The sequence below is a fragment of the Canis lupus genome, chromosome 12, assembly GCF_011100685.1.
Source record: "Canis lupus familiaris isolate Mischka breed German Shepherd chromosome 12, alternate assembly UU_Cfam_GSD_1.0, whole genome shotgun sequence".
In the NCBI taxonomy this organism is placed as follows: Eukaryota; Metazoa; Chordata; class Mammalia; order Carnivora; family Canidae; genus Canis; species Canis lupus.
Window position 1 is genome coordinate 16398608 of NC_049233.1, and position 72089 is coordinate 16470696.

Sequence of the window (72089 nt, forward strand, 5' to 3'; positions counted from 1 at the left end):
TTGTATAGTTAAGAATTACACCACAAACATAGAAGTTACTTATCTCTAAAATGACCGTGACCAAGGATAGAACTAAGTGTCCTAGAGCTCTGCAGACTGAGGAAAGAATGGACTGAAACAAGTAACCTAGAAACAAAAACAAAAACAACCAAACAACAAAAAAGAGTTACTTATTATTTGATCTGATGAAAAGATGTAACAGCCTCTGTCTTTAAGGATCTCATTCTTTAGCAGGAAAGATAGATTAAAAAATAATGTGTGACAGGTGCATGGAGAAGTGAGCCCAGTGTGCCCCCAAAAGCCATGAACCTGAACTTGCTGCCCGATTCCATGGCTAAAGAATCAGGTATCAGAGTCAGGCCACCTGGCTTGATTCATCACTTACAAGCTGTGTCATTCTCTGCATGTTACTCAATTCCTCTTTATCTCATTGTGGAACAGCCCCTAAGCATAACGTTTTTGCCCAAATGACATTTGTTTCTTAGCGGTACAATCAAATCCCCCTTTGCTTCTGACTCCTTCCTGGTAAGGATTCAGCTCTCTAAGACTGATGGTCTATTGGTTTACTTCTTGCAAAATTCTTTTGAAATCAGCTCTATCTGACGCTGAAGGTAAGCAATCCGAGTAGAAGGCGGAGGTGGCTGAGGCCACAGGACATGTCATTGGATGGCTGCAACCACCAGGCTTGAGCCCTCATCTTACCAGGGCTGTGGCTGGTGCTGGCCCAGTCGTGATTACTCAAGGGGCAGATGGTGCACCTGGCCTACCGTATTGCATGGCTGGCACCGCAAATTTGGTTAGACCTCAACCTCTGTCACATCAAGGGAAGGGCTGGTGTGTCCTGACCTACGAATGTTGACAAAAGAGGGCTGGAGGAGTGTGAACTTCTGCAAAGGAGCAGAGACCGAATCCATGTCCTTTAATCCCAGTGGTATCTGTTCTTTTTATCTACTTGATATTTGTATCTCCATATCTCAATAAAGGCAATTTCCCTCCTTGAGTCCCCACTTGGCAGAGCCTTTGTAGCATTCCACCTGCAGTGTACAACCTCACCAGAGATCCTGGCAGACAGAGTAGCACAAGTTTCAACCTGTCTCTAAGTCAATTTTTTTTACCAATTATCCACTCTCAGGCCAGCTTCGTTCACTTTGGGTGAGTTTCTTATTCCTACTTCAGTTTCATTTTTGTTTGTTTTGTTTTGTGGCATTACAACTTAGCACTAATGCTTTAAGTAAAAGTTGAAAAAATATATATATACACACACAAATTAACAAATATTGGGCACTTCAATCAGTTATATCTTCACTATACACTTGAGAATAGGCAAATTTTGGCTAAAATTAAACTTGGTCAATACGATCAGACAGCTGAGAACTATAACCTTAAGGTTTTATTCTTTCCCATACACATCACACTTTGCATTGCTTTTCACAAAGTATTTGTGTGTGTGTATATATATATATTTTTTCAGCTTTTACTTGAACGTTAACGTAGAATAGATACCTGGATGGAGAACTCCTGGTTGTCCTACTGCCCGCTCTGCCTTGCACTGTGGTTATCAACTTTGCTTACATCAAGTGAGGTAGGTACAAGTAGTAGGCTCACAACGTTTGACCTTGACTGGTTTTTCTAAGTTATTTTGTACATTTTTCAGCAGCTAAACCAAACTGGGTCTTCAGCTTTATCCCCATTTCTTATACGGGAAGAGCCTTTATACAACTGGACACATTTTGGTTTTTCCTTATTGAGAATTTTAACCCTTTTGTATTCTTTCTACAATAATTTGTAAATATATTTATTTTTACTTTTTTTTTTTTACTTTTCAGGTCGAATATTTTATACTGCACTTATTTGTCAAAATAAAGATTCTCGTGTGTGTGTGTGTGTGTGTGTATACACACACACACACGTTCATATTTAGGGACAACTCCCACAATTACTGGCTGAATGGTAAATTGAATGCTGATAGTCTTTTTCTCTGTGTTCAATATTTGGTTTTGTGTAGCTGTTTTACCTGCCTATTAAAAGAAACAACCAAAAACGTTCATTTACATTCAGATGTTGTTTGCTATTTTCTTTTCAGTTAAACATGCAAATTGTCATCATTGGCAAATTGACTATACAACAATTAGATGGAAATCGCCTCTTTATTCAATTTTTCTAAAGCATGAATGTCTTTTCCACTTTCCAAATACATTTCCTTTTTTCTGTGTTTCGAGTTTGTGTGATTTTTAGTAATCAGTTCTTTTTAATTGCTTTTTTTAAAATTCTCCAATACTTATATCAAGCTGTGCTTTGGAATTGAATTTAGGTTTTTTTTTCCCCTCAGGGTATTATTATTTGTGGAACATCAATGATGTTTTATAAAATGCAAAATAAACGATGTCATAAGAGAATTGACTATTATTTTCAACTAAAATAACTTAGCAACAAGAGGCTGAAACCTCTTGTTTTAGTGGAAAAGTATTTCTACTTTGGTGCTACTTGGAATATATTCATGATCTTTTGCTAAGGCTAAAAATCTGTGACTGAATATCCCTCTGTGACCTTCTAAACTTTCTTTCTCTGGTTCTAGCTCTTGTTTTATTTGAGCCACATGTTTTGAAGGTCTCCCAAGTCCAATTCCTTAGCTCTCTGCTCTTCTCTGTCACTCCCATATCTTTCACTCCCATATCTGTCACTCCCATAGCTTTCCTTTCACTACTATATATGGGTGATCTCTGACCCTGAACTAAATTCTAGCTTTATGTGTCCAAAAGTTGCTAGAATATTTTTTTTTTTTTTGGACTTCTTGAACTAAAAAGCCCACAACTTATACTTGGTATTTTACTTTCTTTGATTGCATCCATTGGTAAAGAATGAGATAAACCTCTACGATGACTGCTCAAAGATATTTGTATTCCTATTTCATTGACTCCTTTTGCAGGAAGCCAGTTCATGTGCAAAACCATTTAAACTGAGTTATATAAACTCACTTCTAAAGAAGTAAACGTTGTCAATATATCATTGTGCTTCTATGCTTTTCTGTTATCTATTTTTTACTGGGCTTAAAATACATAAGATAAAATTCATCATCTTAACCATTTTTAAGTGTACTCTATAATTGAGTTAACTATATGCATGTTGTTGTACCACAGATCTCTAGAACTTTTTCATTTTGTGAAACCAGAAGTCTATATCCATTGAACAACAACTCCCCAATACCTTTTCCTACTTTCCCAGCACCTGGCAACCACTATTCTACTTTGTGTTTCTGAGGATTTGACTATTTTAGATACTTCATATGAGTAGAATTGTAAAGTATTTATCTTTTTTGTGACTGGTTTATTTCATTTAGCATAATGTTCTCAAGGTTTATCTATGTTGAAGCATGTGACAGGATTTCCTTTTTTTTAATATAAGGCTAAAAAATAGTTCATTGAATTTTTTTTTTTTTTTTTTTTACCCATTCATCTACTGATGGACATTCAGCCTGCTTCCACCTCTTGGTTATTTTAAATAATGCTACAATAAACATGGGTTTGTAAATATACCTTTGAGATTCTGTTTTCAATTCTTTTGAATATATATCTACAAGTAGGATTCCTGGATCATACAGTAATTGTATTTTTAATCTTTTGAGGACCTCCACACTGTTTTCTATAGTTGGAAGCACCAGTTTTCATCCCCATCAATGGTGCACAAGGGTTCCAATGTTTCCATATCCTCACCAACACTTGTTTTCTTCTTTTTTTTTCTTTTTTCCCCACACTCTTTTCCCTTTCTTTCTTCTTTCTTTCTTTCTTCTTTCTTTCTTTCTTTCTTTCTTTCTTTCTTTCTTCTTTCTTTCTTTCTTTCTTTCTTCCTTTCTTCCTTTCTTTCTTCCTTTCTTCCTTTCTTCTTTCTTTTTCTTTTTTTCTTTCCTCTTTTTCTTTCTTTCTGTTAGTAGCTATTCTAATGTGTATAAGGGTAACATCTCATTGAGGTTTTCATTTTCAATTCTTCATAATCAGTGATGTTGAGCATCCTTTCATATGCTTGTTATTCATATATCTTCTTTGGATAATTTTCTACTCATGTTTTTGCTCATTTTTAATTTGTTGTTGAGCTGTAGGAATTCTTTATATATTCTAGATATTAACCTTATATCAAATATAAAGTTGGCAAATATTCCAAATCCATTCCAAAGATTGCCTTTTCACTCTGTTGATTGTTACTTTGCTGTGCAGAAGCCTTTAAGTTTGATAATAGTCCCACTTTTCTATCTTTATTTTTAGTGCATATTGTTGTTTTGTGTAAAGAATCATTGTTAAATCTGATGTCATGAATCTTTTACCCTGTGTTTTCTTCTAGGAGCTTTATGGTTTCAGGTTTTGTGTTATATTTTTGATCTACTTTGAATTCATTTTTGTGTATTGGTCTATTTGCCAGTACTGTACTGTTTTGATTATGGTGGCTTTCCAATATGTTTGAATTTAGGAAATGAGAGGCCTCTAGCTTTGTTTTTCTTTCTCAAGATGTTTAGACATTCCATATGAGAGGATTTTTTTTTAATTTCTGTAAAAAGTGCCATAGGGATTTTGATATGGATTAAATTGATTCTGTAAATTACTCTGGGTAGTATGAACATTTTAACAAGAGTGTATCTTTCAATTAATGAACATGAGGTGTGTTTCCATTTATTTTTGTCTCCTGTACCTTCAGTATGCTTTGTTGTTTTCAGTTATAAGTCTTTCACATCCCTAGTTAAATTTATCTCTAAACATGCCATCTATGAACAGAAATAATTTTACTTCTTTCTTTTATATTTTAATCTCTTTAGTTTTTTTTTCTTGCCTAGTTGCTCTAGCTAGAATTTTCAGTATTATGCTGAATGGAAGTGGTAAGGGTGAGCATCATTATCTTATTACTGATCTTAGAGTGCTGGAGGTTATTCATAGATGGCTTTCAGCATGATGTAGTTTCCTTCTGTTCTTAGTATGCTGAGTTTTTATGAAAAAGTGGTGAATTTTGTCAAATGGCTTTTCTGCATTAATTGAGATAATCATGTGGTTTTGTCTTTTAATGTGGTATATTGCATTGACTCATTTTTGTGTATTGAAACAATCTTGCATTCTAGGAGTAAATCCCACTTAGTCATGGTGTATAATTTTAACTTGTTGTTGGATTTGGTTTACCAGTATTTTGTGGATGATTTTTTCATCAGTATTTATTAGGGATATTGGTATGTAGTTTCTTTTCTCATAGTATCTTCGTCTAATTTTAGCATCAGGATAATTATGGCCTCACAGAACGAATTTGGAAATGTTTCCTCCTCTTTAAAAATACTTCTTTATGATTCAATCTTGGTAGGTTATATGTTTCTAGAAATTTATCCATCTTTCCTAAGTTATCCAATTCGTTGGAGTGTAAGTATTCATTGGAGTTTTATATTCTCCTTTTTATTTCTGTGACATCAGTGGTAATGTCTCCCCATTAATTTTTGAATTTTATTATTTGAATCTTTTTCTTTCTTAGCCTATTTAAGAGTCTCCTGTATTTATTTTAAGAAAGATAACTTTCTTCTCTTCTTTTTATTTTTTCACTTTTAGGTCATTAACCTAAACATGGAATAATCTATCACATATTTACACTTGTGATTTGAAGAGTAGAACAGAAGTCAGAAGATCCTAGGATGAGGTATTGTCCTTGTCTTCTTGAGCTGCAATAATAGGTCACAATAAACTTCATGATTAAACAACAGAAATTTATTTTTTTATGGTTCTGGAGGCTAGAAATCCCAGATCCAGGTCCAGCTGGGGCAGTTTCTGATTAGGGCAATCTTTTCTAGCTTGCAAATGGCTGCATTCTTGCCATGTTCTCATAAGGCAGAAATAAAATGAACAAGTTCTCTGTTGTCTCTGCTTATGTGTACACTAATCTTATCAGATCACAATCACATCATTATGAGCTCATTTAACCTTAATTACCTCCTTATAGTCCCTATCTCCAGATAATTACACTGGGGGTTAGGGATTCAACATACGAATTTTGGAGGACGCAATTCCATTCAGAGCAGGTATACACAGAAAAAGAGGAAATATTTTTCTTGTTTACTACAACATAAATCTGGAACATACTTTCACCAAAAAAGAAGACACTGACAAGCATTGAAGTAGATTTCTATTCTAAGATAAAATTTTCTAATTTTTCAATTTCTGCCAATATTTCTTATATGGAATCATTCGTGCAAAAGGGTAGAAATTTACTCAATTTATCTGGGGCAGGGGGAAAATACACAATCTTACGGAATTATAATACAAGAATGTAGCCAAATTTCATCAGTCTTCCACAGCCCTCAAGTCTTCCTTAAGGAAGACTTTTTTCTTTGGTATAATATAAATCTCATACTGAATAAAACTTTAACTAAATGATAACTTAATGGGAAAAAAATCTATGTTAGATATGTGCTCAACTGCATAATTTTATAGAGGTTTGCAAAAACAAAATAAAACCATACATAACAGATATACAATCATATTCTTAGAGAAAAAAAGTTTTCTTTTAATGTGTATTCTTCTCTTAGATTGTCCAAGGTAGAATGAAGTGAAAAAAATGATGTCACATCTGGTACCTGACCCTGTTTCTTTTCTAAAGAAGTTATATAGTTTCCCTCTGCTAAGAAAATACTAACATCCATATATATGCACATATCATCCCTTCTCTATCATCTGCCATAAATGTATCTTCTGTGTCTCCTCCTAATGACTTCACATAAATATTAAGCTCTTCCTTTAAAAATGAGCTTAAAAATAAAATCTATTATAAAATCCAATTTCACGTATTTCAAACAAAAATTTATTTTGACTATTTATAATTTGGTGTTCAAATTCAGTTATTTTATTAATACTCCTAAGCTTCCTTTAAAGAAAAAAAAACAAATTAAAAAAAGATGTTATTTAAAAGTCACTGAAAACATTAAGAATTAGATCTGGTCACGGGATCCCTGGGTGGCGCAGCGGTTTGGTGCCTGCCTTTGGCCCAGGGCATGATCCTGGAGACCCGGGATCGAGTCCCACATCGGGCTCCCGGTGCATGGAGCCTGCTTCTCCCTCTGCCTGTGTCTCTGCCTCTCTCTCTCTCTCTGTATCTGTCATGAATAAATAAAACAAAACAAAAACAAAACAAAAAAAAAAAATTAGATCTGGTCAGAGAAGGCAATGATTCATAACCTGAATTAATGACATACTTGTGTTTGTTCCAATGGAGTTTTAAATGGAAGAGAAATCATATGTAAATTGTAGTAAATGCTGAAATGAAGGAGAGAAAATTAGTTTCTTCTCTGAATGAAAAATAATGTTCAAGGGAAATAATAAACAAAACTTTATATAGAAATGCCTGTAGGTGGATGTCCAATTCAAAGTAATAAAATCAACCTTATATTGGCCCTAAATTCAAGATGAAATTGCTAGTTAATGATATTCAATTTTCAAAGGTGAATCTATTGGGAAACTGATGAAATTCTTATGAATGTTTCAAAAGATCTTGCTCATATTTCCCCTCCTTTTAACTCCTTCTCTCTGAGTTCATATTATTTTCTCCAACAAATCTAATCTGTAATGTAACCTAGACACATTACAACTGAGGGTGGTCATATGGCTGCTAGCAGAATTAGGTTTTACTGTTGTGAAGGATGTAAGATTTGATTTCTCCATAAACTGTCCCTTTTTCTTTTCTTTCATTTTTTGCTTATTTCCTCATTCATACAAAAAACCAAAACCCAGGAATGAGGTCATCGAAGCAGATGTGATCCCTGCCCTCATGAACCAGTAGTATGAAAATTGGTGGACAAATAGATTGTAAGCAAATAATCCTACAATTGTGTAAAATAGAAGTATGAGAAGCACTACGATTAAGAACAGTAGGATAATGGATTAGGGAATTCATCTAATCTGAGAAATCAGAACAGATATTCCTGAAGAAGTGATATTAGATTTGAGACCAGGGGTGAATTAGAGCTGTCTAGGCAAAATGGTTGTGAGGAAATATTACAGACTAATAATGGAAGACAGGCCACATTGAAAAGACTTGACATGTGAGAATCATGGCATCATAGGGCCTGAAAGACGCCAAAGAGGAAGCAAAGATGAGAAAAAGCAAGGCTTTTTCATCTAAGCCACTTTGGCTATTATACATACAGCAACAGAAAGTCTTTGTAAGAATTTTAGGGGGTGAGGACAATAAGATCTTCATTAAAAAAAAAAAAAAAAAAAGATCTTTCTGTACTTTCTATGGAGAATGGATTTCTGGGAGCAAAAGTGGAATTTGAGCACTTGTCAAGCTAGTGTGGTAGCCCAGAAGGAGTGGATACTAGCTTGGACAAGGATGGTGAATGTTTTGGAGATGGAAGGAAGAAGGCAGGATAACAATATTTGAGATAAAAAAATCAAAAGTAATTGAAGAGAAATACTTTTGTGAGAAGTGCAAAAATCCACTTCAGGGCTGAATCCTATAGTTCCACCTTGTACACCAGATATATAGTTCTCTCATTTGCTGGGAAGTGGTAACCCTGGATAAGAAGCAGTTTCAGAGGGAAGGTGATAATCTTACCTATGAGTCTGAATTCCCTTTAGGGCATATTGTTTGGCTATGGTGAGTAGGTGACCGGGTAATGGGTCTGGACCCAGAAGAAAGATCCTGACCGACAATAATGATTTTGGAGTCATAGACCATCTAAGGACCCAGGGGGAGGATTTAATGGCGAGAGTATAAAATCAAGTATGGGATCTGGGAGAGGGTGTTGAGAAATTCAGATATACAACAGAGGAAAAGAGACTAAAGAGAACCACCATTCTCATTCTTTTTAATTTTGAGACTCTTGTTTTTCTTTTTTGTTGTTGTTACTTTTCTTGACTGTATCAATGACAGCTAAATTCACTTCTTTTGATGGTTCTAGCTCCCTCCCTCCAGAAGTCCGATGTGTTCATGCTTTTCACACAATAAGAGGGTGAGGTGGTTACCTGCGATCTATTATTTCAGGGACTATAGTAAAGTCTCTGCTCCTAAAGTTTGCTGGGGAATGAAATGCCAAATCAGTGGTTTATCTTTTGGCTAAAGACTGACTGTCCTCTGTTAATATGAAAAACTCACTGGCATTGTATCATTTTTACCAACAACCATTTAGTTAACTCTTAACTGGAATTTATCTATAAAAGCATTTCCTAAGAATGCCTTGTAATTGATAATTATTTCCTCTGTAATTTGATTATTAAGGAGAGCAGATTAAGGATTAAACTTAACGTGTGAGACATATACTTATTGATCAGTTTTCTTTGTTAATTTATCCCTGGGTGTTTGCATTTTAATAGAGAATTAAATTCTCTTTTAAGTCAAAAGAATAGAAACTCTATTGTGAACTATGCCTTGTGGTTATCTTTCTGGAGAGGTAGAAGAATCTTCTTAGAATCAGTAAAATCTTATCAGCTGTCACTTAGCCTAATAATATTCTTAAGCAAATTTCAGTGAAAAACTAAATGGTGGATTTTCTCCTGTTGGAAAAGCTGAAAACTAGGCAGTCTCATTTACATTTTCTAATATCATCCCTAAATAAACCTCTACAATTCAGTGTTTATTTTTGTAAAATGGTGCTCAGCAGTGTTGTGGCAAAGATATGTAGTTCAAGGACATATCATTATTATAACTTACATTATCAGGCTTTTGGTCAAGGAAATTAAAATAATTAAAAAATAAAAACTAAATTTCATTTGAGTTCTCAGTTTTACCATTTAGTTATCACCTTGATATTCCTTATGCCTTCTAACCTCACTTAGGGATTATTAAGACAAATAGTTATGCAAATGTCCTCCCAGAAGTTTGAGTAAATGCTCTGTGTTTCTGTTAAGCCTTTTCCATATGTATATAACCTCCATGACATACTATAACAGAGGAGAAAATTCTGGGTCAGAGAGGAGTGGGACAAATTAAAAAGAAGCCAACTTCCTTTTAATGTTATGGAAGGGGTCAAGCAACTGCTTATTACTCTGACTTTTTATAACTTTATTCCAGGATTTTCTTTAGAAGTTAAGATCATTTAATGATTTTTGTCCAATAGCACATTTAGTGAACACACACAGAAGCTGTCTTTCACAGAGTGGATATTAAAATTACACATAGCCTCTGAAAAAAAAAAAAGTACACACAGTTGTGAGAGAGGCAAGCACTCAAAATTATGTCCTGTAACTGATGTTAATCTAAATGGATGAATGAGAAACCAACATGAGAAATTATGTTTTACAAACATGTTAATTTAGACATCTGAGTGTCACTTTTCGTTCATCCTCTGCATTTGCTTGGTTGGGTTCCTTATTTTCATAACTTAACTTATTTTTTTTAAAGATTTTATTTATTTATTCATGATAGTCACAGAGTGAGAGAGAGAGGCAGAGACACAGGCAGAGGGAGAAGCAGGCTCCATGCACCGGGAGCCCGACGTGGGATTCGATCCCGGGTCTCCAGGATCGCGCCCTGGGCCAAAGGCAGGCGCTAAACCGCTGCGCCACCCAGGGATCCCATAACTTAACTTATTATATAGGCACTAAGTCCATTGGCACCACAGCTTTTATTATAATATGCAACTGTCTTACAAGGGACAAGATTGGTTCTTAGTGCCTTAGTTGGCTTAGGTTGCTATAACAAAATGCCACGGACTAGATGGCTTACACAACAGACATTTATCACAGTTTAGGAGGTTGAAAAGTCTAAGATCAAGGTGACAGCAGATTTAGTGCTTGATGAGTGCCCTCTTCCTGGCTTACAGACAGTGCCATGTTGTTGTGCTCACATGATCTTTTCACATGCATGTGGAAGGAGCAAACTCTGGTATCTCTTTTTCTTCTTATAAGGATACTAATTATATTATAAGGATGCTAATCCTATTATGCGGGTTTTTATGACCTCATCTAAACCTAATTGCCTGTCAAAAACTCTACCCCAAAACACCATCATATTGAGAATTAGGGTTTCAACATATGTGTTTTTGTGAGGACACACATTAAATCTATAACATAAGGTTTATTGAGTTTGAAAGGAGATGAGAAGAGTCAGGTGTATCTCCAAAAACTGGGGAAAAATCTTAAAAGTAGAAAAGAAAAAAAAATTGCAAAGGTATAAAAGGAGACTATCATATCTAATGGATTTGTTCAAGGAACTTCTGTTAAATAGGACGCTGCTGCCCATCCCACAAATGGTAGGTCCGCTAGTGAGGAATGTTGGAAGTAATGATAAACTGGGAGAGACAGCCTCAGGAGTGCTATTTACTTGCTTTACCTTTTACCTTTCCTCTCCTGAATTATGCAATATCATGGCATCTGTATTAGCTATCTCTTCTAACAAATTACTACCGCCCATAGTAGTATAATAATAAATATTATCTTACAGTTTCTGTAGATCAGGAATCCTAAAACTGGGTGGTTCTGGCCTCGTAACGTGGCAGTTAAGATGTCAGTCAGGGCCTGCAGTCATTGAAGGCTTGGCTGAGACTGGAGGATCTGCCTTCAGGATGGCTCTCTGGCCAGTATTTGGTACTGGCTTTTGGCAGGAGGCCTCAGTTTCTTGCCACATGGGTCCTTCAGTGGGGCTGTTTGAGTATTCTCGTGACATGACAGATAGCTTTCCCCAGAGATCAATCCAAGAGAGAGCAAGGGGAAAGTGTATGACCTTTTATAACCCAGCTTTGAAAGCCCTACTCTTTATTTCTGCTGTTGTGTACTTAAGTCAGCCGTCTGTGGAAGGAGATTATATAAGGCATGGATATCAGGAAGGAAGATCACCTCAGAGCCATCAGGGAGGCTGGCTGCCACATCATCTCTTCAAGAATAATTCCTAGAAGTCCACAGAGCATTTCTTAACAATTTCTGCTCTTGATCAATTCTGAAATGTTATCTATCACTCTTTGTTAAGAATGAAGGGACACTAAGAGAATTTTTTCCTTTTTGCACCTTATCTTTTGCTAAGAGCCAAGTTTTAGAAGTAACAATGAAAGAGGTAAAACAAACCTATTTTCTCCCTTTGTAGTAATTTCCTACATCTGTCATTCTTCATATTTGTGTGTGTGTGCTCAGACTTTTCTTCTGCTCTCTGGTTGACTAGAAACACCCCTCTCTTCTTTAATATTTGTCCTACAATTTTTTCTTATTTATATTTCTATTTATTTTGTTATTATTATTTTTTAAAGACTTTGTTTATTTGTGAGAGACACAGAGAGAGGGGCAAAGACATAGCAGAGGGAGAAGCAGGCTCCCTGTGGGAAGCCTGATGCAAGGCTGGGTCCCAGCACCCCAGGATCACAACCTGAGCCAAAGGCAGATGCTCAAACACTGAGCCACCCAGGCACCCTATTTCTATTTAATATACTTTCTTTAGGTTCCTTCAATGTTACCTGAGCTCAGTTTGCTAATATAAAGGAAAGTTTTTAGTGAAATTGATTTACAAAGTTATACATTAGTTTATTTACCCTTTTATTTGTGTGTATGAAGAGTGTCCACTCTCTTAAAGTACTGAAAAATGTGATGTGAAAGATAATTAAGAGTTAATTAGGACCTTTGGGGATCCCTGGGTGGCTCAGCGGTTTGGTCCAGGGCATGATCCTGGAACCTGAGATAGAGTCCCACGTCGGGCTCCCTGCATAGAGCCTGCTTCTACCTCTGCCTGTGTCTCTGCCTCTCTCTCTCTCTCTCTGTCTGTCTGTCTCTCATGAATAAATAAATAAAATCTTTTTTTAAAAAAGAGTTAATTAGGACCTTTTAATTATTGATAACAACATTGTGTGTGGTTTTGGAGACTTCTAGTTTGGAGCAGGATAGAGTAATCTGTGGCATTCCAATTCTTTCCTCAAGCAAAATATATCCTACAAAGACAAAATAAATTACTAAAGTGTAAAAAAGTATCAGGAACTGCAGAAAAAACAGGACAAGAGATACTAAAATTTCAGAAAAGGGAGACCTTTCATAGCTGAACTCAGACCTGCAGATAGATGCTTTTCCTATCACAAGTATTTGCCCATTTTGGTTGGGACCTAAAGGCTGAGAACCTGGGAGCAGATGATCATCGCTGGGGATGGAAAAAGAGAGAACCCACAGTAGTTGCATCAGGCTAAAGTGAAAAAAGATTTGATGGGGCTCAACAGTTGGCTGTTTTACTCTTGCAGAAATTTGCTGCATTCCATAGCATCAGGTGGGAGTGGGAGTGACATTACCTTAAAAAGAGTGGAAATTCCTGAAGTCTTGAGATGCTTAACAGATAAAAACCTTCAGAGACAAGGATCTTGAGAAAATGAAAGCAAGGATTGAAAGTTCTTAGAGGTTAGGACAAAACATCAGTCTATCCAATAAACTTCGCAAACCATAAGCTGGATAATTTCTATGACAGTCCTATCTAGGCACATCATGATCAAAGGGCTTTTATAAGGCAATCGGAAAATCATAAATGCATTAGGAAGGAGACAAACCACTCCAAATGAATATTAACCAAACATCTTTATATATATGAATATTGACCAAACATCTTTATATATACCCAGGCCTGCTTTACTTCAGTTTCTCTTCTTGCATGCATGCCCAGGCTGGTTTGGAGAGGGTTGTGCATGTCTTTTGTGGTTAAACCATGGAAAGAATCATGCCATTAGGCTTAGATGCACAAATGCGAGGTAAATTGAAACAGGAACAGGGTGAATTAGGATGCATTAAGAGGGAAAAGCCAAGGATTCTGGAATCATAGGAACCGATTTTTTTTTCCAACTATCTCAGTACAATTGTAGTCTAACCCACCTGGGGGATGAGACCATTGTTCTCAGTCTTATTGGAGTAACTTACTTCTTTGAGAATCTCATGTAAATTATGGACAGAGAGAAAATTTTAGGCAGTTTTTGGGAGACAGTGCATGCCATCTTTGAAATTAGGATCAAAATCTTCAAATAATGACTCTTTGTGAAAATTTTAGAGACAATAGGCCTTGAGAAGAGGGTGCTATAAAAAATTGATCCTACTACATTCCTGGCCATTTTAAACATCAAGATAAGCTATACAAAACATAGATTTGTCATTCACAGCACTGGTAAAACTGGCATTCTCTTCACACTGTAAGGTGATATAGAAACCACAATGGTCCTCTGGAAATTAATCTATGCTAAATGAATTTGATCTCTATAATTTGTGTCCATTTAATCAAGGTGTTATGTTAGTATACACATGTGTAAATCTATGGGGATGAGGAAGGTAACAATGTATAGATTTTGACTTCAGATTCATTTAACTTCTTTAAAAACGTAAACAATATGCAGACTTACTTGAGGGGTTGTTTGCATAATGATGAATCAAGATTTTGCATTGTACTTCATGAATATTAGTAATATAAATAGAGTTTGGGGAATAAGGTAAATGTTCATTTTGAGACTTGCAGATTGTGATACCTGGAATAAAGAATGAGGTGATGAGTGAATGTCTTCACGTCCTTACTTTACCTCTGACTACATGGAGAATTCACTGTACAAGGACTCTTATCAGTTCAGGGACCTGTAAAGTCACCATGACCAATTTTATCCTGTGTTTTGTCCAGCAGCTGATGTGTATTTTAGCAATTACCATGAGGATTATGCCAGTTCTAAAAGCCCCCAGATTATTTTATGCTGGGGCAATTCTGTAACAACAACTGGAAGTTCAGCTTCTAAGTATTTGTCTATATATTTACAGATTTAAGCAACAAAACTGGGAGCTCTTTAACACTAATTCTCAAAGATAAACTTCTATAAAAATTGAATGAAAATTTCAACATAGTTTCCATTTTGGGGGAGCAAATAATTAGCCATGGATATCACCTGGACATAAGATCTCTAAAAAAAGGCAGTGCTAACCTGGACTGATGCATTTCTTTCCATACCCAATTCCACTAAAAATTTGATCCTACTCCTTCCCAGTATAAGCTAGTTTTGCCCTTTGAACTCTTAACTATAGAATCTAAAGAAGACAAACCACGCATCTTGTTATTAAACATTTATGAGGAAGATAACTGTGCAGAAGACAAGATGTGCTATTTTCCTTTCTTGTTTCTTTTCTTAAAAGAACACCAATCCCCTTGGATTGGGGCCCCAAACTTATGATTTCATTTATCCTTAATCACCTATTTTAATTGTATCTCCAAATACAGTGACTTTGGGGATTAAAGTTCCAGCATACAAATTTTCAGGGAGACACAATTCAGTCCATAACAAGGGAATATAAAATGTAATATAGTTTACGTAAAAATGAACTTTAATACAAAATTAAAGTGCTCAAAAGAATATTATTCAACTGAAAATCAGTTATCTCCAGTTGGTGGGGTAAAAGATGATATGGTTTTTATAGTGTTGTTTTTATTCCTCTGTTTTTACCCCTCTAATTTCTCATCAATATGCATGCATTACTGGTGTGATTTTTAAAATACAAACTGTCTAGTACAGTAAAATACACCTCATTTAACTTTTTGTTAACTTACTATATTTAAGAGATCAATGTTGCAATATGGCAAGCCCAAGATCATATTTTCAGGAGTAAGGGTTGAAACCAGCTCTGAATTCTTTCCCAACATTGTACGAGGCCATTATACATTCTATGTTATTATAGTAACTTGCTGCAATGAAGAATATTCTGGTTGAGAAAAGGGAATCTAGTGGGCAGACATACATTCAAAGACATCGCAGATTCTCTGGCTCCAGTAAAGAGGAACTCATTTTTTTTTCCTTGAAGAAGAAGGCCAGAAATTGGGTGGAAAAGGACAACAAGCAGAGAAGCAGAGGCTAGAACCTAAAGGATGATGATGGGGTAAGAGCCTTCTTTTTTTTTTTTTTTTTAATCTGTTGAGTTAAACTGGATTAGCATGACTCTTTTTAGTCCTCCAGAGGCTATGTTCAAGAATATACAAGTATTTCAATACTGTTTTTGAACTAGAATATCAATGATAAAGGAAGATATGTTGCACAAAAAGTGGCATAGGTACTCAAAGCCACAGGTACACATGGCATATTACCACAGAGGGTCTACTTTAATGAAAGATTTTGGGGAAATGTACTATAAGCCAAAGCAAATATAAATATATTATGACTTACGTTGGTAACTGTATAAGAACTTTTAAATAACACTTTAAAGAAATTTTGCTTCCCAGGTAAACATTTTGGCCTACACTACCAAATATCTAATGAATCATTAAACTTCCTATAAAATGTGATGGAAATATTTAACTTTTTTCAACTATTTCATGAATTTGCAGTGGGAATTATAGGGCCCTGAATGGGTAAAAATTGATTCTTGATGAGAAGAAAAATCTTAGTTATTGCAATTCTTTGTGGCCCTCCAAAAAAGCCAAAATACATAATGTATCTGTACACAGATATATTACATAGTATATCTGTGCTATTAATTCATTGGAGGAATTAGGAAAAATATCTAAAGTATCTCCTTCGCAAGGGCAATGATGAAAAGAAAAAGTTCAGAAACATTGATCTATTCAGTTACTTGACTTTACTTTGACTGGTTGACGTTAAAATTGTTCTTTGGTGATAACTAGCAGAGTGTTTCTCTAATCAGTCCTATCCATAGTGGAAACTAGTCTAGAAAGATCTGTAGGGGTGAATAAAAAATGATTGATATTGTTAATATCATCTATATAAAGGAAATAAGGCACTGCATGTGAACTAAAGATAATAATAAGAAAAAGAAAACCACAGATCATGGAGACTTTGTTTTTATTGACCCTTAAAGTTTAATAATTATGATTTCTTTACTGATTAGAAGTTAGAGAAAAAAATTAAAACTTTAAGGAAAAATATTTTGTTATAACTGAGATGCAGTGAAGATAACACAAATGTAGAGAGAAATATATATTGTTGCCCACGGAACAAAGGCATTAATATTTAATTTTTAGAGGGATGAAAATGGCTCCATGTTGATGAAGGTACTTAATTGGGAGGCAAACATCCAACTCATGGAATTAATAAACCATTAAGTGAAAATAAGCTAGAAGGATGCTAGTATTGGTTCTCAAATTATTTTATCTCTTAATTTATCCAAATTTTCAGAACAAATGTAGCTGACAATATTACTTCTTTCCTTTTAAAAAAAATATGCCATTTGAAGGACTCTTAAAGATTAATTGCTTAATTTTATTGGTGTAACATGCATGAGGAGAGTACCATGCCATTTTGCATATTACAGCATGATGAACCAAACTGTTTTGACAACCCTTTATAAGTCCAGTCACAAGAGGCTTAGAAATAGGCTTCTTTCCAAATCTTATCTTGAGAAATGATTTCTTTTCTGAAGTCATGATTTGTAAGCTTGAAGTCACTTTCTTTCACTTACTGGCCTCTTTGCTTTGTCTGTGTACCTAGCTTTAGCAATGGGTAATATGTATGGAGGGAACACTGCCAATTTGGTCTTTGCCCCCAGGCTGACTCCTGTGTCTAGCAATGAATTTTTATGGAATGTACTAGAAAAGGCTGAAGGCCCATAGTCTTAGTCATACTCTTGTTGCTCTGCAGAAACAGTTGGCTTCTACTCCCTCATAAGCCCCCAAATCAATGGATGCTTAGTCAGCTTAGATTATTGGCTTTAGGCAGAGATACTTTCTCTATTAAAACTGTATTCTCTTCTATCTCTGACAATAGACTGGATAGCTTTATTCAGAGTTTGGTTTTCTTGTATAGCATACTACAGATAATGGATATTAGCAGCTGCATGTTATTTTTGTGAACAAGCCTCAGTGACATGTTATCTGCCACTATAATCATTTGAAGCATTTATTTGACCAAATATTTTACCCAAATAATAAGAGTCACCTGTTTTGTAGACTACAGCATAAGTGTTGTGTCTGTTGTCTGGCAAGGTGGCATATAGATTTTACATTTTAAATTATACTATACTGGTATGGTTGATTGGGAAATTCTATATTTCTGTTGCAAAACATAAGCAAATTTGAACACAGTACAACGGTACAAGTTAAAGAGAACTGAGTGGATGCTTGAACTTAAAAAATTATTGATGCTTTCAGGTCATTAAAGAGATAAAACAGTCATTGTTTTTTGCTGTGTAAAAACCTGATATTTGAGTCTTGGCAGGATGAAGTTAATAATCTCGCTGGTTCTTAGTTCCACTAATATGCTATAAATGTCATGAGAAGAAGGAGTGCATCTGCCTTGCTCGTAGTACAGTTTCAGCATCTGGTGCATTATCAGGGACATAGGAGGGATTCAATAAATACTTGTTCAGCTAAATTCATAATAGAGGGACGCCTGGGTAGCTCAGTTGGTTAAGCGTCTGACCTTGGCTCAGGTCATGATCCCAGGGTCCTGAGATTGAGCCCCGGGTTGGGCTCCCTGCTCAGTGGGGAGTCTGCCTCTCCCTCCTCTGCCCTTCCCCGTGCTCGTGCTCTCTCTCTCAAATAAATAAAATCTTTTAAAAAAAATAAATTCAATGTAGTTGTTCCATGATTCCAAAAATTGTAAGAAAGGTTAGCAGAGCTAATTGTGTATGTCATCTCAGCTCTGCCAATTCAAAAACTAAACCCTTTTCTAGCTTATAACATTAAAGAGTTTTTAAAGCTTCGTGATCTTCTCTATTAAGTTGACAAATTTTGAGTCATGTCTCTAACTCCTCCTTAATACTGTTTTTCCTTATCTCTTCAGTCAGTGTCTTTTTATCCTCCTTTTGAGGATGTAAACATATCTGAAGCTCTTTTCTTCAAGGAGTCAGTTACTTAGTTTTAATTTATATCAAAATAATACATAGAAGTGGTAAAAGAAATGATACAGAAGAGCTATGATGAAAGTCAGCTGTCTCTTGCTCCATCCCTTCTTTTATCTTTAGCCCCTGGTGGCAACCTCTTTCAACTGTTATTATTTTAGATTTTCTAGTAGTTACCTTCTGAGCAGGGGATTTCATTTAAAATAAATAGAAAAAAATAAAATAAAATAAACAAATAGGAAACCATTCTTTGGTAAAATATTTTCACCTCCTCCTTCATATTTCCAGCACCTGGAGTAGTGCCTGGCACTTAGCAGCCCCTAAGTAAATACATGCTAAATATATTAGAAAAAATATGACAAAGAAGATTAGCAAAAGGGAAAATGTAGTATTTCTTCCCAAAGAAGCACTAATTCTTCTATGATAGAGACCACGTAGGAAGCCAGAGGACAAAGAAATAAAAACTTCCATCAGGTGATATTGCTCTGCTCCTTTCAATCTCAGCACAATTTCATGGAATGTAATCCCTTCCCTCCCACAAATGTAATTATGTAGCAGGAATCAGGCTTTCCCATATTATTTTATGCAAGGTGGCTGAACCCAAAGATAGTAGCAGCTGGGCAGTTAAGATAATCTGGCTGCATTGTTCAGCAAGTAGTAAACCTTTTCCTATCGTTTTAAAAACTGTAATGAGAGAAAGAACTGTCTATCCTAATCTAGTGACATAGACATTTTTTAAAAAACTTTTCATTGATTCATAATTAAATTTGCTTATCTTTTATGCTGGTTTCTTCACCAACATTTAAAATCATATATCATGGCTCATATTTTTGAAACATAGCATCCCATGACCAAAAAACAGCTTTTCTTCCTTTTAGCTTCCAAACACATCATCTTCCAGGTTGTTTCAATCAGATCTGATCACCGTCAAAATGTAGTGATTAATTACATTTAAAAAAGACACTTTTTTAGTGAAAGCATGTCTGAGCACATGTTCTTGAATGGACTTGAAATAGATAAAACAACCTTTTCTTTTTCTTTTCTTTTTTCTTTTTTTTTTTTTTTTTTTTTTACAGTTCCGCTTTTCCTGAGCTGGTAATTTGCTAATCCTTAATATCACTTGCTCTATCAGTTGATGTCTCCAAAAGGAGGTAGGTTGTCCTGCAGCTTGCATTCTGATGGTTATGCTTACCAGCCTTTCTAGCTTTGCTTTTTCTGATAATCTGTTTTCCTTTGTGACTCCTCCACCATGGATTTTTATTAAAATTTGGCTTTTAGTGAGATTCTAGTTATTCCAAAATTTGTAGTAGGTACTGTATAAACATATCTCTGCTTATACATAAAGAACATAAAGAAGCTCAAAATATGTAAGTTAATATATGAATGGAAATGGCACTTAGAAGAAAACCTCTCACTTTGTAAGACTGTGAATACTGGGTGGGGGTACGAGGTAGGATCATTGCAGAAGTGTCTCAGAAAATGATTCCGATATTCTTTACCTCATTGGTTTGTAGAAATACACTGGCCTTCCTAACCTGTCATGTAGAGTATGATATACATGGTATAGTATGTCATTTGCATGCTATGTTTGAAAATCTATCATGCATTGGCCCGAGCTGAGTGCTGCCAGTGGGTTTGGCGTTGCTAGCAGAGTCTGTGCCTGGGTTTCTGTTTTGGCTGTAAGTATCATAGAAGATATCACTCTCTGTCTGCCGTTCGGGCCCTGGGTTGAAAGGATCCCTACCGATGGTTCATGCTGTTAACAGTCTAGCGGGTGAAATCTATTTGTTTACTAGAATAAGTTTGTACCTTAATTCCAAACAACTCACAAATCTTTGTCCTATTTTGCAGGATTTAAATGCCACACTTATTTATGTAGACCTCAGTATATAGGCGATTACATGGAGAAGAGTTCATAAAAAAGTAATGTGGCGTAGAATATGCATAAGTAGCAATATTGTGTATATAACAAACCAAGGAGGGAAAAGCATGAAGGGTAGGAAATACTCGCTGTAGTCCTTTTTCTTACCAACCAAATGTGTGACTTTGAGAAATTCATCTAACTAGCTGACCTCAGGGTCTTCACACATAAGAGTGGAACAGAATATTCACTAAATATCCTTACATATCTAAGAAACCATGGTTTTATGAAGGTCAAGTTTATATAATTCTTTAACACTGGGAACCAGCAATTCTAGTATCTTCCCAGTCCTAGCCAAGTCCTAATGTAGTATCATAGAGAAGATTGGAGCCAGCTCGAATTAGTATTGAAGTAGCCAGTAATAATGTTTATCAAAAATTATATTCTCTTAATTATGAAGACAGGAAGGCTGATTTACATTAAAGTAACTTTTAGAGTTGTGGCAAATTGATCCTGATTAGAGTCTTCATTACCTAGTCCCTTTCTTAACTTCCACATGCTGGGCAGTTATGGGCCTTCCCCACCCACACTGCCTGGAGCTGTGAATGAAGCCATGACTGGAGCTGGCCAAGGCTATGAGTCTTCAAATCACCATTCCCTGTCTCTGAAAGAAGTGCAAAAGCCATAGGAGGATGTTTATTCTAGACTTCCTATAGGGAGTTATGACCTATATCTCAGTGTATCCATAACTGAGTTTGATTTGGATAGCTCAGTTTTTGAAATTTGTTTACTTGGCATCCAGACAGGTGGGCCATACAGTGCCCAGGTCACAATAAACCCTTTCAGTTGGGCCTGCTTCACTCATTTCTATGTCTCACCAGAACTTCATGCCATTTGAGGGATGGGGGGCCAAAAAAACCTAAATAACCTATTGTTAATGGGTTATTAATTTAAGTTTGCTTTTTCTTGGCAAAAGCCACTCCCCACCAGAGTGAAGGTAACAAATCTCCCAGAATGGAACTGTAGTCATAAAGACAAGGACAACAGAAATATTGCATGATCACAGCATCTTGAAACTTCTGGTTTTGGAAATAATAATTTTTATTTCTTAATTTAGACTAGAATGCTCCACAATGGAAATGGGATAGATGGACAACAAAATTGTACCTCCTGTATAATCACCTGCCAAATAAACCCAATGTCCTGACTCTGGCAATAGGGCCCTACTGAAATTCTCAGTGGCTAAATAGCACCTTGAATCATAACAAAAGGAGAATGGATAGAAGCAAAGGAAGGTTCCACTCTTCAAGGTGAATCTGTCAGTACAAGGAAGCTGTGTGATCCCTCTTTACCTTCCAAATACATTTGGAGATTGTCTCAAATCCTAAGGCCTAAAGCCATTAATTTCAACATGGCTGGGGCAGAAATGCCCGCACACACCTACGCTATTAACATATGCAATTTCTACTGAGTACAAGAAAAATCTCCCTCTGGTGTGGTCAAATCTCAAAGGTTAACAGTTTCACTTTTCAATTCATTTACTTCCTACTTTTATACCACATCCCAGCATGTGAAGGCTTAGGATGTTGGAAAGCAGAAAACCTTAGAGAAAAAAAAGGATATTTTGATAACCTGTCTAATCCTGTCTAGCCATACTGCCTAAAATGATTTCAAAGTCACTATGTAATTATAAGTGGAGTCCAAGTCAGAGCAGGGATGAGAAATGCTTGCAAGGAAATGTTCCACTTGGGTGTATTCTGCAGGAGGTGCTCAACGAAGCATCACTTCGATTTTTGGAGCACTTTGAAAAACCATGTCACAGTCTGGATTTTTCTGTGAGTTTCTGTGGTCTTTCAACTCTAGCCTTCTATGCTATGCTGTTGAAAGAAGGAGTATCCAGCCCAGACTGTAAACCATGGGATAGAAGAACTGAAGCCAGAAACCCAAGAGCAACACAAAGTGTCAGAGAAAGTGACAATTCAAACAAGTCACTTGTTGCTTGTAGGATCCCTACAGCAACAGCAGAAAATATATCTGTGGCTCCCCATAAAAGCACCAGCCAATTTAATATTAATGTCAAGCCTAAAGAATAGAGCCGAGGATGTGCTAATATAAGCCCAACGAAAAAGAAGCAAAGGGGTATGTTTTAAATACGCTGATGTGTTCTGCCTTAAATACACTGACGTGCTCTGCCTTTTTTAATATAGCTTTTATGGGAATTATTGGAAGCTCCTATAACTAAGAAATGAATCATTGTTTTTTTTTTTTTTTTTTTTTTTTCTGGGCTCCAAACTTTGGACTGAAGAACTTTGATCTCCATTTAACACCGTTAAAGGAAATTCTCTGTGGTTACTATTTTATGAACAGGTCTAAACAGAAGTGGGATGTTGGTACCATAACGGAGGTTAAAAGGATTGGCTGGTGACTGAGTGATGGATCAAACATAGAACCGTATCTGGCTGAGGCCAGGCATGCTTTACCAGTGAAAGTAAGTCTCTGATACCTGCTAGCAAATATGAGCTTTCATTCAAGTCACTGAGTCACCATTGTGTAGTTGAGTAAACAAAGCATAAAAGCATGGAGAGGTGAGGCTGTTTACTCAAGAAGAACTTTGCAGCTAATCTATGATTGCCCCGTAGTTCAAACTCAAAGTTCTTGCTGCTAGGCCATTTGTATTTACATGATACCCTAATATCTCACCTAAATCATTTTACTTAACATTTCACTCAGGTTATTTTAGATACTGTGAGCCTCAGGAGGGCATCAAAAGGCAAGGTAAGGGGCCACCTGGGTGGCTCAGTGGTTGAGCATCTGCCTTCAGCTTAGGCTGTGATTCCAGGATCTGGAATCGAGTCCTGCAAGAGACTCCCCATGGGGAGCCTGCTTTTCCCTCTGCCTATGTCTCTGCCTCTCTTTCTGTGTCTCTCATGAATAAATGAATACAATCTTTTTTTTAAAAAGGCAATATAAAAAGAATATTTACTCTGAATTACATATGTGTAAGTTTAAATTCCACCTATAAAACTTACGACGAGACCTTGGACAAAAAATTCAACATTCTGTACCTTTGTTTTCTTGACTTGTCTTTATAAACAAGGATGCTTTTTATAAACAAGGTTGTTTTAAGGGTCAGAAACAAGACAGAAACGTTTCACAAGTGTCCAGCAGCAGCTCTTCACTAAATGTCCTCTCATGTTATTCATGGAGAATATGGCAAAGAAACAGGTTACAGCAATGCTAGGAAGAATCAAGTGAGTGCTACAGGGAGGCACACTGAATGCTATGGGCATTTAACATGCAGAAAGGTATACCATGGAAAGCTATTTCATGTGGCTTCCTCTTTGGGAATGAAAGACACTGAAGAGCTAAAAGAAATCCTGTTTCTAATCCTACTGCCCTTATATCATTTCCTACCACCACCTCAGGACTTGTGTACTTTGCTTGTCACTACCTCACTTTCTATCCTTTATATTATTTCCTGTTTATGAGATATACACAACGGGCTCTCAATATCATTTCCTTGAGCTCTATGAAAACTGCCTTAGCATTATAAGGATTCATTGGGACATATAAGAAAAACACTAATGATATCATTTGATACAGTCCTTTTTGTATTTTCTATACACATCTGTCTTCAGTATTATGTAGAAATAGTTGCTACTATTGTGAAATATCTGTGGTATGAATTGTTCCCTGAATATTAATTTCTTTCTAAGAGCAAGCCAAATGTATAGGGATAAATTCCTCTAATGCTTTTATAACTTTCTATTTTGTTAAACAGCTGTTGAGGCCTCATGAAAGACTTAAAGGATGCATTTATTTTTTAGTGTATTTCTCTACTTAAAATGTTCTTTTTTTGTCTTAGTGCTCATTACTAACAATATTTGCATAAATATAAATTTCTATCATTTCAGTTTTCATTTCTCTCTGAATCTTATTCCCCACACAGAGTTATAATCTTCCATTTGTAGCATTATCCTCAGATGTGAAATCTCTTATGAATTTAAAACACTAATGGTAATCAGGAACTTAAAGATTTCTCAAAAGTAGATAAACTTAAAACCACAGACTTCTATGCATAAAAAAATCACTTTGAGATTAAAATTTAAATTGATGAGAAGAAGCAAACATGTATCACACTGGTAAAACAATTTTAATAGATTCTTTTTTTTTAAAGATTTTATTTATTTATTTATTTATTTATTTATTTATTTATTTATTTATTTATGAGAGACACAGAGAGAGAGAGGCAGAGACATAGGCAGAGAGAGGAGCAGGCTCTATGCAGGGAACCCGGTGTGGGACTTGATCCTGGGACCCCAGGATCATGCCTGAGCCAAAGGCAGATGCCCAACCACTGAGCCACCCAGGCGTCTCTTTAATAGATTCCTATATCATCACAGATCTTTCTTGAAATGTATCAAAATACTATAATACTCTTTAGTGTAGCAGGTGCTCTGATGTGAGAGAGGGTCCAGGAGCCCCAGGAAACTGGATTCTCTTGCCAGTTCTAGTTCCTCATACCAGAGACTGATTGTTCGGAAATGGGCTCAGGATCCAGAGTATCTGAATTCACTGCCATCCTGACCCTCCGTTACTTACAGACTGTAAATCCTGAAAATGTTACTTAACCTTGCTGCAGCTCAGTTTTCTCATCTGTAAAATGGAGATAAAAATAGCCAACTGTCTCACGGAGAGGATTACCTTGGAGACTGATATATATATATATATATATATATATATATATATATATATATATATAATTATATAGATATATAATCATATATATTCATTTTTATTTGTGTTTCAGGCACTCACTACTCTAAGTGATATACACACACATGTGAGTCAGAACAGCAAATGCCTGGCATGTATTGAACTTACAATAATTGTTTTATTTCCTTTTAGCTTCCATCCTGGTGAGCAGGAGAAGGAGGGAGGGGGAACAAGTCATGAGTCAAGTACTACAGACTTCTGTTCTTACTGACATTAAGTAGATTTTTTGAAGGAAAGTTTTCTCATATGCTGTATGCTTTTAGGAAAATTTCCAGAGGCATTAAATGGTTGTTCTTGCTGTTTTAAAAATAATTTTCACCAGTTATGCTTGTTTTACTGGGGGATAGGTCTGTGGAGATTCTCAGACTGCCTTCCCAGGAGTAACTGTCTGATTTTATAAATATAGATTTTAAATATTTTAGGGCTGTGATATATCTGTGAGATATTTTGTTAAAGGTATAATTACTAGATTCCTTTAATTAGTTTTGCATTCAATAGCACACGAGATGTTTCCCTTAGCTTTTATGAACCTAGAAATTCCAAATTTTACTGAGGTCAGTTTGAAATGAGCTTTCTAACTTATGCAAATGAAAGATTCATAACCCATCCAATGAACACAAATGACTCAATATGAATCTTGTGCTTATTACTGTAGGCATAGTAGTAGGTACACTATATGAAGGTAAAGAGAATGTTATGGCAATGCATAGAATGATTCTTTAATCACTTTAAAGACATTCCATTAATTTTTGCCTTTTAATTTTAATTTTATTTTTTTATTTAACATTTCCTTATTTCTAGAACTTCAACATGCTCCAGGTTCTTTTTATGTATTCACTGCCTCAGACCTAGAATCAGTCATTTCTCTAAGAAGTCTTGGGCCTTTTTATTTGAGTATGGTCATAGAAACCAAGATCTGCTGGATGTATTCATTACTACCAGCCTCATTGTTTGCAGGCTGTCTAAACTGGCAGGACAAGGATGTGTGTTGTGTATATCTCATTTTTAAAAATTATTTTTTTGTCTTACACTACAGAGTAATATATGTCAGGATCTTAGGTTCATATTACTTCCTGATATAGGGACTTATTGTACTATTAAAACCATCTTTAAAATGGAATTGTATCTATATATCCTATTTTGTTCTCTCTTATCAATCTATGAAAAATATATCTGTAGAATCAGTGCAATTCTGGATCAATTACTTTTCTCTACAGACCTATTTAAGAAGCCAAAGGGGGGAAAGTACTCTCGTTCCACTATCCCCTTTAAAAACATATCTCTCATTATTTTTCTAAAATGCTGAATGATTAACAACTAAGCAAATTATTTCTGTTTTATCATGGAATCTTTGTAAAAGCAGCACAGCTATGAATGGATTCATTCTTAAAAACAACAATAATAACAGAAAAACAAAAATCTCCGACAAAAGAGATACCTGGCAAATGATGGTATGACAGAAGGAAGAGTCCCTAGATCCAGATAGAATAACAACAGGGGTCTGGAAATAACAACTATTTTCATTCTTGTTTAGTAATAAACCACAATAGCAAATAAAGGAGCCTCTGCAGTGACTAGAAGTGCACTTTTCAGTGATAATGCCAGAGTTGGCAGATATGAGTGCCAAAATTTGGAGGGAAAAAAGAATCAGTGGCCAATATAAACTGCTGTTATATAGCAACAGTACTAAAGGAGCCACTACTTGCATTAGAAAATGAGTTGGATAAAATGGTAAGGCAATATGATGAAAACTCCAATAATAGGCTGACTTAGAATTATGCTCCTGTCCGTTTACCTTAAAAATAATATTTTTAGTTCTTCATTTTGCAGCTTGAAAAACTGTTACCCAGATGTTCATGATTTTAAGAGATGAAAAACCAAAGATAGATTAGTATCTCTTCCCAAATGACAATCAACACTAACTTAGTTTTCCAGGTGCTTGTGTATAGACTATACATAAAAATCACTCTAAACCAGGGTAGTTTCATAATGAAAACTATGTTACCCAACATAATGAATGTGTCTTTAAGACACTTTTTGAACTGAATTTCAATAGAAGAGCATTAAAACACACACACACACACACACACAAACAACTCTGAGTTGCTGGATGAAATAAATTTCCATTTCTGGCTTTTTAAATTGTAGCTGAAAGGTTTGCTAATGCAGATGACATCTTATCAATTATGATGCCCTCCTTTCCGGTTTCCAATCTGCTGGGCTTCAATGAGTGCATCTAAAGGGAAATCAGTGGTTTCATGAGGGTCATTAATATTTGCATTTAATGACTTCTCTTTAAATATAAAATTTAATTTTTTCCAAATGGCTTTCAATTAGAAGCTCAGTGACTGTGCTTGTAAAATTCCAAGGCCTTTGGGAGGACAATTGGCTCTAAAACTAACAAGATGTAGCAATTCTGGGATGGATTTGAGATGTCAGATGACCTTGTACCCTCAGTTTATTCACTGTCAATAAGATTTGGAATTGGGGGGGGGAGTGGAATCCTTAAAATCATTTCAAAACATTTGGTTTATCTTTCAAGCCCGTTATTATAATGACTTTTCCTGCCTCTTACACTGATAAACATTGGAGTATGTTTCAAACAATGCTTGAGTGGGGTAGGGCACTAAAGAGAACTGGTAAGACCCTCTGCAATGTATCATGTCTCTTACATGTATTGTAACTTCCCTTTATTACAACCATAGTTAAAAAAGTAAATTTCATCATTCCTATTTTACAGATAAGGAAACTGACTCATTAAAGTCAAATAATGTACTCCTAACTCTCTAATGTTCCTGACATCCATTCACTTTCCACTACATACCAGTTTTAGTTTAGTCCCACTCAAGAGTTTTATTTCATACTTCTGGCAAATAGAAAATGTTTTCATACTAATAGGTATGATCTTACTTTTTACCAGTACTTTTAGAGTGATAATCCTTTCTCTTCTGGTTCATACTGAAGTAGTCATATCAATGGCAAGCAGATGAAGTAAGGAAGATTATGTTAATAACATAAAGGAGGCAAAATTATTAGAACCCCACCCTTAATTCTTGGGTAGTTTATATTAAAACCCTGGTTTAAGAAGTCATAAATTCAAATTGCAATGCAATAGCACCAAAGATTGCTAAGCTATTGTGTTTTAGCGAAGAAAATAAAAGGTACCTAACCAGTTTTTAAAAATCATTAATCCTTTTATAAAGTCTTTTATTATTGTCTTCGTTTTGTTTAAAGCTGCTATAAATGTACATGAGTATGTGTATCAATTTAGGAACTAGAACTAGCTATATTTGGGTAACTCATAAGCTTTTTGATAACAAACATATTCTAGTGTGAAGAGAAAGTTTTTTTTCCTATATTTGTTCTGAAATGGTGTAACTATTACCTAAATAAATGGATCCTTCTTCATCAAGACACTGACAACAACTGCCTGATGAACAGCATCACGGTTGAGGGAACATCCCTGCCCTTGGAAAAATTACAGCAAAGACTAGTGAAATTACAAAGAACAGCAGTGAGGAGAGGTTTGTCAGGGTGACTTAGGGCAGTACAAGCTGGCAGAGTAAATGATCACTTAACATCTGACTAGTGAGCAATGGAGGAAGAGGGAAACTGGCATTAAGGAGAGAACGGACAGAGGGGAAGTGTTCCAACTTAAGAAAACTCCAGACAAGGAGTATTATAAAAGATTCCTAAGACTTTTAACACCAGACTGAGAGCTGCTTGCAATTTTCAAAAGGATCAGACAATTTTAAAATTCCCAGGCCCCAGTGAAAAACCTGATTCTTTTTTAAAGATTGATTGATTAGAGACACAGAGAGAGAGAGAGAGAGAGGCAGAGACACAGGCAGAGGGAGAAGCAGGCTCCATGAAGAGAGCCTGACATGGGACTCGATGATTCTGGGTCTCCAGGATCAGGCCCTGGGCTGAAGGTGCCGCTAAACCGCTAAGCCACTGGGGCTGCCCAAAAAACCTGATTCTTAAGAGTTTACTTCTGATTGCATAAACACAAGCAACTCAGCAGGTGTCAAAAATGAGGAGAGCACTTGACAAAAGCAGCCCCTTTTGATGTCAACCCAAATTTCTGAAATGTTTGCTCAGTAAATATGGTCAGTTTTCCTCCTTACCAGTTTTTGAGGATGTCCCAGGCTTGATAGTTTACACAAGCAAGAGACTTACCTAAAGTAAAGACGGGAACATTCTCCATTGCCATGCAGGTTTTCTTGCAAGAGTATCTTTGTAACAGCACCCTTTTTAGACACCAATCTTGAGCCATTAGTCATTGTGAGACTTAACCAGTAGGAGAACCAACTTTTGGATTAAGCTATTTTGATTGGAATTCAGGTTTTACCATTTTAGATGAGTTACTTCCTCTCCCTCCATTTCCTCATCAGTAAAATGATATAATTCTTACTTCATAAAATTGTGGGAATAGTTAATAGAAATATATGTGCAATGCTTGGTGCAATGCTAGACATAATTAAACACTTGTTTCATATATGCTGTAATTATTTCTCATATCATGGATTACCCCCACTCCACCCAAAGGAAATGTGAAATACAGTGGTAATTCTCTAAGGCTGTGGAGTTTTATAGATCTGGGCTCAAATTTTGGCTGCATTATCTAATAATTCAATGACCATGGCAAGAACTTCACTTTTCTGATCAAAGTTTTTCCTCACGTATAAAATAATGATTATGGACAACCTACTTCACAGGGTTGTCAAAGTATTACCTATGTTAATGTACTTAAGGCATCCTGTGAGGGAGTTAAGAGTTCAAACTGGCAGCAGTTATGGAGGCCAATATTTTTTCTGGACTGAAATCTTTCTTGCCAACTTTTAAACACTTAAACAAAAGTAGTAACTCATTGCAGGAAAAGTTCTTTGATCTTTTGGGCACTCTTAATTTACTCTCTATGATTAGAAAAGAAAAAAAGAACTTTTAAAATATTGCAGCCCCGAAATTCTGATATCTTCTTATACTTTGGCTCATGTTCTCTATTTCCACACTGAGAACCCAAAGGAAGTTGAAAAACTCTAGGTATGATTTTGATGCAGGGGATGCTTAGAGATCACAGAATCCCTGTTCTATATTTACCATTTTTTTCTCTCTGAATAGATATTCCTTCACTGATTTCTACCTTGTGTTCTCAGTAATCCCATGCTATCCCTTCCCATCCCTCATTAATCCGTATTCTCAGAGCCCCTTTCTATGCCACCTTGAAGTCAAACCTTATAAAACTACAAATGTTGGACCTCTCAAAGATGTATGAATTCAGTATGGGATTAAAGTCTTCAGCCTGAGAAGGGAAGGTAATTGTAATTCAGCAAAAAACTAGAATTCAACTATATAGCTGCAGGTCAAAGGCAGCAAGACTTTGTAGTAGTCCCTGAAAATTAGATCTCTGACTAAAACTGAACCTGTCCAGGAAAATAAGATGATAGGATCAAAAGTGTGTAATAGGAAGAATAGAGATGTCTGGAGAAGATACCAAAAGGCTTTATGCCTTGCTTCCTTTTCTTTCTTTCAGTCTTCATTTACTTTCCATGCAGCCTAGGTCCTAGGTTTGAATCCTATTTCTACCACCCATTATATACTAAAGATAAGCAAGTCATTTAATCCTCAGTTTCCCTTATCTATGACATCTATTTTTGGTGGGGTTTTTTTGTGAGCAAATTATTAAAGGTATATGAAAAACACTTTTTAAGTGCTCACCTGGAATTGTTAGAACAACGCTTTCTGGTCTGACTGAGGAGCAACTATCAATCTAGATCTCACCCTTTCTACATTTTAAAATATATTTTTTAAAGATTTCATTTATTTATTAAAGAGAGGTTGAGAGAGAGTGAGCGTGCAAGTGGGAGAGGAGTAAGGGAGAGGGATAAGGAGACTCCATACAGAGCATGGAGGCCAATGCTGAGCTTGAGCCCATGACTCTGGGATCATGACCTGAGCCGAAATCAAGAGTCTGATGCTTAACTGACTGAGCCACTCAGGTGCCCCAATTTACATCTTAAACTCTTACTCTTCACAGTCTGATACAAAATTAAGAAAGCTCTTTTGTAAAGGCAGTGTGTAAAAAGTATTTTCAGACTTCAAAAATCAAGCTAAATATTATTAATAAGTGAGTATAATACCTTATTAGGAAATGTTGCTGTGAAAAGTTTGACCTGCTCTTTTTCTCATTTATGTTTCAACATCTTCAGTCATTCAAAAATTAGATTATTGTTTTCTCTTTGCTCTTGTCCAAGAAACTCTAAAGGAGTTCTTGTGCTACTGTAGGTAGGTAGGCAGTTGCTTAAAACTGCAAAGGAACTTCTCCAGATGGACGTTTAGCAAGAGAGAGGTTCTTTTACATTTAGCTTGCTATGGACGGGCAAGCCCTTTGTCAAAGTTTTCCCACCTGACTTACACTGCTGTATACTTACACTGTATTACTTAAGTTTAGGCTTTTGTATTGCTAGGGAAGAGTAAGCAGATTCATGAATTATTCTCAATGTATTCATTTAATCAAGAAAGTGAGTGTTTTCTTGACTCCTTATGAGATTTCGCCTTTTAAAGAATGCTTAATTTCACATTTTACACAAAGGAGATGATTTCAAGTGGAATTGCCTTTGATCAAGGCATTAATGTGATAATCAAGTTTAAACTAGAATCCCATTTAGTGGAATTTCCTATTCTTTTCCTTATTGTAAGTAATAATTACCAATTGGTTATTTAAGTATATCTAGCTTTTTCTATTCAGGTCTGACATAAGACTATGAAGCTAGGCACATAGTTCTGTCAGGGTTCTGAAATTACCTGGTCATGCTCCTTATTTAGCAGATGAGGGAGATGGCGCTCAGAAAAGCTAAGACGAAGGCTTTGTACAGGGTCATGCCAGTGTGTGTTGTTACAAAACCATGCAGCAATACCTCATCACCTTCTTTCGAGCATTTCCTGTACCTGTACTTTTCAAACACATCCTCTCCTTTTCAGCTGTTGTCTGGTGTTGTCCTCAAGCTCTCTGAGTGTGCCAGCACTCTCAGATGGTGTGCTTACCTGCTCAAATGGTATAGATGTTATTTTCCCTCGGTCTATATCAAGACATATTTTATTTGTTCCTTGTTTCTATGCTGTGTTATTTTTTTTGTAAAGCACTAATGACTGATGTTGGATTGACCTACTATTATGTTTTCTGAATAGATGATTCAGTGTTTTAACTTTAAGTATTGATGGTCCATCTATAACTCCAAATGACTTTAAATATTGATTCTCAGGAGAGTTCATCAGATAATTCTCAAATACCATCCTCTGTTTTTTTCATTTTACTCCAGTTACATGTATAACTGCTGCATTATCTCTATGCTACAAAGAAAAATATTCTGATTCTACTTCATTTTCAATGTTTAATAAAAATGTATGACCTTGAGGTGCCTGAGTGTCCCAGTCAGCTAAGTGTCTGACTCTTGGTTTCAGCTCAGGTCATGATCTCAAGGTTGTGAGATCAAGCCCCTTGTGGAGATCTGTGCTCAGCGTGAAGTTTGCTCAAGATTCTCTCTCCTTCTCCCTCTACCCCTCCCACTTATGCTCTCTCTCTCTTTCTAATAAATAAATAAATCTTTAAAAAATGTATGGTGGTATTCATAAATGATTTTTCATTTCTTTATTTGTATAGCAAAATCAGATCCTGAAAAAGCAATAAAAAATGGAATTAATTAAAATGGATTCAACATAGGCTATAAAAGGTAAGGAGGAGTATTCAATAGCTATAGTTTTCTATATAGCTTATATCTTTTATGTCTTTTCCAGAACAATTCCATGAGAAAAATGATTTGAGGTAGGGAGGAGAAATATTAAGCATTCTTTAGTGAAAAAGAGGAGAAGAGGTATACTATTCATAAATATTGGTGAAGATAGAAGTTCTTTAAGGGCTACCTTTCTTAAGAAAGTTTTTAACCCTAAAGTAAAGTTTTTAACCCAAAGTAAAGTTCAAGTTAATACAAGGCATGGAGTTATATTCAGGGTAAATAACACAGTGGAGGCAATACCATTTTTAAAAAGATTTTGTAGGTCTTTTTATTAGAGAAAAAGAGAGAAAAAGAGAGCCCCCACATGACTAAGAAGCTTAGGCTTGACCTTCTTGTGGTCAAGTGTAAGGTGGAACCTAACACTCACTTCCACAATTGGGAAGGCAACATATGGAGCTGGGTCTTTCACCTCTGCTGACCCATAATGAGGCATCCCTACCCATGACATTAGTAGAGACTGTGTGAAGAACTGATTTCCACCCCAATCTGGAAGTAATGAGGTGCCCTTTCACTTCTCTGCTGGGGTGGTCTCTGAGGTCCACTGAAAAATCAGGATTTTCACCATTACCCAGAAGTAATGAGCACATCACACTGAGGTGTCATGGAAGATCACCTGAGTAGCTAGAAATCCCATCCCTCCCAACAGTAACAGTCAGAATCTTTCCTAGTGTGTCAATGAAGGCCAAGTGGGGAACCTTCTCTACCTTCCCTAGGCAGTAAGGAGGTAGTGCTTTCCTTCCTCTGCCAGAGAGTATCAGAGAAAACTGGCTAAACGAGATGGTTTAAATAAGATCTAGAGTTTCATAATATACTACAAAAATGTGCAGGCAAAATGTAAAATCACTAGTCATTCCAGAAAATGGAATGTATGAAACTTTTTTCAAACTGTATGAAAAAGACAATCAATAGATGTCAGCACCAAGATGACAGAGATGCTAGAATCGTCTGACAAAGATTTGAAAGTGGCCATGATAAAGTCAATATGTACTTATAAAAGTGATTGAAAGAAATGAAAAAAATTGAAATTTCAGTAAAGAAAAGGAGATAATAAGATAACCAAATTAAAGAAGAACAATTGTAAATAAAATATTCAGTAGATGGGATCAACAACAGAATGGATGGGTCAGAGGAAAGAATCAGTAATCTGTAAGACCAACAATGGGCAACAAAGAGAAAACAGGCTGGAACAATGAATGAAGCCTTAGGGACTTCTGTAGAACTATAACAAAAATACATAATATTTATAAATTAAAAATATTAATATTAAAAAATGTTTAGTTTGCAAATTAAAACCGCAAAATGATATTATTGCATAGGAACTAGAAAGGCAGAAGTATAAAATAGTAACATCACTAATAATGGAGAGGATGCAGAGAAATTGAATGATTTACATATTGCTGATGGGAATGGAAGCTAGTATAGCCGTTTTGAAAAACAGCTTGATAGTTTCTTAAAAATTGAATATGTAACTACTACACTGAGCAATCTTAGGGCTGGGAATTTATCTCAGAGAAATGAAGACTATGTTCAAGCAAAAACCTGTACGTGAATGTTGATAGCAGCTTTCTTCTTAATAGCCCCAAACTGGAAGCAACCCTAACGCCCTTCCACTGATGGATTAAATTATGGTATGTCCATACTGTGGCTACCTAGTCAATAGTAAAAGGGAATAAACTGCTGACACACCCAAGAAACTGGATGACTGTTCAGAAATCATGCTAAGTAGAAAAGACAGTTATAAATGTTTACATAGTAATGAATGTTCCTATTTATATAAAAGTATTGATAGGACAAATTTATAGAAAGAAGAACAGATTAGTGGTTGCCAGGAATTAAGGGAAAGGAAATGGGGGTGGCTATAAAAGGCAACATGAATAATACTTTAGGGAATAGAAATGTTCTGTCTCTTGACTGTATCAATGTCAATATCCTGGTTGTGCTATGGCAGGATAGTTTTGCAAGATGTTACCATTGGGGAAAACTGGATAAAGGGTACACATGATCCCTCTGTGTATTATTTCTTATAGTTGCATGTGAACCTACAATTATTTTTTTATAATTAATTTTTAAGAATTCTATGCCTTATATATTCCTTTTAAAGTTTTCTGTCTAGGAGAAAAAAATCAGTATTCTGTATATTTTCTTTTGAGGAAATCAAAACAATATGAATACACAATTTTAGATAGGTTATATATTTTCCTTTAGAAATGTGAACATGAGAAGAGAGGCAGTTAATGACTTAATGAGTCTTGGAAAACTATAGTCATATCTATTCATTTCTATGAATTTCCTGCATCAAAATGAACATTTCTATCATATATGTGGAGGAACTGAAATAATATGTTCAAGATTGACCAGTGGCTCTCAAAGCACAATCCAAAGATCCCTAGAGATCCCTGAGACTATTGCAGGTTTTCTCTAGGTAAACATAATTTTTATAAAAATGATTTGCCTTCTTCACTGATTTTTCCACTGATAGTGGGTAAAACTGCTGGCAATTTAGTAAGAATCAAGAAAGTAACACTAAAGTTTGCTAGCACTCATTATATTCTCCACTACCATGAACCCACAGTAATAAAAGTGACAGTTACACCGAAGAATGCCCTTAATGAAGCACTAAAAATTATGAATTGTCTTAAACTTTAGTCTTTGAATAGATGCTGTTTTTAATAGTCTGTGTGATGAAATGGAGAGTGTGCATAAATCTCTTCTGATGCATACCGAAGTGTGATGGCTGTTTTTTAACAAAAGCAATTGTGAGATGCTTTGAATTCTGAGTTGAGCGAGCTGCTTTTTTCATGAAACATCATTTGACTTGAAGGAACAACTGACACACAAACTACAGTTATTCACACTTGGGTAATTGGCAGACATTTTCTCAAAAACAAACAAGATAAGTCTGTCATTTCAAGGAAAACAACTGACAGTGTTTGTTACCAGTGAGAAAATTTGTGACTTTAAGAACTAGAAATTTGCAAAACTTGAATCTACCACTGTGAGCTTGGCAGCTTTCTCATACTGAAAAGTTTTCTGATGAGATCGACGGTGATATTAACAAATGTGATTTTTAATATTAAACAATGAACTCTTCAACATTTGGAAGATATGTGTAACTTAGTGAACTCATATCTTACAAATAGCCAGTGAGTTATATGACAAAATTATGCATCAGTAAAAGGACATCTGAAGTGAAAGAGAGACCAATGGATTTTCATGTAACTGATTAGGAAGAGTTATTAATGTCATATTGTAACTAATCTTTAAGAAATTATTATTATTTTTAAAGATTTTATTTATCTATTCACTAGAGACACAGAGGGAAAGAGACAGAGACACAGGCAGAAGGAGAACCAGGCTCCATGCAGGGAGCCCGATGTGGGACTCGATCCAGGGACTCCAGGATCATGCCCTGGGCCAAAGGCCTGCGCTAAACTGCTGAGCCACCCAGGTGTCCCAATCTTTAAGAAATTATGGCCTTGGCTGGTTTTGGTGTGGATTCAAAGAAAAATAGCCACTGGGCACCTGGGTGGCTCAGTCGGTCAAGCTTTTCACCCTTGATTTCAGCTCAGGTCATGACCTCAGGGTCATGAGCTTTGTTGGGCTCCATGCTAAGCACAGTCAGCTTGTCCCTCTCCTTTGTTCCTCTTCCACTCAGGCTCTTTCTCTCAAATTAATCAATCAGTCAATCAATCAAATCTTTAAAAAAAAAGCCACAATTATCTCAAAAAGCTGTTAAAATAATCTTTTTCCAACTGTATATTTGTGTGAAACTGAATTTTTGTTACCTACCTTAAATAGAATATATTGCAACAGATTGAATGCAGTGGCCAAGATGAGAATCCAATCACATTTAATTAGGCCAGACATCAGGAAAACTTGAAAATAAAAAAAAAAAAAAGGAAAGTGATGTCACTCTTCTTACCAAGTTTTTGGAAATAGAGTTATTTTTTATAAAATTAATCCTCTATGTGAACACGTAATGGAGTTGTCATTGTTAATATTTTAATAAATATTGTTAAGGTACCTGAGTGGCTCAATGGTTGAGTGTCTGTCTTTGGCTCAGGGCATGATCCTGGGGTCCTGGGATCGAGTTCCACATTGGGCTCTCTACAGGGAACCTGCTTCTCCCTCTGACTATGTTTATGTCCCTCTCTCTGTGTCTCTCATTAATAAATAACTAAAATCTTTAAAAAAAAGAAACTTTTAAAAAATATTGTTAAAAAATTTTTAGTTGGGATTTTTAACAAAGAATTAGTGTAAATATAACCCACATTAAAAAAAATTCTTCAGGGTCTTCTACAATTTTTGAGAATAAAAAGGATCTGAGGACCAAAAGTTTCAGAACCATTGAGGTGGATCATTGCTACCTACAGATAAAATAGATTGGACAGAGACTTCAATATCATTGTGGTAGTATCACTCCCTTAAAACATGGAAATCTTTCAAATAATTAAACTGTTGGAAAGATATCTATATTAAATCCACTTGGAGCAGTACTGAATATGCATGTTTCCAAAGTTGTACAAAAACTGGAGAGAGAGTAGTTATTTTTTTCCCAGCTGTACTTCCAGGTTGCATAGACAAAAATTTACTTTCTCCTTTTTAAAGTCTTTACATATGGAAATTTTCAAATGTACATTTATTTTCAAAAGTAAAGAGAATAGTACAATGAAACTTCATGGGCTTATCCAATTACAATGATTATTAAAATGTTGCCATTCCTGGTTTAATTATCACCCCTCCATTTTTTTTTTACTGTACTATTTAAAAGGAAATTTAAATATTAATAAAAATTAAAATATTTTTCACTCACAAATGGCTTTAGCGCTCCTAATGGATAAAGATGTTAATAATATAACCATACTTTATTTTTTAAAAAACATTTCATTTATTTATTCATGACAGACGTAGAGAGGGAGAGAGGCAGAGACACAGGCAGAGGGAAAAGCAAGCTCCATGCATGAAGCCCGACTTGGGACTCAATCCCGGGACTCCAGGATCGCCCCCTGGGCCAACGGCATGTGCCAAACTGCTGAGGTACCCAGGGATCCCATATAACCATACTTTAAATCCACTAAAATTAAGAATAATTCTTTGCATTCATCTAATAGCCCGTCTATATGATCAATACTTTTTATTGCTCTCAAAAATGTCTTAAATAGTTCATTTGCCAATAATGCAAGAATGTAAGCCTGTCCATATATTACATATGGATTATATATTCTGTAATCCATAATAGTTCCCTTTTCCTCTTTAAAATGCCAATTCTTTACTGAAGGAAACATTTAATTGTCATAAAGTTATCTGCATTATGTATTTTGCTGATGGCTATCTCATGGTATTGTTTAAAGTATTCCTTTACCTCATTTACCTCCTGTAAACTTGATAGTTATAGAAGCTTGAATAGATTCAGATTCAATTTCTTTTTCAGAGGGAGGAGATAGAATAATTCACAGGTGGGGCTGTAAATTTATTATTGCATTACACCAAAGGGATATTAGTTTTAATAATGTGGAGATTGATCCATGGGTCTGGTATTATAAGGAAGATAACTTCATTTACATCTTCCCAGAAATCTTTCTCTGAATGGCATTAACAGATAATGATAAACATTGCCTATGCATAGAATTTCATTACAATTTTAAAAACTATGTTTTTTCTTTTTTAAAGATTTTATGTATTTATTCATGAGAGACACAGAGGGAGAAGCAGGCTCCATGCAGGGAGCCTGATGTGGGACTCAATCCCGGGACTCCTGGATTACTCCCTGGGAAGAATGCAGGCGCTAAACTGCTGAGCCACCCAGGGATCTCCTAAAGCGGTGATTTTCTGATTCTATCATTTACTCTGTTTTTATGATTCTTCCGTAAAAAAGAACATTCTCTCATTTACTATTCATAGTCCACACTGAAAAGGTGAGATAAGTGCATGCTTTTCCATACTTATTTACCAAATTTTAGAATAATGAGGTGCTATCATAGTAACCTCTAAGAGTGACCAATAAGTAATTTTTAAAAATATCATTACGGTTTTGATATATTTTATGCATTTTAATCCATTTCTCTCATTAGTCTTTTTCTTTTTTAAAAAAAGATTTTATTTATTTATTCATGAGAGAGACAGAGAGAGAGAGAGGCAGAGACATAGGCAGAAGGAGAAGCAAGCTCCATGCAGGGACTTGATTCCAGGACCCAGGGGATCACTACCTGAGCCAAAAGCAGACGCTCAACCACTGAGCCATCCAGGTGCCCCTCATTATTCTTTTTGATGTCCAGTTGTCCTACTTTTGGCCACTGATATAACCCATTCTTGTCAGCGCCTGTATATTTTGACATTCCTGTGATTTGTCTGTTTTACATAATAATATGCCTTGGTGATATCTCTAGAATGTCTTTCATTACCTCCTTGCTTCCTGGTGTGTCAAGAAGTTCTAGTTTTCCTTCTGCAGTCATGAATTAGCCATTTCTCCAAGGAGTTGACACATTTCAGGGGGAAGTGGTGGTACTGAGCGGTTGTAATCTATGTAACAGAGTTTCTCATTTGCCTCAGTTTATTATTGTTTCATGGTGAAGAGATGAGCAACATATACTATTTTTTAAAAAAGAGAAAAATAAATCAAAAGATCATAAAATTCAGTTCAAATTTAATCTTATAGGCTTTTTACTTATTTGATTTCATATATTGATTTTTTTCTTATATTGAAAACTTGACTTCTAACAACATTAATATAAAAAGTTATTAATTTGGTCCTCTATTTACACATTTTATATCTATTTTTATAGATGCATATACAATATTTTAATATTCTTACTAACAATAGTAGATTGTTGAATTCATATTTTCTTTTTACCACTGGAATATAGCCCAAGGTATTAATGAGTCAAGGGATAAATGCTTATGCAAATGACAGACGTAGTTAGAGAAAAAAGGGTGATGAAGATGGGTTTTGAAAAAGAGAGTTACAGTTAAACAAGATAACCTGTGTAACTTTTGGAAGGACTACAGATAAAATTTGAAAGGAGATGTGAACAGAATGCGCCAGGTTAGGTACAACCCAAAATATGAAGAACATTTATGGAAGCATTAACTTTTACTTTCTCCATACATTTCATTTCAAGTCTCTCTTGTCCTCTTTCTATAGGTTTATTTGCAACTCAGATCTCAATTTTTAGCCAGTATGGGAGAAATAAAGATAACATAATTTACATAATTGAGGAAAGTCTGGAATTGTGATTGTAGACTAATGTACAAACTTAACAACTGTGAAGAAATTTTTTGTGTCATGTTCAACTGTAATAGGTTGACTTTTTGTTTTTCTCTTTGTTAACAAGATGTTGAGCCATCTTATGTTAATATCTTACTAAGTAAAATGGTTATAGACACTGAGATTTAACTGTGGTTGGATGATTTATTTTTCAATGGTATCAGCATTACAAGAGAAGTTTTATGTTTATAGTATTCCTGAAATCTACTCTATCAGTCCTGTAATGCCTCATTATACATTTGGAGCTTTGTTGCAGTTCCCTACCTAGCATTTAATTTTCTACTGATATCTGGAATACTTGATAAGCAGCTTCATTTCTGCGAGCAGAGGGTGCAGAATCTTTCTCTTTGTACCCTGTGTTGGGTGTTAATTTTTCTGTAAATGAGAGATAACAAGTATTTTAGGCTTTGTTGGCTATATCTCTCTTGCAACAACTTAACTCTGCTGTTGCAGTGTAAAAGCATGTAAAAGAATGAGCATAATGGTGTTCTTATAAAACTTTATTTACAGAATCTTATGGCAAAAAACAAAAAACAAAAAAAAAAAAAAACAACTCACCTCCTGGAAATAATCTCTCAGGAAATGGAGCCCCTGTATTACCATCAGATTGTGAAGGGACCTGGAATTAAAGAAAAGTCAATTTGAAGAGCTCTGGCTGCTGGCTTCTGTCCCAGGAATTGAACTTAGAGAGAAAAGTCGGGGCAGTGTTCCTCTCAGACCTATGCCTAATGTCCTCAGGAAAGCCCCCTCTCTTGGCTTTCACTCTCTCACTGAAATGGTTTCTGGGAAAAGCCAGTCTTGACTTTCAAAGAGGACATTTCAGGTTGAAGTTGAGGAGAAACTATTTAGCTACTTAGCAAGGTTCTCAAGACCCTTATTGCACCTTCATTCAGACTCCTGGCCAGGATTTCTACCCCATTGCAAATGACATATTTCTTCATCTCATTAGAAGTACAGTTTTTACAAGGAAAGAGAGTATACCTAACCAGGCAGCTAACAGCCAAATATCCTTTGTCTTTCTTATTGTTGTCCCTATAACTTGCTTAGTTTCTTGTTTAGGAGATACAAAAACCTATGTGGAAGGGTTAGCCTATGTGGGTGTGCCTTTGAGGGAATCTCAGATGGTGTTGTATGGGCATTGTTGACTGTGAAGAGTCTGCTGAATCATGTCAGGTCTGCTGCATGAGGTGGGGTAGGGGAGTAGGATACCAGTGGGGTGGGCAGATGCAGGGAATTTCTGCTCTACCTAACAGTGCTTTCCCAGGTTCACTCACCCAACACAATCAATGCCAACTTCTCCCTAGAGTTAGCATGTTATTGCATGTTATTTTCTTCCAGAGAGGCTTTTTCCTTGTAAAGAGGGATGTTCTTTTCTCTAGGTCATGACATTGATTAGAAAAACAGAATTCAAAAGGAATAAAATACTGCTGCTGCTGCTACTACAAAGGTAGTTGCTTCAATTGTAGGAATAGAGAAAAGAAAATAGTAAGTGCTAGGAGCTGGATCTGGGGAGAGAGGCTGAAATTTGGGGGCTGATGGGATATTCTTTATTTTTATTTTGGTGTTGATGACACACTGTATATATTTGTCAAAACCCGTAGAATTACACACATATCCCAGTTGATGGCTATATTTGGCCTGAAGGTTGACCCCTGCCGGACTCCAATATTTAAGATCTTTCTGGAAGCATACAATGCATAGCCTCTGTCTAGACATTTCCCAGTGCAAAATCAGACTATGTAGTTATCAATACTTTTTTGAACCATGACTGTGGTCTTTCAGTTAGAAATTTTACAATGATCTACCTACCTGCCCCTTGGAGATCAGTACCTATGACCAACTTAGTTTCATAATCTATCCCTTCTTGGATTTTCATTTCCATCTCTTCACTGTTCTTCAGAGCCCTGTCTTACTCTATTCCTAAGATTATACAAGTCTAAGTTCTTATGAAGAAACCACTATGTAAAAAGTCTTGAACAAGACAGAGGTTTATTTCTTTCTCACCTAACCTTCTATTCTAGGATAGAAAGGGCATCTCTAACATTCTTAATATGTGGCTTCCATCTTTAGGTCCATTGATAGTAGTGGCTACCATTGGCTGGCTCTTAATCACCTGTTATATCAAGTATCAAAGGAGGATGGAAAATATAGTTTCTAGCTGGCCAATCTTGCATTCACCTAATACTTAGGAGTTCTGTTGTTAACAAAAGGGAAAATAGATTTTGTCCATCACCCAGAAGTCTTTATGGCATTACGTTAAAAAGAATGAAGGTTTAATGAAGGAAAAACACTTTGAGAAATGTGTTGTGTATCCATAAAATGTGGAATGTTTTCAAGAGCCATAATAGATTGATGTTCTATTCATTCCTACATTTCTAAGGTAGCATAAAAACACCCTGCAGTTTCTATCAGGACCTATGTGAAGACCTAGAACTGTGGCTGAATATGACATTAAAATCCATAGAAATAACTCTCTAATAAAAAATATATAAACCTAGCTTGAATGAAAAATAAAACTCCAGATGCCAGAAATGAAAGGGAACTCAAAATGAGAAAAGCAAATTGATGTTACAGTGGCTTGGAGAATTATTAAATCTGGGCTTGGGGCTTTTGTTTTGTGAACAGAATATATTTGGGTTGTAATTTTTTAAAATCCACTCTACCAATCTCTATCTTTTGATTGGTGTATTTTTATCATTAAACTTTAAGATAATTATTGATATGTTAGAGCCTAATACTGTCATTTTATTATTTATCTGTTTGTTTCCTCTACTAATGTCTCTTTCTCTTTTTCTACCTTCTTTTAGGGTGCTTGAATAGGTTTTAACATTCAATTTTGCTTTATTTATAGTGCTTTTGATTGATCTCTGTATGATTTTCTATGTGATATAGGTTTACACTATACTATGTGACTTATCATGGTTTACTGGTGGTATCAACATTTTACGATTTTTTGTGAAGTATGGAAACTTCACTTCCTTTTCAGTTCCTTTACCTTCCCCACTTTAAATATCACTGGCTAGAGTAACCAATAGTATAATTTTCATTTCAATCATCAAATATAAAACTTACAAAAAAATGATTGCCTATGATATTTACCCATACTTCTGCTTTTTCCACTGATCTTTCCTCATGCTCAAAGTTCCTTTCCTTTCCTTTCCTCCTTTCCTTTCCTTTCCTTTCCTTTCCTTTCCTTTCCTTTCCTTTCCTTTCCTTTCCTTTCCTTTCCTTTCCTTTCCTTTCCTTTCCTTTTTTTCATTCTTTTCTTTTCTTTCCTTCCTTCCTTCCTTCCTTCCTTCCTTCCTTCCTTCCTTCCTTCCTTCCTTCCTTCCTTCCCTTTTTCTTTCTTTCATAAATTCCTTTATGTGAAAAGAACTCCCTTTAATCAATCTTTATGGGTAGGTCTGCTAACCACAAATTCTTCACAGATGAAATACCTTCATCTGAGTATGCTTTTGTCTCTCTTCATTCATGAAGGATAGTTTTACCAAATACAGAACATATGATTGATAGTTCCTTTTCTTCAGCACTTGTGAACTGTTGTTTCATATCCTTCTGACTCCATGGCTTCATATGAGAAATCTTCTGTAATTTGAATTGGTGATCCTCTGTAGGTAATCCATAATTTCCCTTTGGCTATTTTCAAGACGTTTCTGTCTTTACTCCTCAGACTTTTAAATATGATCCATCTTGGCATGGATTTCTTGGGAAAAAACTTTCTTAGACTATTGGTCTGTTTTTGATAAGATTATAAAAGGTTCTTCTTTATATTTTTGGTAATCTGCTTAAAAACAAAGATTCTGTGTTTCATCAAAAATAATTCCCTCTACTTCATCTTGTCTTTGGTTACTTCAGAAAACTTACCTTTCTCCATTAAAAGAGATAGGTTTTTCTTACAACTCTATAACTTCTGCATTTGCTTTGAAATTTTTAATTGCCACATTGATTAAATGGTAACTAAGTTTTGTTTCACAGTGACCTACGTTCTTATTTAATGAAATATTTTAAGCCTTTTAATTCCTTTGACAAACCTTCCAAAAATCAAACTTTAAATGAAGTCTTTTTGATCTTAAATTAACTTTGGAGTTTTCCTAGAGGGTTCCTGGAACATCTCAAAAGATTTGTCATCTCTCCTTATAAAAGAGAAATACTAAACTAGTTAGGCTTGTTTGATATGTTAAACTATGTTGGAAGCATCATCAAGTAAGAAGTGACGCAAGACTTTCTTTAGGTTATATTTATATAAAGATGTGTTATTGATATAAGTAGACCTGCAAAAGTGCTTCCCCAAGCCACCTGCACAGACCCACAATATGTCATGGGATGGTAACCCAATATCTGTGCCTGTTCTCCTTCCCCATATCTGTAAAATAGGCCCATTATATTGATGATATAGTGTTAACATGTGAAGTCTTGCCTTGGCTGCAGGACACTCTTGCAGATTTTGTTGGAACATTTGCAAGGAAGAGGATGAGTAGTAAGCCCACAAAATTCAAAGCTTAGGTACCACTGTAAAGTGTACCTAAGTGTCTATGATGTACCACTTTTGGGTCATCATATGGTTGGGTGCATTGTCCCAGAAGCTGTGAGTGATAAGGTATAAGCCTATCCAACCCCTAAGAATATGAAAGAGGTAAGATTTTGTAATGACTTTGAGGTTTAGAGGAGTTTTATTACCCACCTGGTACAGTGCTTCTACACTTATACTGCCTGTTGAAGAAAGGGCATATGTGGGTGAGGGTCAGAGCAACAAGTACCCTTTGAGAGGGTAAAAATACTAGTGAAACAGATTAAAGTTTGGGCATCTCCGAAGCAGGGCTACCATTTGAGTTTAGTGTGTCTGTGAGTCTTGGAGATATAAGGTGGGCACTGTAGCAGAGACAACAGAAGGGGAGAGTACCTCTAGGATTTTGGTCCAAGTTCTGCAACGGGACAGAAATCAAATGTACCCCTATAGAGTAATAACTTCTAGTGGTATACCCAGAACTCCTATAGGTAGAGCCAGTGAGGAAGGAACAGCATATCTTGGTAAGAATTGCCTTCCTATCAAGGAACAGGTTGAAAATATGTTCCATCAATCTACTCTACCATGGCTTAAAAATCCCAGTTTGACTAAATGGCATGTTTATTTGCAGCAGAGGAGCACTATTTCCAACAGCCTAGAAATGCAGGTGATACTAAGCTCTATAGAGTATGTAAATCTTCCAAATGCCCCTGCCTCTGTTCCTGTGGTGGCACCTACAGCCTATATAGAAGGAATGGGAGAAATTCCAACTGATGCTTGTGCCTGGGTACAGAGGCCTAGAACCTGTAACAAACCATAGCAGCCAGTGGGCTAAATTCAGAGCAGTTTGGCTCGTGATCACTCATGAGTCCTGGCCATTAATCCTTTGTACTTGCAGTTGGGCCAGTCTAAAGGGATTAACCTTATGATTGGACAATGGGAAGCCAAAGGGGGGATGGTCATGAATAAACTCGTAAGAGGTCAGGTTAGATGGAAAGACATTTTGGTTTACCTTAAAGAGCCTGAGGCGGTCCTCACTGTCTTCCATGTCCTGGCTCCGAAGGTGCTGACAGCCCCTGGTGATCAGGAAGCTGATGCCCTGGCCTGTGTGTGCATCCTAGCAACTGACCTAACAGTTGATACAGGAGATTTGATACATAGGAAGAACAGCCACAGTAGAGCCCAGGTGGGATGGCACATTGCCAACATTGCCAATTATCCTTGAAATAGAGTGACTTGGTTAATTCAGTAATAGCATATCCAATGTGTTCTAAACAATGCTCAGGGAAACTGCCAAAGGACTATGGGGCCATCCACTGGAGTTCCAAACTGCTGAGGGATTGGAAAAGTTACTTATATTGGCCACCTCATTCCAAGTAATGGTTCTAAATATGCTTTGATTCTTGTGGACACTATGTTTAGCCTTAATTAACCCAAGCTTTAACCCATCATCATCACTAGGCTGCCACCATTAGGGGTTTAAAAAAGTACCATGTTTTGATAACTGAGCTGAGTAGATAGTAATCCAGAGTCACATTTCAAAGGTCATGATGTGCAAGACTGGGCAAAAGAATGTGACGCTGAATGGAAACTCCACCTCCTCTTTAATATACAAGTAACAGGGTTGGTAGAAAGGAAAGAATGAAATATTAAAGCAAAAGATTAAATCACTAACAAGTAAAACTATCTTGGTCAGGCAGATTGAAGTACTATCCCAAGTGTCAATACACTTGAAAAATCAACCAGTATGGCCTGTTGCCTCAAATGCCAGACTGGAGATCCCTGCCAAGAAACCCAAGGCAGTAAAGATTTGAAAGTCACTGGAGAAAGCCACTGGCACAACACTCACCATGGATCAAGTGCTATGCTACTGAGAACACTGAGCCCCATCGTGCCTGGAAAAGCATTATCTACTAGAATTTGTGATGAGATGCCCATCAGGATGGGTGAGTTACTTCATGTCCCTGGTTGAGGAGGAACTACTCAATTTCCACTCAGATCCCACTGTACTGACAGAAGCTGAAGTTGTTGAAACACACCATACTTGGAATAAAATACACATTATTGAAAGAGGGGAGAAGGCGATCTGGCATATCCTACCCCCAATTCATCTCTTCACCCTGACAGGACTGCCTCCTCCAGCTAAAATGTATAGTATGTATAACTGGGTCAGGTTTGTAAAGCTGCCAACTTCCCTTTCCTTAAGCCCAGATAGGTGCATTTTTTCCCCACTGGTACAATCATTGGGCCACCAACTTTGCCTGTCCCTTGTCCTGGAGGACATTATGGCACACACAGAAGCCCTTATTAAACCTACCCAGCAAACCTTAAATAAGAGCTGACAAAGCCTGTCTTAACACTGTAATGTTTCTAATGAGAAAGCTATCCTCCAAAAAAGGATGGCCTTGGACATTGTTACCATCTGTGCCATTATCCAAAAGGAATTTTATGTATTCATAACTGAAGAGTATGCTAATGTATCATTTTTACTAAATCACATGAAGACACAAATGAATGCTCTGTATGAACTGAACCTCATTCCTAAGGGACTCAGTAAATCAGTGGTTTGGATCTTGGTGAAAAATATTATGACTTATTTTGGGAATCATTATGTTCACCTATGTTTTCTCTTGTATGTGCCTGTATTGTTGTTATAGCATATACCTCCAGTATAACCAGATACTTGCCAAATGAGCCACTTCTATGCTAATGAAATCCTTCTTGATGGCTTAGGGCATATTTCAGGAAAGGAGGGCAGGTGAGATTGTAAGAGCCAGTCTTGAGGGGTTGGTTTCGGGAAGGTCATTGAGAGGACCTGATCTCTTGTTGGCCTAAGAGGTGTACCTAGGCAAGTGGAGGCTTCTTACTCCTTCACTATCCTTAGAATGTACATTTGTCCACCATTCCTACAATCAGAGCCATTTTAAAGGCTGTAGGCTTGAGAGAGCAATGTGGTGCTGAGACCACTTGCATGGTGTAAGTGAACCTAGTTAGGAGCATAAATAAACTTTAAGATTCTAGTGGGCAAGGTGTGGAGATCTACTTGTCTTGTGGCTGCCCAAGACCAGCTTCTTATGTGTCTTTGCTCATTGAACCTACCAATATGCTACCTACCAATCTGTAGGGACTGTTTGCCTCTTTCTTCCATCTGTATTTACATGGGGGCCAGTTCAACACTTTCTTTCTCCTCTCCTTTTGGGAGGCAAATATTAGATCTTTGTTTATATACCAAAGCCAACTGAGGCTTTTCAGTCTTTTTTTTTCATATTGGGTAAATCCTATTGATCTGTTTCAGTTTCACTGATTATATCCTCAGCCACCTCCACCCCATTTTGCACCTAGCCAGCAAGACTTTTATTGTTGATGATGATGATATTGGTGTTTTTAGTCCTATAATTTCCATTTGGTTCTTTTTTTTTTTTTTTGAAGATTTATTTATTAATTAGAGAGAGAGAGAGAGAGAGAAGGGCAGGGAGAGGCAGAGGGAGAAGGAGAGAGAGAATATAAGCAGATCCCACACTGAACACAGAGCATCATGAGGGGCTACATCTCAGATAATATCAACATTTGAATCATCTCAGTGTTGGCCTCTGTTGATTATATTTTCACATTCATGTAGTGATTCTGTATCTTGGTATAGGGATTTTTTGTTGTTGTTGTTGTTGTATCCTAGACATTTTTAACGTTATGTTTAGGAAAATCTGGGTCAAATTTGAATTTTATTTCTTTTTTTATATATATATATATTTTAAATTTATTTATGATACTCACAGAGAGAGAGAGAGAGAGAGAGAGAGAGAGAGGCAGAGACACAGGCAGAGGGAAAAGCAGGCTCCATGCACCGGGAGCCCGACGTGGGATTCGATCCCAGGTCTCCAGGATCGCGCCCTGGGCCAAAGGCAGGCGCCAAACCGCTGCGCCACCCAGCTATCCCTGAATGTTATTTCTTTTATCAGGAACACAACCTGTTTAGAGGTTTATCATGAAGCAACTGTCCTGATCTTGTGGGCCATGGTTCCGATAAAAGTTAACTTTTCAGAGTCTTTGAGGTCTTATTTTGGTCTGCTTGGGTTATCTGGTACTGCTGGGTTTCTCACTGTTTCCTGCTGGTGCTCCCTATAGGGGTAGAAAGGTTTCTCCAGATGAGGCAGCTTGTCTTTTAGTGAGGCATGCTTGAAAAACTAGGTGCTTGTTATTGTGATTTCCCCCTGATGCTCCTAGGATGTTGAGGCTTGACTTTTGATTTTCAGTAGGGGAATCTGGATCCAGAGAAGTTGCATATCTGTTTTTGAGATATCTCCTTAAAGTTGGGGCTGCAAAGGACTCTTAAGTCTATGAAAATGTAATAAGAGAAACTCTGTTCATAGCTTCAGAGAATTCCTCCCACTGTTAAAGACTTAATTGAGTCTCCTCCAGGCATAGGCAGAAAAAATATTTTTGAAAAAAAAGTGATACACACAAGCCAGTACCACACATTCACAGAGGATCTGAATTTACATTACTTAAGTGAAGGGTTAATTTCAGGCTTAGAATAAATTCTACAAACAGATCTAGCTCTTGTAAAATTCTTTGAAGAATGCTTCTTCAAGAAGATATTCCTAGACTGGGGCTCTCTTATCTTTGATAGAAGAAAAAAGTGAAAGAGTCATAAAACAAAAGAGTAATTGAATGACCATAAAGATGTGCCAGCAGCTGCTATAGAGAGTAAAACTGACATCCCAAAATGAAATAAAATAGAACAATCTAAAAGAGATTATAAAATTACTATATTTGTAATGATTAAAGAGGTCAAAAAGGAAGAGAAACCATGACAAATGAGGAGGATATTATGAAAGAAAATATATCATTTGAGGAATTAGAAACATCATTCATGTCACTTGTTACAAAATTCTTCCACCCAGGTGGCATATGCCAGGGATTGTACTTTTCCAAAAGGCACATAATGTCACAAAAAGACAGGCTGTGAGGTAATGAAAGTAATTGCAGGTATGGCTCTAAGTTTGGATGTAAATTATCATTATAACAGTCCTTATTTAAAAAGTAAAAAAAAAATTACCTTTAAAGTTTTAGATAAGAAGAATCTTCACAAATGAGAAAAAGGAAACACTTGTATTGTCTTGTACCTGAAGCTTTACATTTTAAATGATGTTAAATGACCCATGAGATTGATTAAATTGAAAGCTTAATGTGCCTTTATATTTTGGGCATCTTATTTTTTATGATTTATAATTTTAGTTCTCAGTTTATCTGAACTATTTTGTTGTGCCAGAAAAAAACAAAATGTTCATGTTCGTGAAGATTCCATGACATCTCTCAGAAATTGGATCCACATCAGTCAAAGCTGGATGGAGTTTTAGGTTGTTATAAAAGATTGCACACAAGAAGAAGCTTGTATTTCTTTTATGAAATATTTGTTAATGTTAAAATATGATTTTTGCTTTATTTGATGTCAGAAAGGTACTAGAAATTTCCAATGATCCATTTTCTCTATCTCTTATCAGGTGACATGTTATTAAATCTAATAAGGAGACTATCTTACAAGAGGCTTAATTGGAAGTCCTCCCACTTGTGTATAATTTTTAAAAAAATTTTATTGATTGATTGATTCAAGTTCGATTTGCCAACATTCAGTATAACACCCAGTGCTCATCCCATCAAGTGTAGTGTATACTTTTTATCAGCATTAATCTCATAGGTAACCATGAAACAATAGAAGGTTTTATTTGAAGTCTTTCATTTTTTTTTTTTTTTTATCCTTTCTCCCATTGTATACTTTCCTTTATACAAGCCTATGTTTCTAAAGATATGTTTTGATGTTAGCTGAATCTTTCCCGGCCATGGGTCACCCTAAATAATTATGCTTCCTTCCCCATCAAAATTTTCATTCCTAAGTTGTGTCACTGACTTTTACCATTGTAAAATATGGAGTTTTTTCTTTTTATAACCGAATGAATAGCACAAACTCCTCCTTGAGTAGCAATTGTTATTTTGATGTCCAGTGAGTCAGAAATCATTATGGTGATGAGCTAATTAATATGCATGTACACTACTTTTGAAGCATTTTGTATTTAGTTACTCTCCATGACAAGTATATATGAAATGACAGTGCATTGGAATGCAACACCTTTATTCGGTCTGTGAACAAGGCCTGCTCTGTACTTTCATTTGTAGAACCTTGGTGGTAATTGACCCAACTATTGATCAAAATGATTAAGAACCAAAGCCTACACCTTTTTCAGGGGTAATTGCTTCGGCTTCCCATTTTCATTTCCTGCTCTAATATTATCCTCTCAGGGATTCGCATAATAGGCATTTAAAAGATTTGTTGAATGAATTAATGGCCCCATACCTTTCTTCACAATGGGTGGTAAAGCCTTTCTTGTATGAGATGTTTTCTTTTAATGTGTAAACTGGCTAATGTGTTTTTCTTTCCAGGTAACAAAATATGAAAACCCAGTTAGAGGGCAAGAGTTTTATTTTACTTACTTTAATTTTAGAAGATGATTTAAGAATAAAGCTTATTTTGTAACTATAAGACACCAGAGCAGGCTGGAAAGCAAATCTTGTGTCACCTTTCCCACAATTGGGATTTATAAGTACAGAAGCCTTCTTCAGAGGTTTCTCGGGAAGATAGATTGCCGGTGCCATGTGGGTGGTTTCCATTAGGCTGATGAAATTTTTTTCCAAAGACATTTTATCTCTGTTGAATGAGGATGAATAGTTTGCCTATCACAGGAACTTTGGGTAGATCCCAGGAGACTTGACCTTAAAAAGACAACAGTGTAAGACCTGGAAAGAACCTGAAATTAAAATTCTCACAAATAAAATAATGCAGAGATTCTTCAGGGTTTGTAAAGATCAGTACATTTGTCCTTAGATACAATTATCAATTATTTGGTGATGCAGTAGTTTGGAATTGCCAAAAAATGATGTAAAGACAACTGTAGCTATATGAAGGAAGGTGAAGTGAGATAAGCAATAAACTTTGCTCACTTGATCTTTGGTCTTTATGAAGTAATTTTATTTATGGCTTTGCTTAAATTGATTATTCTTAACCTAAACAGCCAGGAATCAAAGCTAAGCTAGAAAGCACTTTACAAAGTTTTTGTGTTTTATAAGTCAAAGATTCTTAAAAACAAGTTAACAAAATTAGCCACCCATTTACTCTCCTTTCAGTGATATCTGGCAGGGAGTCTTTAGGCACTCTCCAGTCTATTGATTTTATTTCTTTTTATTTTGTTTAGAAGCTTATTCGTATTTGCGGAAAACTCCATCAGTTTTATTAGAAAGTAATGTTATCTGGTGGAGAATAGTGTTTGCTCTCATTTTTCTGAATTGAATTAGGTAAAATCTTTTTCAAAGGATCTGAACTAGAATATAGACAGATATAGACTAATTTTTTTTTCTGAATGGTAGATATATTTTATCATAATGACTTCCTTCAATTTTGTGTGTGTGTGTGTATTTTTTTTTCCCCTGGGAGGCAAGCTATTTTTGTCTTGAAAAATAACAAAACTATTGCAGAAGTTCTCTTGTGAAAACAATAATAATTAGTGGTTGGTTATTAAATCAGAAAATTTAGTTAATAAGTGGAATTACCAATATATTCATAGGGTAGTTCCCTTATCCACAGGGGATACATTCCCAGACCCTCAGTGGATACCTGAAACCAATGATAGTACCAAACCCTATATTTTTACTATTTTTTTTTCCTATATATGCATACCTATGATATTGCTTAATTTATAAATTGGCACAGTAAGAGATGAACAATAATAACTAATACTAAAATAGAACAATTATAACAATATACTGTAACAAAAGTTATATGAATGTGGTTTCTCTCTCACAAATTGTACTGTACTCACCTTTTAGCTTCTTGTGTGGATGTGAGATGATAATTACCTAGGTGCAATTGATGAAGTGCAGTGAATGATGTGGGCATTGTGATGTAGAGTTAGGCTACTATTGACCTTCTGGCTATATGTCAGAAGGAGGAAAATCTGCTTCTGGACTGTGGTTGACTGTGGGTACCTGAAAGTGAAACCAAAGGATGGGGAACTTATTGTGTGTAGTTCTTACTTTGCACGCTTCTTGTTATGCATACATTTCAGTTACCACATTTTACTTATTTACCTATTTATTTATTTATTTTAGAGAGAAGGAGAGAGATCGAGTGTGCACATGCAGTGGGGAGGGCCTAAGGGAGACAATTTTAAACAGACTCCTCGCTGAACACAGAGCCTGACTCTGTCTTGATCTCACCACCCATGACATCATGACCTAAGCCAAAATCAAGCACCAGTCGCTCAACTGACTGAGCTACCCAGGCATCCCCTGCTATTTATTTAAATAACACAAGTTCCTCAACAAAATGCTTTATATTCCAATGACTATGAGATACTAAGTCAGGGTAATTGCATGAATTTAGAACTTTATTGCTCGATCTCCAGTGCACAAATTACTAGATAAATAACAAATGTGTATCACATCACTTCTGTCAGAGTTTAGTCACTGCACATCTGTTACTCAGTTCTTACACAAACAGCACAGGTGTAGTTGTGTTGTTTTTTCATCACCCAGTGATAAATGTATGTGATGTTTTAAAACATGAATAATCTGAAAGGTAACTGATCACTGAAGATGAAAATGTAACAAAGAAGCAAAAAAAGTGAGTACACTAGAAGTAGAATTCAATTGAAACAAATTATATACAGTTATAAAAGAAGCAGTTATATAGAACTATAGATACATAGATAAGATAAATAGGGAAGAAATAGCAGACCATGGAATGTTGATACCTCTGCCAAACAAAAGACTCTACATATGTATCCAGAGGACCTTAGGCAAGAGAAACTTCTCAACATAAATGGTGTTGTAATGAAAAGGATGAAGATACCTTAGATGCCAGCAAAAAACTTAGCATTAAGAGAACTCTTAGAGATATTTCATAAACTGAAAGCACAAAGGATAAAATGTTGGAAGATGGTCCAAATTTAGGAATAAGAGAATTCTCTTTCTGCTTTCCCTGTCACTCTATGTTTATTTTTTCCTGAACCTTTAGGACATTGCATATGGAATACCACCTTTCACTGTAAATATGTGAATGCTTATTTTCTAAGAACAAGGACCTTTTCTCACATGATGATGATACAGCTATCAAATTCAGGAAATTTAACATTTATAAGATAGTACTGTCTTATCTACAGTCCATATTTCAATTTTGCCAATTGACCAAACAATGTCCTTTATAATGATTTTGTTTTTCTTGGTTCAGGGTTTAACCCAGAATCATGTATTGTACTTAATTGCTGTATGTCTTTCTTTAGTTTTCTTTTATCAGGATCAGTTCCTCTTTCCTTTTGATAAATGTCGGTTAGTTAATTTGTAGGATTCTCTCTAGTTTGGACTTGTCTGAAATTTCCTCTGCTTATACTCAGGTTATACATTTTTCAGAGAAATACTGCATAGATTATGTTGTGCTCTTCTTTGTGGATGACATCTGGTTGTTCATGATGTTGCTTTCTCCCAGTATTCCCTATGTGGTGGCCACCTGTTCTCTGTAAACTTGCTATTCTTTCTTTGTAATTACTATGCACTGTAAGGGGAATTTCTTCAAAACCGTGTTGGTGTACTATTTATCAGGTTTCCACCCGGAAGTTTAGCTTTCCTTTATAGTTGTCTTACTGACTCCACGGTGGTGTGTATTTTTTAAAAATAGTTTGTTAGGGCAACCTAAGTGGCTCAGTTGGTTAACCATATGCCTTTGGCTCAGGTCATAATGTCAGGGTCTTGGGATCCAGCCCTCGGGTCAGACTCCCTGCTCAGGGGGCAGACTTCTTTTCCTTCTGCCCCTCCCCCTCCCTTGTGCATGCATTCTTTCTCTCAAATAAATAAAATCTTAAAAAAGATAAAATACTTTGTCTATATTATGATTTTGTAGACTTCAGCTGATTTTTAAGAAAAACAACTCTTTTTGCATATATATATATATATATATAAACATATATTAAAGCTGCTCATTTTAATTTTATTTTTTTAAACTAAGCTCCATGCCTAACATGGGGATGGAGCTCAAAGATCCCAATGTTAAGATTCGCATGCTCTACTGACTGAGCCAGCTAAGTGCCTCTACAAAGTATATTATTAAAATAAGAAATACCTTTAAATGGGAAAGGTGGGATTCACCACTGATTCTTGACAAGCACACCATTCAAAATTGGGAGAAGTGGGAGGGAGAACAAAATAGACAACTAGTTTCGCACATACAGGGCCTGATAGATATCATTTAGTAGTTTTTAAAAGGAAATTGGAGAGTGATGGTTAATCTCACAAGTTGGTTAGGTACAGATCAATAAATATAGTGTTTGTGTTTGTATGTCAATTTTTTTCTTTGAATATAGCTTTGGCTTAATTGCATTGGCTTTATTAAATAGTATTTTAATGGGCCAGAACTTCATGAATAATGGAATAAGGAGCTTAGTAAACTATCTCCCCAGCAAAACAACATTAGCTGTTTAAAGTTGGACTTTAACCAGTTTTAACTGGTGAAAATGATGAAAAAAATTCTATTTAAAGACACTGGAATTGTCTTGTAGGCATGCAGAAAATGAAGAAACATTCAGTCAGGGAATTTGCTAAATCTCAGAGAGAATAGAAAAATTCTGACATTGGAGCCTTGCTCCACTTCATTAATACCACCCAGGCCTCCCCTGCTATGCTATAGAAGCTCTACCTGAGGCAGATGCAATCAAGAAAGACAATGGTTTGCTCTCCTTATAGCCTCCATTGGGGGATTAGGATTTCATACTGGCAGAGGCAGGTTTCAGGTGTTTCTCATCACCCTTCTTGGTCACAAATTGCAAAACTTCTATTCTAAACAGGTGCAATGAACACAATTTAGCAAAAATTAACAATCATTGAATTGAAATTCCTATGAAAGTGCAAGGGGCGCAGAAAAGCTAAAACAATCTTGGTAAAAAAAATAAATAAATTTAGGGGCACCTACGTGACTCAGTCAGTTAAATGTCTACCTTCAGCTCAGGTCATGATTCCAGGGTCTTGGGATCAAGCGTTGCATCGGGCTTCTTGCAGGGAGCCTGACCATCCTTTTTCCTCTACCCCTCCCCTTATTGTGCGCTCTCTCTCTCTCTCTCAAATAAATAAAATCTTTAAAAAAATTTGGAAGACTCATACTTCAGGATTGTAAACTTACTACAAGGTTACAGTAAACAAAATAGTATGTTACTATAATAAGGATATGATATATGGATCAATGGAAGAAAATTGAGGGTTTAGAAAATTGAGGGTTTATTTTTTATTTTTGTTCAATTTGCCAACATACAGAATAACACCCAGTGCTCATCCCATCAAGTGCCCCCCTCAATGCCTGTCACCCATTCACCCCTTTTCAACAAATGGTGTTGGGATAGCTGATATCTGCATACAAAGTGATGAAGCCAGATTTCATAGCATGTGCAAAAGTTATCTCTAAATGGATTAGAAACTTAAATGCATGAGCTATAAAACTATAAAGCTATAAAACTCTAAGTAAAATTAGGATTAGCTAATGTTATCTTAGATGTGATATAAAAACCGCAGGCAACAAAAGAAAAAAATGCATAGGTAGAAAAATACCAAAATTATAACTTATGTGCTTGCAATAAATGGTACTATCAGAAAAGTGAAAGACAAATCACAAATTAGAAAAATATATTTGTGGGGTACCTGGGTGGCTTAGTCAGTTAAGGGTCCAACTCTATTTTTTTTTTTTTTTTTAGGGTCCAACTCTTGATTTCAGCTCAGGTCTTGATCTCAGTGTTGTGAGTTCAAGCCCCATGTTGATCTCCACTTAAAAAAAATTGCAAATTATATATTTGGTAAGGGACTTGTATTCATAGCATATAAACAATCTTATAATTTGACAATTAAACAAAAAAATAATTCTATTTAAAAATGGGCAAAGGGTTTGATCTCAGCCATTTTTTGGACACCAGAAAAACTGCCATTGGCCACACAACATACTTTATTCTCTATGAGTGGTAGCCTTTGCCAGTTTTCAGCATGAGAGCAGGTTTGACCCTTGTCATCCACACAATTTACCCACATCTCCAGCTATGCTTTTATTTAATATTATTGGGACATGAATGGTTTCCCTCTATTTAATTCTGAAAACCCTTGATTGGGCCCAAGATCTCAAAAGTATTTTACTTCTGTTATCAACTTTCACTTTGATTGAAATAAGTTTCCTAAAATTATGATTTTTCTGGCTCCTTTTATTTGGAGTTACAGTCTGCAGTTTGAAAATTCATAAGTTCATTAGGATTTGATTCATTATTTTGATCTTTTCCTCTCTTTTTATAGACATTAAGAAGTAAGCTATTGAAAGTATTGATGTTTTTTTTGTTTTGTTTTGTTTTTTGTTTAGGTGTTTAATTTGGATGGGATTCAAAAGGAGGAGTTTCAGATAAAATGAGATAACAACAGTAGTGATTAAACTGTTTTCTGTTTGTTCATATAATTTAATATACATGTATGGGGGCATTGAGAAATAATACACAGGACTCTCATCAGGACTTTGTAGTATAGTGGAGAAGAAAGAGGGACAAGTGAATGTTGGAATCTCCATCCAGCAATTTAATAGAGTGAACATTTTGGGAGACATGACTAAGCAAGGAAACTGACTAGAAGACATTTATTACAATTATTATAATAATCTAAGCATGATTTGAGAGAAAGAGACAGAAGCCAGAGATACTGAGGAGATACAATTATTGGCACTTGGTAACTATTTTTATTTGGGGAATTGGGGGTGGGAAAAAGATGGAGGAATAAGACATGATTCTCAGTGCTCTACCTGGGCAACTGGACAGACCGTGAAGAAGATTGGAAAACCAGACTTATAGCCTCAGAGGACATTTGAGACATCCAAAGGAGTTTTAAATCGACTTGATTGAACTTTTTGTTGCAAGTCAGAAATCTGTACCATATATTATGGATGAGTACACTTTTTAATTGAATCAAATTACCATTCTTGGCCTTTGAAGCAAGAGGAAACAACAAAACCTGCCTTCTGACTTCAGCAGTTTTCTGTGCCCAAAACTGAAAACCAAGAGACAGAGGATTGTCCATAATTAAAGTGAGGGAACCCTGGCCTCAGTGACCCTCACACTGCGGCAATAGGGAAATGATTTAAAAGTTCTTTGTAGAAAAGTTGATTTGCAATGTAGAGCTAATAAAGATGGACTAAATTGTCCCCATATGTTCTATAAAACAGTCATCCATAACCCCAGAATTCTCCCTAATTGTGTATACTTGGAAGACAGTCAATGCTATTTTTACCCATTGATGCATTTCTTTCCCCCTCTTCATTGTGATTCATTCTGTGCTTTCCTTGGAGCAAATATAATTTGAGATTGAAATAGCCCCATTGGGAATGCTCACATTAAGCATGAGCTATTTTCTGATGCAGACTATCTGTTATAACTTAAGCAGAGTAGCAGTTTTATGATCTTCACAGGCTCTGGGAGGCAGAGGACTTAGCAGGAAGGACAGTCACACAGGTAGACTAAAGCCTTGTGATTCAGTAAGCCTGGAGGGAGTCTCCAGAAGGAGGCTCTTTTATGTGTCTGCTCTAGCTGTAGACAAACCATTCATTCATTGTATATAAACATGCCATGAACATTCCAAGATATCCTTTCCTCACTCCTCACTTACCTAAATCATATAAAGGCTCCAACTTAAGCACAGTTTACTCTGTGAAACACACCCCTTTTTCTCTCTCTCAGATCCCTGTGTCTCTGCCCTTGACTCAAAGCACATTTATCATTTGCCTCTCTCATTTAGTTTTTGGCAAGTGTTGTTCTGCTTTGGCGTTACTCTTTTTTTAAAAAGATTTTGAATGTGTTATGTATGTTCCTTAGAATTCCTTCACATGATTTTAACACATCACTAGGAATTTTGGATCTCAGTTGCCTACTAAGATACCATACCCAATGTGTGATGATATGTACCTACCGTTACAATATCATATGGAGTATTTTCAGTACCCTAAAAATCCTCTGTGTTCCACTTATTCATCTCTCTCTTCTCCCCAACACCTGGCAATCACTGGTCTTTTCTACTGTCTTTATATATAGTTTTGTCTTTTTGTGAATGTCACATAGTTGGCATTGCATTAGTATATAGCATTTTCAAATTGGTTTCTTTCATTTATTAATATGCCCATAAGTTTCCTTTATGTGTTTTCATGACATGATAGTTCACTTATTTTTAACATGAAATAATATTCCATTATCTGGATGTACCAGCATTTATTTATCATTCACTTACTGAAGGACATATTGGTTGCTTCCCAGTTTTGACAATTATGAATAAAGCTTCTATAAATATCCATGTGCAGGTTTTTGTGTGGACTAAGATTTTACCTCCTTTGGGTAAATACCAAGAAGCACAATTGCTAGATCATATGTTAAGGGTATGTTTAGTTTTGTAAGGAAGGATTGTTGATTTTTCAGGGAATGGAACTGTGCATGGGGAGAGCTGGTTGAGGTGTTTGCTATTTTTTGTTACTCAGCCTTTAATAATATTTAATTGAATTAGTATATGTTACTTTTGTTAAGAATCCTTTGAAGTAAAAATATGAATATACAATAAACATGTATCAAATTTTTTTTTAAATTTTATTTATTTATTTATGATAGTCACAGAGAGAGAGAGAGAGAGGCAGAGACACAGGCAGAGGGAGAAGCAGGCTCCATGCACCCGGAGCCTGATGTGGGATTCGATTCCGGGTCTCCAGGATCGCGCCCTGGGCCAAAGGCAGGCGCCAAACCGCTGCGCCACCCAGGGATCCCTGTATCAAATATTTTATTTAACTTATTAATAATGAAGTTAGTTATAAATGGAGCATTATAAGAAAAATACACAATCTAAATAATAGTGATGCTGAAGCAAATTTACAAAGGAGTACAAAGCTAGGCTGCCCACAGGGCAATATCAACTGAATTCTATGTGTTGCAATTCCTCTGTGTGTGTGTGTGTGTGTGTGTGTATTTGCATTCTTAACAGTTTTCTACAAACAATAAAGTAGTGAAATAGAGCAAAGACAAGAAAAGGTTGAGTTATCTTGGAAGAGAGCAAAAAAAAGGGACATGTGGTGATAAGCAAACTTAAAATGAAAAAAAAAATCAAAGGAATAGAACGGAAAAAATAATACCTTTTCCAGTTTTAAAACATTAAAAACACTTAGGAGAGTTGCCTGAGTGGCTCAGTCAGTTAAGCATTTACCTTTGGCTCAGGTTATGATCTGTGGTTCCTGGGACTGAGCCCTGGCATTAGGCTCCCTGCTCAGCGGGAAGTCTGTTTCTCCCTCTGTCCCTCCCCCTGCTCCTATGCTTTCTTTCTCTCTCCTTCTCCCTCTCAAATAAATAAATAAGTAAAATCTTTAAAAAAAAAAAAGAAATACTTAGGAAGGAACAATAATAAGTATGCAGGTTATGCACGTTGGGTATTTAAAAACTTATTAATAGAAATAAAACACATGAATAAATGAAGATAGATACCATACTACTGGAAATGAAGACTAAATTGAGTAAAATAACTATTCTTTCCAACTAATTTTGTTTTAGTGTGATTCAGATCAATGCCAAATACAAATTTTAGCTAGCATTATGAAACTGAAGTTTAATTGTAAGAACTGAGAAGGGGCACCTGGGTGGCTCAGTCAGTTAAGTGTCCAACTCTTGATTTCTGCTCAGCTCATTATCTCAGGGTCATGAGATCTAAGCCAGAAGTTGGGCTCCACACTAGCCTGGAATTTGCTTGGGATTCTCTTTCTCTCTCTCCCTCCACTCCTCCACTGGCCCCCGCCCCAGCTTGCACTTTCTCTAAATAAATAAAAAAATAAAATATATTTTTTTAAAAAAAGAATAAGCAGAAAAACATTGGAAAGCTTTGTAAAAAAAAAAAAAAAAAAACTGAACTGGAAATCACACCATTCAACCATACAAATGATAGTCTCTCCTAATTAAAGCAACATGGCACTGTTCGGAAATAAAATAGGTTTTGGAAAAAATACCAAGGCCAGAAACAAATAAATATTTAACATAAAAATAGATATGACATTGAAACAAGGATTAAAGGCTATACCATTGGGGCACCCGGTTGGCTCAGTGAATGAGCATCTGCCTCTGGCTCAGGTGGTGATTCTGGGGTCCTGGAATTGAGTCCTACATCGGGCTCCCCATAGGGAGCCTGCTTCTCTCTCTGCTTATGTCTCTGCCTCTCTGTGTCTCTCATGGATAAATAAATAAAATATATATTTTTTAAAAGGCTATACTATTAAATAAAAATTTCAGATACAATTTGTTAATTATTTGGAAAAATAAGTTAGATCTGAGGAGTTTACCTCCTAGCCAGAAACCTGCCTTATATCTGGCCTGCAAGATAAAGGGTTTACCTCGACTCAGAGGCTCCTTGCTGCCATGCTCTTGGGTGTAGGGGCTTTTACAGCCCAGGTGCTTCCATTTGGAGGCCTCTTCTGGGAGAGGCCTTTATTTTCTACGGGGAGAAATGGAACAGTGAGGGACCTGCTTTCTGTTATGTGACTTCTTCCTCATACTATCACAGTAAGTGGTTACAGGTTTGACTCACTCTTGGTTAAACTTGTTGTCTTTTTTTTTTTTTATTTTTTTATTTATTTATTCATGAGAGACACAGAGAAAGAGGCAGAGACATAGGCAGATGGAGAAGCAGGCTCCATGTAGGGAGCCCGATGTGGGACTTGATCCCAGGTCTCCAGGATCACACCCTGGGCTGAAGGCAGGCATTAAACCACTGAGCCACCCAGGCTGCCCAAGCTTGTTGTCTTAAAGGACCACTCCCACACTGGGGTGGTTCAGCTCTCAGCTCAGCTCTTGGAGAGATCCATCATTTTCACTCTATATAAAATTAAATTTGAGAAGAGATAAGGTTGAAATGAAGATAATGTGGGATATTCAATTTACAGTATAAAAATAAAAATTAAAAATTGTTGTATCCATATAGGAAAGCAAAATTAAAAGGCATTAAAAGTATTTATTTATACATTTTCTTAAGAAACATTATGAAAACATAAAAACATTTTGCAGCCAATAAGGGAATAATTGTCATAGCATTAATATGAAGATGTGGGCCCAAACCATCGCCCATAATAAAATATGAAATGTAAATGGCCAGTAAACATAGGAAAATACTTATTGTCTCACAGGATGAAACAAAAAATAACAATTTGTAAGGCAACTGAAAGGCACTGTGGTGGTGGGTGGGGGACTTGAGTACCTGGGAGTCTGAGGGGCAGTGCTAGGACAGGCCTAGGCTCCAGGTCTGTGCCTGCACAGGAGACTGTTCTGACAGCCCCAGCATCAGGCCTCCCCTGGCAGGCCTAAGAAAGCCCCGGCCTCCCACCCTCAGAACCCACACAGAGGTCTGCGGCATGAGGGTAGCTAGTGTAGGCCTCAGAAGGGAGGTATGGAGGGCCCACTGTACTAGGATTCAAGTCCCCAAAGTGAGGACTGCAAATAACTATAATCCTCCAAAGCTTGTTCTATTTAGAGTTTACAGGAAGAGGGACTAAAAAATGAGTTGGTTTTTTTCTAAATGTTTAGAAGCATCTCATTTTTGGGCTATTTTATTACTGATTTCAACATTCATTGAGAACATATGTAACACACTATTTTCTTTGAAATTCCTGAGGATTTGGTTTGTGGCCTTCTAAACAGTTAATTTTGAGATAGTCCCTGTGTCCTTAGAAACAATTAGAAGAATCTTTAGAGGGAGGTTAATATTTCTCTGTATATAAAACTTATTATCTGTTACTCAAATATTGTGTGATTGGCTTATTTTTTCAGCTAGATAAATTTTTAATAGGCAATACCAAAACTTATAATTATTTGTTCATATATATTTTCCCATATTACTGTTGTTTTTAAATATTTAGATACATATTATGAATATATATAATAACAACATATTAATTAATCCATTAAATATGTATATTGTACTTCCTATGTTCCAAAAGCTCTTCTAATAGTTTATAATTAATTCATGTAAACCTTGTAGCAATTGTATAAGTTAAAGGCGATTTTTAGGGTTAAGCAGCTCAACTTTTCTTATACTCATTATCAGTTGTTTTCATGATCCATTTCTGTCCTATTATAAAGGAAGAAATAAACATTTGGAATTATGAAATCAAGGTAAATGGAAATATTATTATTGGTATTGAGGTGCCATTTACACCCTGCATTTTAGCACCACAGGGTAGTAACCTAGTTCTCTTACTGTCTTCTGTCCAGTCCAGATATTGGCAGAAATGATGCAGTTTCATTAAAACTAGAATTTAAAAAATAAAGCACTTTCTAATGTGTTTCAGGATTCTCATGTAAATTTCCTATATTTTAGCTCATTGCAGAGTCAGCATTGTATTTATTTGTGCCTCTTGAAACCCAGGGAACCACACTTAAATAAGAGTTGAGTGAACACTCATAATAGGTCAAGAAATAATTTCTTTGCTTTGTCCTAGAGCAGCCACTTTGTAAACTAACTCATTGCAGAGATTTTCAGAGATAAGATTATCAAGATAAGCAAACATTTCTAAATGTTATGAACAGGAATTAATTTTCTTCTGTAAATTATTGTTTTTGAAAATGTTATTCTATCAAAACAAAGTTTAATTTTCTTAACTCTTGAAAAATAAACAAATACCAAATGCTTTGATTATAATTCCACAAGGAAAATGAGTTCCAGGAAGTCATATTTAGTGATATAATTCCTTGCTCTATGTGAAAGACTACACCCTTTGAAAATCACTTCTTCTTTTTTTTAAAGACTATTTGAGAGAGAGAGAGAGAAAATGAGAGAGCATGAGTTGGGGGAGAAGTAGAGAAAGAGGAAGAAGCAGACTCCATTATGAGTAGGGAGCCCAAGACATGGAGCTCCACATCTCAGGACCCCCGGCATCATTACCTGAGCTAAAGGCAGACACTTAATCAACTGAGCCACCCACGCATCCCTGAAAATCACTTCTTAACAAACAAAATACTTTGAAAATGCAAACTGTAGCATGTCATTGAAGTTTGGGGAAGATTTTTTAATTTATAATGGATGAAAAATATTGTGTTGTCATTATTATTGCTTTAAATTAATTTATACTAATTAACATTAGTTTACAGATACTGTACATAGGAGATGAAATAGATATTTGGAGGAAAAACTAGGTTAAAATTCAGTTCAATTGTAACCTCATCTCATAATTTTTGGCCAGTGATTCTGTAATTGAACATTAATTTTCTAATTTTAATTTTTTAATTTTTTTAGAAGGAAGGGGGAAGGGACAAAGGGAGAAGGAGAGAGAGAGAGAGACTTAAGGAGGCTCTACACTTAGCCCGGAGCCTGACATGAGATCATGACCTCAGCTGAAATCAAGAGTTGAACACTGAACAACTGAGCCACCCACCCAGGCACCTCTGAAACATTAATTTTCTTAATGGTAAAATACAGATAATAATTCAGATCTATCCTGATGTATTTTAGTTTTTACAGTTAAAGTTTAATATAATAGATATAATAATGAAATATATTCCTCATGAGTCCATGTGTGTGTGCATGTGTGATAAGGTAGCAAGGTAAACCACTAAGAACACAATTAGTTACTTAAGGTAAGTGATGTTGAAACTGTAAACATGTAGTTATACAGATATTACTTATAATTGTGTTTCTTCCAGACAACAACATTCAAGTCATGATATGTATTGGTAGGTATGTCCATAGTATTGATTCAGTAACAATTTGTATGATCCTGAAACACAGTGCTCCTCCTTGGTAAGGAATCTTCAATACCTTGATACCTCCTCGAAAATGAAGAAGGAACTTAGGGAAAGGAAAGAATACAGAAGAAGCAACCGATAATCTATCTTTCAATTACTTACCCTGTCACATTCTTATAATATATTTATATGGCAAGATTAGCATTCTTATCTTTTGTTATGAATAGGTTACACTATATGTTAAAAATATCTCTATTAATCATATTCCTTCTTCATTCCTTCTTCATTTGCGTTCCAAAAACACTCTATTTATTATGAAGTTCAAGTAATCCAAACTTCCATAATTTCCACAAATCTATCTACTACTATGAGAAGAAGAAAAAAAAATCCGGGGAGCTAAGTCAACACCCAGATCTTACAGTAGGAGAGTCAGTGCAGGTGCCCCTTTATAGCTCAATCATTGAATATGCCTCCATTCTGTTGTCAATTTCTATCAACATTAAAACACACCCAACATGGCTCCTTTTTTTTTTTTTCTTTTTCTTTTCTTTTTTTTTTTTTTTTTTTTTTGCAGTACCTGGGTTAATAAATCCTAGTTGCTTCAATGCAGATTCTGGCTTAGGCTCTAAAAGAGATAAGGAAATGCACAAATACTGACACACAAAAGGCAACTACAACAATATATTTAGAGTATAGTTAATTCTCCTTATTTCTGGTAGTTATGGTCTATAATTTTCTGTGAACATTGAATTAGGGAATACCAAACCATTGCTCCTAGAAGAAATATAGGGTTAGGTTTCTGTGAGCCGGTTGTAATATTTTTGTCAACTAATCAATACATAACCGTGTTTCTGTTTAAATACTTATTTAATAGTTGTTGATTCATTAATGTTAAACACACAGCCAATAGCACCATCCCTAACTACAGCTTATTTAACACATATTAGGCTGAAGCTTCTCTAATACACATTAGGCTACAAGGTTCATCCCAACCTTCTTGAGACTAGAAACACTAGACAGCCCTTCAGCTCTATACATTTGGGCCATTTTAGGCTGCCAAAAGAAAAGCACAAAAATATTAAAAAGACTACACTAAATAGAGCACAAAACGGATATCTGGTTATAGTATGAGAGCTAAAACAAGAAGGCAGAGCACCACCCCATTGGAATTCAGCTGGAGACATACCTATTGGGTGACTCGGAATCTTCCCAGCCCCTTGCGTGTCTGTGAATGACTCTAAAATCACTGCAAGTATTGATTTGGGGATTACAGATAAATACTAGCTTCCCAGTGAATTTGCAAATATAGAATCTGCAAGAAATGAGATTCAATTTTATCTGGATGCTTTACCCGGTATGCTGAGTTTTTCTGAGTGAATCTGGAAGCTCAGGTACAGTTATTTTTTTTTTTTCAGGTACAGTTAATATTTGGTTTAGTCTCACAGAGTTTTTCCAAGTCCAGATGTTAAAAAAGACTGGAACTATCTTAGTTGCTTTTCATGTACTCCTTCTAAGCATTCAAGAGCAACCTTAAATATTCTGATGGGGGATGGTGAGGATGGAGTAGTGGAAGAGAATAACTCATCCAAAGAGGATGGTTACCTAACAGCATTAAGTGGATTGTCATAGAGCAATTATGATCAATGTACTTGTCCTTCCTCCCTCCCCACTTTCCTTCCTTCTTTTCCTTCATCCTCCCTCCTTCTCTTTTCATGGATTTCTTTTGTTTCCTGACCAGTTTTTGTTTGTCCATTACAAGGCGGCAATCAGGTATCTGTAGGGAGCTGGGACCAACATCTACTGAGACCCTTGGTTGTTGGTCATCTACATAATCTTACCTTCACTGTTGCACTGCGGGACAAAGAATTTTCATAGTACAGTCAGTTCTGCCCTAAGGTATACATATGTGTTGCTAAAAAATCATCATGGTATGCAAATTAATGCAATAAAAAATGCAGGGCTTATGAGAAAAATGAGACTGGCTTATAACACTCAAAACTTTAGTCAGACACACTAGACAGTAAAGATAGGAGCCTAATTACAACAGTAGCACAGTTTTACAGACATTAAATGGTTAAGAAATCTGTAAGTAGTATAATAAAGATAGCAGTTTTCCCGGAACAAAAGCCTTAAATTCTCTTCTGGAAGTGGGCATCACAAGGTTGCAGCTTTTGTTGCTGTCAAGTGGTGGATGGAAGGTTCCTTGAAATCAGAGGGAATGAATAAAAAAAAAAAAAAAAAAAGAAATCAGAGGGAATGGTGTAATATCACATGTGCGTGGTTGTGACTCTCAACACACAACCAGGCAATGAGTTGAGGTGGCCAGTAGAGGTTTGAGGTGTGCTTGTGTTGTGTGTACTCTTGCATGGCTCATTCAGCTGGGGGCTGTTGTCTGCATTCATCTAGTGTTTCCTGTGGATAGAATCACATATAAACAAATGCAAATCTGCTTTGTCATCAAATTTAATATATCAGTGTATCAATCACATTGGAAAAAAATCAGGTTTGCACCACAAGTTTTATAACAGAATTGACTGTGCAGTATTCTGGGACTGCAGTATGATTAAATTTTTGTTCAGGCTGAACTTCTAGATTCCCCCAGAAATATTCGCCAGTACTAAGTGGAGCAGATGAATCTTGTTTTAGGTCCATCCTTTCATCTCCTGAATGTATATTTCAGAAGTTCTGCTATCAGTGTGTGTATCTGCTCAGGACTCCACTATTTTCTTTCTGTTTCTACTCATGTGGCTTCTGATGTTCTCAAAACAGTGAAGAAAGAATATGAGACCGTGCCACAGGGAATGATGGGTGATCTCCTTAAGTATATGAGGCACTGCTATCTTGATCTAAGCAATTCACCCGACCTATATAATTATACTGCCTTTGCTAGGCAAGGGTTTTTCCTAATACGGCCTCAGTGTACCATGTGGGTCTGAATTCTGGCCGAAGCTCAGCATATTTCATCAACATTGTGATTTCTGTGGCTGCGTGCCAAGATGACAATATTGAAACATCAAGAGGCAGAGACATACTTTCAGTATTAAAGCAAAATGAAGAAAATTCATTCAAAGGAGGAGTCCCTTTAGAAGTAAACTTTTATATAAAATGCTTTTCTGGGGCATCTGGGAAGCTCAGTAGTTGAGCATCTGCCTTCAGCTCAGTTTGTGATCCCGGGGTCCTGGGATCCAGTCCTGCATGAGGCTATCCACAGGGAGCCTGCTTCTCCCTCTGTCTATGTCCCTGCCTCTCTCTGTGTGTCTCTCATGAATCGATAAATTTTTAAAAATCTAAAAATAAAATAAAATAAAATGCTTTTCCTTTACCTTGACCTAATTTTACCCATCTCTCAAGACTCATTGTCCTGCTTCCTCCAATAATTCTTGCTATGCTAATCCCACCCTTATTCTTTGCACATATCCTACCTTATCCACCAGATTCCAGTTCACTTCTTCAGTTTTCACATTGTTTCACAGCCCTGGCCTCTCTACAAAATTACCTTTGTCTCCGTTCTTTGTAGAGGTCACCACAGAAGGCTTACCCACCTGTAGGAGCACTTGTGAAAACCTTCTCCCCAATGTTTTTTGGTTGATGGGCTTTTTTCCATGACCTGGTTTAGGAGTACATTTTTCTTTAGTTGTTTTGCCTTTAATAATTTGTTCTACTCAACTGACTTGTTGGCTTCAAGAGTAAAAGATACCTACCAAAGTTGATTCATTTACTACACATTCTTAGTTTTGTAAAGACTTAAAATCAACCTTGCCAAATGCTTGTCAAGCTTATAAATATTTTTGCTAGTGAGGGCGTTATTGCTTATTGAGCCACCTTGTTTAGCATTTAGAGAACTCTTTAATAAACTTTTTCTTAATATGGCATCCAACTATCTATTAAGAGTACTCAACAATGTCAATGCCATCCTGTAAGGCCCTCCTAGAATAACATAGATTTTTGTCCAAGAAAGTCTCTAAAATGTATTCTACACTAATGCTGAGTTCATTTCTCTCCAGGTTCACTTTCAGTTCCTTAAACTGATTCTCAGAAAACACAGACATAAGTCCTTTCAATGTCCATTTCTTTGAATTTTGAAGTTTATTTCCTTTTTAGACCACAGTATCCAGAATCATATCTGAAAGTTGTTTTGATCTTTCACAATACTTAGTACAATGTTAAGGCAAGAAGGAGATAATTAAAATATTATTTGAGGTAGATTTTTCTGTATGATGAATTTTTGAATTGCCTTTACAGGAGACTTTACTTTTTTTTTTTTTCTTTTTGAGACTTTACTTTTTTATTGCAATATTTACAGATGATTTTTAAAAAATCATTAAGATTTTTAAAAACTTTCTATCCCTTGCTTTTAGGTAATTCTGTAGATTATACTCATAATCAACTTTCCTTACAACTTCCTTCTCTATTTTTATTTATCTACAAATGTCTAAATTTAATGCCTACTGAGTGTTAAAATTGCTAAAACCTTTCAATGCTTCCTAAAATTTTGTCATTTGATGATGTACCTATGCAACCCAGCTGGTTTTGCTACATGAGGAGAAGCTACACACATACCCATAGGTAGCCCCAGGTCATATTTCTGGAGTCCATGACAACTTGGAATATAGCTCAGTTCGATGAATGACTAACAGATTTTCACCAAAGTTCATTGTGGTGTCTAGTAATCATTGATATCAAGTAATTTGCCCCTCTCCAACTACTCAGAAAACCACAATATATAAATATTTCTTCTGATTGATATTTTATGATTGTTTTAATACTGTATCTATTATTAGCAAGGAAAGAGACATTCTTTAGGCCTGGTCTACATGGTATTCAAAAGAAGAAACCCCTAAGAAAAATGAATTTGTGTATGGGTGGAATACCAGTCTCTTAGAGTGAGAAGTTAAAGTGGAAATCCAGGAACATTGAGGAGAGTGGGAAGGGAGAGAGAATATGCAAATATTTAAATAGAAAAATGTGAGCAGGTAACACATTTAAGATTATTTAAATCTCTGTTCACTCATCGAAGAATTAAGCCATTTTTTTTATCTGAAAGCATGACATAAAATGTATGGTCACCATAAAAAGAGAAAATTTCCCGAATTTGTCAATAGCAGCTATGAAATAAAGTTAGTTTCTCTTACGAAATCTTACTTCCTCTCATGAGGGGAATCACTTTCAGAAAACTTTCAATTACAAATTTGCTCTCTGCCCCTTGAGATATAAATCTTCTCTCAGTCTTTTTTATGGTTTTACAATCCAGGAATACTTTTCTTAAGGATGTGGGAGCCAGCCATTGGAGATATAATCATCAAGGAAGATATTGCTCCCAACTTCCAGTCTCTGTAGGCATATTGACTGGCCCCCTGTTAACATGTGTATGATTGGGTTATGGTGGTTGACTGGCTGGGTCACCTCATTTTCATTATCCAGCAGGCTCGTCTGGGCTTATTCACATCATGGTGGTCACAGAAGTTCCAAGGTCAACAAAAGAAGACAAGTTCCAAGGCACCAAACACTGTTTCAATCTGTGTTACATTCTATTTCCTTCCGTTTCACTGGCCAAATAAGTCAAAGCCAGATGGAGGGAGGAAGGGTGGGATAGATTCCACTTCTTGGTGGAAGGAAAGAATTTGTAGTGGTTTCTATTTCACCTAGAGCAATTTATTGAAGAGACTTTCCTTTCTTTACCATTCTTCAGGGTTATTACCAAAGCAAACATCTTGTATGAATGGTTATCATATTAACTTTATTTTTAATATATTTGTAGGTTGTTGTGATGTTCCATTTTTCATTCACTATATTGATTATTTCACTTGCCTCTCTTAGTGTGTTACCTGTCTTATAAATTTTATTAGTCTTTTCTGAGAACCAACTTTTACTTTTATTTATTTTTATTATTTTTAAACTTTTAAAAAATTTTTATTTATTTATTCATGAGAGACACGGAGAGAGAGAGAGGCAGAGACATAGGCAGTGGGAGACCCAGGCTCCATGCAGGAAGCCTGATGTGGGACTTCATCCCAGGGCTCCGGGATCATCCCAGGCTAAGCCACCCAGGCGTCCCAAGAACCAACTTTTAATAATTAGGTATGAATCTATAGATTGCTTTCTATTATATTTTTATACTTTTTTTTAACTTTCTCTACTTCCTTTAGGTTTAATTTGCTAATATTTTTCTATTTAATGTTTATACTAATCAGCATATGTGATGTTATACTATTGTAATGAATAGCCTCCAAGTGTGACTTGCTTAAAACAAAAGAGTTGTATTTCTCATTATTACTTTGTGCACATTATGGATTTTTGGGGGTTTTCTTCTTCAAAAATCATTATTCACACCCCGTGACTTCAGTGTACTGAAGGGTCAGCATATCATAATTGTAAATTCTAACTTTTCTTTGAGTTATTTAAATTTTTACTGAGATCAGAGCCTCAACCAAAATCTATGAATGTGTAATTGTAAAGTCAAATATCAGGAAGGATTCAGGGTAAAGAGCTCAGAAATTTCCTTAAATACTCAAAATACTTGTCTTATGATTGGAGCATGCTACATATAGCTTATACGAGTTTTTTCATTTTGTTCATTAGTTTTAAGGAGAATTTTAGATGGCAACTGCCTAGATTTTTGTGTTCTTTTTTTTTTTTCCTATGTATTATACCAGAGGCCTAGCAGTACATTTCTGCTCCCTAGAAAATGCCAGCTATGCTCTGTGTAATTTACAAGGAAGGATTTCGGGAATGGTAAAACACATAGACAGCATTTTTCATAACCATTGTGTGACTCCCTAAGGCAAATTTGCAGAGGCTTGTGAGCCTGACAACTCCTCTATGAGGGGATTCTATTTTACAGAATCTTAGGACGACCAAAATGCCTAAAGGGGCATGGCCTATATAAGATGTAATTTGAAGGTTGTAAATTAGTTTTAACAAAGCATATAGGATTGCTGAATGCAGTATTCTCCACATGTTGCAAAATTAATGCTTTGGGGCTTTCTTTTAAGCTTGGATAAAGCTGGGTAGAGATTGGGTTTTCTTCCATGCAGGACATCATCATAGCAATTACTTTTTGTTCCAACTTGTCTGGAGGGAGGAATTGAAGCTGAGGGGTGTGTCTCAGTTTATTAGGCGGTTTAAAGTCCTTGCTGGGGCACAAGATTCATCTCTGAGCTCGTACACTTTATATGAGTTACTTGCTTAGAGTCTTTTCTTAGGTAAGGCTGCCTAGATAAAATATCCAAGACTTGATACGTATATATGACTCTAAGATGGTCTTAATATGCCTCTCAGGTTTACTAAACTTCAGATACTTTCCTTCTTGACTATAAACCACTGACCTCCCTTTGCTTTTTTTGAATGTTTTTATTTAAATTCCA

General features: G+C 36.0%; 2 long non-coding RNA genes across 2 annotated transcripts in view; both read right to left on the reverse strand.

The window, feature by feature from the left end:
* Positions 1-13178: 13178 nt before the first annotated feature.
* On the reverse strand, positions 13179-41040 carry LOC111098154. The gene is made up of 5 exons (XR_005367394.1): positions 40978-41040; positions 39557-39743; positions 36945-37030; positions 14300-14422; positions 13179-13278 (listed from the first exon to the last, which is right to left on the reverse strand). It is a non-coding gene; the product is annotated as an uncharacterized LOC111098154 (long non-coding RNA).
* Positions 41041-66764: 25724 nt separating this feature from the next.
* Positions 66765-72089, reverse strand: part of LOC111098155 — a 15663-nt gene continuing 10338 nt past the window's right edge. The window contains exons 2-3 of the long non-coding RNA XR_005367395.1: positions 68268-68332; positions 66765-67137 (exon numbers count right to left, since the gene is read on the reverse strand). This is a non-coding gene — a long non-coding RNA (uncharacterized LOC111098155). The remainder of the gene's footprint in view (positions 67138-68267; positions 68333-72089) is intronic.